We start from the raw sequence: 70,541 nt of genomic DNA on the forward strand, positions 1-70,541 counted from the left end.
ATCTGATTATTGTTACCATCATTAAAAATGTGTCAAGTATTTTAATATGGGAGGAAAATACCATCTCAGTCTATACCGACGAGTCCAAAATGAACTGCGGAGTAGGCACGGGAGTATATTCCGATGATCTGGACATTTCTTTCTCTATCCGTCTACCAAGCTCGGCTAGCATCTTCCAAGCGGAGGTACTGGACATAGAGAAGGCCTGTGAAGCTTTGGAGAACATGCGTCCAAATCTGCCGACGCTGCGAGCTAGTAGGGAATAAGGAAACAATTTTCTACTTTCTCTGTGAATGCCCAGCCCTATCGCAGATACGACACAGAGCACTTGGAATTCAGCAAGTACCAAACCTTTAATGGATGTCTACAAAAAGCATATCGGACATTAGTAGCTTCATCGAAACTACAAAATGGTTTGAACTAGAACGTGAAACGTGATAGCAATAATAGAAAGGTCTACGACTAGTGCTCAAAATGGCACAGATAGTGCTAATTGAGCCCGAAATAAAACAAGGCTCCACTCCTACCAACCAGTTAATACAAGACTTAATCTAAAGAATCGACCACACTGTAGAGATAAGCGAATCAAACAAACAACTGGCATAAATCAAATACTGGTATAAGTCAAATAGACGGAAAAAATACTTTTTCAACTACTCAATATTATATAATATAATAATAAGTGTAATCAAATAATAAGAATCAAAAGCCGAAATGTCAGAATATCATGCTGAAAATTGTAAAAGCCACACGAATATTTCTTTTATGTCATTTATTATGTACATATTCAACTTTTATGATTTTATTTTATTATCTTCAATTTAATTCGACTTCATTTTATTCAAATTTAATGCTTTACAACAATTTTTTTATCACTTCAACATTTTTGTGTGACATAAAATTGTTTTCTATAAAGTCGCAAGCGCGTCGAACACCTCATTAATGTGGTCACTTAGTATATTGTTAATAAAAAAGTTATTAAAAATTAACCCTCTCAGCAGGAGATTTACAAACATGCCAACAAACACGTCGACACAGGTCCGCCATGAAGCCGAATGGCTGTATTGCGGTTTTCCCTTGCTTTTCCAAGCAATTAAAAGCCAATGAAAATTGCTGTAAAGCGGCATACACACACATACACACAGATATGTGCATGTTGCTGCGACTAACAGCCAATTCCTTTCAATGCACATACACTCATGCTATAGCGCCAGTGAGCTACCAGTGAGCGCCCGGGGACCTCTGCACCGCACAGCACAGTAATTAGTTTTCCCGATAACGCGCTGATAACTGTCTCGCGTCGCGTTCATGCTTTTAAGCCTCCAACTCGTGGCGCTTCCAGTCGCGTTGGTTAAAACAATGTAAAAAGGCTTGTTTTCACTTGTTCTTCGTAAGTTGTAAAATAAAATGTAAATAAATAAAATAAAATGGTCTGGCGCAAGTTGGTTAATTCCTGGAACTATGCTAGGAGTGCCTCATACATCTATACACATATATATACCATATGTATGTTTGTGGTTAAAATGGTAACGCCAAATGTACCCAGTGACCAAAGTGAGCTAATGCTTGTAATAAAATATGGTTACATAATGTGATACAAATTTTATTGCAAGAGAAAAAGAAATGAAAACAAGCAAGAAAGATCAAAGTTCGGGTATAACCAAACATTTTATACTCTCGAGATTTGAAAGCAGGAAAATACTTCAGGTGTTGCAGGACTTTATATCACCAATTGTTGCGCAAAAACTCAGCCTAATTAGCTCAGATGAGATTATACCATTTGTGATTTAAACTCAATAAAAGCTGAGTTGAATATATGGGGTATATGAGAAAAACATCAACCAAAGGATGGAAATCTCTTTCATTCTTGTGTCGATATCACACTTTTTGGCAGTAATAAATATATATATATAATATATAAATCCAATATTGTTCTTTCACTTAATTTTGCAAATAGCGCGTGATCCACGTAGAGATCATTTTGCAATAGCCTTTTCTTTTTGACAGATCACGCGTGAGTCGTGAATAACGTTTACAAATCGTTCAACTTTATTACGAAAGTTTAGGTTCTGTAAAGAATGTGCGCACTTCGCTCAACGTATGGTCCACATAATCGGCCTACTGAGCGTACCATTCGCAACACCATCGCCCATCTTGAGACCCAGCATTCATTGTTGGATAATACTCGGCCGAATAGACCATGTCCAGCACGCAGTGAAGAAAATATAGCCATTGTAGCTGAGAGCGTACACGAAGACCGTGAAGAGTCGATTCGGCATCGTTCGCAGCAACTCGGACATTAGTATGGAATGACTTGGAGCATTTTAGGTCGAGATCTTAATTTGAAAACGTACAAAATACAGCTTGTGCAAGAACTGAAGCCGCTCGATCTTCCAAACGACATCGCTTCACTCTATGGGCTCTTGAAAAGTTCCAAGAAGATCCAACGTTTTCGAGCCAAATTTTTTTCAGCGATGAAGACCATTTCTGACTGAATGGGTATGTAAACAAGCAAAATTGCCACATTTGGAACAAATAGCAACCTGAAGGTATTCGAGAGTGATCATTGCTTCCAGAAAAATCAGCGATTGGTGTTGTTTGTGGGCCGGTGGAATCATCGGTCTATATTTCTTCAAAAATGTTGTTAGTTAGAATGTAATAATCGACTATTTGATACCTGAAATTGAAGCTCATGATCTCGACAACATTTGGTTTCAACAAAACGGCGCCACTTCCCACACATCACATCCATCAATGAATTTCAGAAGAATTTACTTCGGTGTGCAGATAATTAAACGTTTTTGGGCCGTATTGGCCACCAAGAAAGTGTGATATCACACCGTCTAAATCCATGCGGACAATCCCGCTTCGATTCAGTCCTTGGAGCAAAACAACACGCGTGTCATTCGCCAATTACCAGTCAAAATGCTCGAACGAGCAATCGAAAATTGGACTCAACGGATGGATTATCTGAGACATGGCTGCGGACAACATTTGAAAGGGATAATCTTCAAAAAATAAATGCCAAAGAGTATTCTTTCGAATGATAATAAACACTGCCCATTAAATTTGAAGTTTCTGTGATTTTTCTTAGTAGCATGGAACCTCGAAGTGGATCACCCTTTATATCTTACATATTTTCCAATATATGTATATGATATGGTGGTATGGTAAAGCCCATCGGAAAATTGAAATTCTTATTAAATTTCTTATGTCAGATATATAAAGGCTAGAGAATTCTTTGACCCGACTTCACCCATTTCTGGTCCAAGAGTAAGCTGTTATCACAAAAATATTCTCTCCGTATTCTTAAACGAGACCGCATACATAGACCGTTATGTACTTGGGTTCACCTACAGGTTGTCCCAAAATTATTGCAAGATTGAAATTTTCTGCCACTTCAATTCATGTACCTACAGCACCAACCTTCTTATAGCACCAAGAAATACGGGCAGTTTCATCAAGTTATTGCTTGCACGAACCGACGGATGTAAAACAGATTATTTGTATAACTTGTAGAGATTATATTAAGTTTGCCACGATGTTTGTGACACCCAAAAGGAAATGTCTGAGACCATATAAAGTGTACCACATGTACAAGTATATAAATGATCAGCGTGACGAGCTCTGTATATACTATATATCTGCGAAGTAGTCCCTAAGTGCTTGAGATATCGCTCTGGTATTTTTCTTATTAAGAAGCTGCTCATTTATCGAAACGACCGATTTCGAACCTCTATAATATGTGCGCAAAGCATTAATATTTTTATCCGTTTCAAGAGAAGTGCTGCAGAGTCCCATCGAATACTTGTCGAGGGATATGGTAGTCGCCTTTTTCGAATCATATGGTGGTTGCCTGGACAAGTATTCGATGGGACTCTATCAGAAGCAACATGCAAAAGATGGTTTCAATGGCTTAGAGATAATAATTTTTATGTGAGAAATGAAGAAAGTGGAAGACCCCAAAAAAAGTTTGAAGGCGCCAAACTGCAGTCAATATTCGATGAAGATGCTACTTTGAGTCAAAAGTAAATGGCAGTCATGTTAAATATGGAAAGCTATGGGAAAGATCCTAAAGTGTGGAAAATGGATGCGACGTAAATTGAATGAAAGGCAAATGGAAAACCAAAGAAAGAAAACACTTGTAAAATTTGCTTCAAAGACACGAAAGAAGATCAGTTTTACATCGAATTGTCACTGGCAATGAAAAATGGATTTATCTGAAGAATCCTAAACGGAGAAAATCATGGGTTAATCCGAGACAATTATCAATATGGACTGCAAAAACATATCGATTCGGTAATAAGGCAATGCTGTGTGTTTAAAGGGATCAGAAGTACATCATGAGCTTTTAAAAGCTGGTAAAACCTAGTGATTTACTTGGCTGGGGGCTGCTACGCCACCCGGGGGATTACAAAATAATAGAAAAATATAATTCAAATGTTAATTCAATACTTTTGAATACATAATTCGCCGACCTGACTTAGGTATAGATATGTAAAATATTCTGGGATTCGCATTTTACTTTTTATACTGGCACTAAAACCATAAAAAATATATTCTGAGTTCTAAATCCCAGTTGTGTTTCGAGTCTTGATGATATTGGGCTGGTTTTGAACTTTTGGGAAAATAATATCCAACATTTGGCTGATATAGACTGTCGCTCTTACCAATTTGAACCAAAAATTTTCGAACAAAAAATTTAGTCATCAACCAAATTAGAATATTAGAACAGGAAAAATTTTGATACAATTTTTTAACAATAAAAATATTTTTTTTTATTTTGTTTTTGACATTTTAGGTCCACAGTTGCATAAACAATGGAGTATTAATGCTTGGTAACGTTTTTTTTGCAAAGAATTTCAGTGTACCACTCACTGGGGTGGATTTCATATCTATTGGGTCGAAAAATAGGCGCTAAATGTAAATTCACACTCATGTACATTTCTACAAGTAAAAAGTAATTCTAGATGCTAGATATATGTACATATACATATATTTTTCATTATTTTCTGTACATATGTTACTAGGTGTGTATTTAATGGTTGGTTATTTGGTAGTGCCTGGCTACCAACCAAAATAAAAATCACAAAAATATCATTGGTTTTTGAGTAAACCACGAGTGCTCACATAAAAGTGCTTCTCATAAGCCACAAACCAACCAACACTGGCTATATCTACACATACACATATGTACGTATGTGTGTGTGAGCAGGCATTGCTCTTATTTTTATTTTAGTACGCTATTAGCGCATAAAAATGTAATAATAAAAATTGTTATCTAAGTTTTAACGATGGGCGAGTTGGGAGCACTTTGGTTGCAAGGCATTTTGGCCAAGCCAAACGAGTCAAGCGCGCCACCAAACGAACCCGAACGCCATATTGGCGACAAGCAACGAGTTAAAATCCAACAAAAACGCACACACAGAAAAAAATGCGGTACGAGAACCATTGGACCACAAATGAAATTTTTACGATTCGATAATGAACATTTAGATGCGATTTTAACGACTTTTCGTACTCAACGGTTATTGCGTTGAGGTGGCGGTTTGCTTTTTGTTGCTTGTTTTTATTTTCGGATAACTGGTTGAACAATTGATGATATTGCTCGTGTTTGTTTGCCCGTTTTGCGCTGGCTTTTTATTTCATTTCTCTACTTTTTCATTTCTTTTTACGATAACTGAGATTTTAATTACCTTTCTCCACATGGAGAAAAGTTGAAGTGATTAGTATAAACACGCAGTAAAAGCAAACTGAAACCGAAAAAAAGTTAAGTTTGTATATTTTTAAGATACCTTAGATGAGCTAATCCAGCGCTTAGTCTCACAATCAAGCGGAAATGATCAAATCGAAGATTTCTCGAACTACCACAGAAAGCAACTTCAAGCGTTTTAACAAGTCCTTTATTTAAAATTCGTGAAATCGATCTGCCAATTAACTCTCCTTATGCGCTCACAGCAGTAAGTTACCCCTTAGTCAGGCGAAAATGTTGGCACGTGATGCGCTAATTTTCTTTCACTTCTGCCGAGCACCACGAACCCCCTCACGCACTGTCTCTTTTAGCACAGCTTGCTATTGTTAGCGCTCATGGCACTCACTTGTGCCAAGTGTCGGGCGCTGCGTGTGGTCCACGCGCCACACGCCGGATATGTCGATGCGTGTAGTCGCACGCATCCTCTCCCCCGAGCACGTGACCTGTTTTAAAGTGAAATGAACTCCTTACAAAGTGTACCGAGTGTGTGTTTCAACTAAAACAAAGTGAAAAACGCACAAACAACAATAGTTTGCTCTATGCTCCGCATATTTTGATTCGATTGAGGGTGGCTGATTATGTAATTTGATATCTCAGTTTGGAAATCTGTGCCAACAAAGCGTCAGGATTTTCGTCTTAAGTGTATTTGCGAGAGATAAGAAAAAAATTACCCGCAATTTTGTTCCGATGGCAATTTGTTTGTCATCTCAGTGAAGTTGTACGAGATCTTCAAGGTGTCGTTTAACTGACAGTAAATGAAACATATTGCTTGTTTGTTGTAATTTGAGCGAAATTATTCGAAATGCAATATTTTTGCACGCAAAATTTTAATATTCAATTGTTACCTTTAAAAAGTCGACTTTGAAATCGAGGAACCATAAGCTGGACTTTAAATTGAGCGTTTCAAATCTTGTGTACAATATAGTAGAACGAAAACCCACCAATTATAATATAATTAGTATTTAAGAGCAACTTGAGTCTACAAAACCTCGTGGTGTAAACCTTTCTGATACCAATTCAAGAATTTATTGCATGTTATCGATAGAAATTTAAGCTTGAAAAATATATTGTATATTTCTAACAACTAATTATGTGAGGAATCTAAAAGTATTTAAACATCTACAAAACCAAGACAGCATACAAAGGTAGCTTTGTTAGACTTGTACAAAAAAAATGTTCACTTCGGCTACACCGAACGTAGAGTTGATATGTATGACAGCAATATGCTATAACGTCCGATATCGGCGGTTCGAAAAATAAGCAGCTTCTTGAGGAAAAAAGGATGTGTGCAAAATGTCAGAGCGAAATTCAAAAACGGAGCTACTAGTTCGCTTAAATACAGACATACGAACAACAGTCGTTGTGTTTATACGTGTGTACCTGCCAACGACGGCTTTGCCTCACAGTGCTTAAAAACACATAGAGCAAAAACTATGCGTTGATCAGCGCACCAAATCATACAAGCTCCTTGCAAGTATTATTTGGTTCCAATTTTAGTTCCCGCCTTGGTCGAATTTGAGGTCGACCTGTAACACCTGCCGTGCTGTGGATCCGGAACTCGATCGCAATGCGGCTCCACGCTGAACTGAATATTCGCTTCTACCTGTCTTTAGGTTCAAACGAGTCTCCGAAAAGAGCCAAACCCAATAAGCAGATTGCAGCGAACTCCAAGGGCTAACTGCTCTCCGTGGTATTACCTTTAAGTATCCGGTCAGACCTTGTAACTTTTGCTACTATCAGTTAAGCACCCATCAAACTCAATGACTGGTGACATTTGACGCTTGAACTTCAAATGTCTTTTCAGTAGAAGGAATCTTATTCAAAGTTTATAATATCAGTTCAAGCTAAGTATTTCAAGCACTATTTTTGACAAGACTACGCTGAAATTTCTGCCAAATTTTAGTCGCCTCTTACGTCAGACATTCCTTACCGCGGGCAAATTTTACCCCCTGCCCCTAGGGAACAGACATACGGATAGACGGATATGGCTAAATCGACTCGTACCACTGGCCACTTATATTGGACAGTCGAAAACATTTTGTCAACAGATGTCGTTGCAGTCGTATATCTCCAGTGCCACCAATCACATTGTGCCATACCATATAGTGTTGGAAAGGTGAGATTTTAAGCCACATTTAATCAAAAAAATTAAATTCAGGAAAATTGAGAAAAAAAGTTACAGCTGTTCAAAAATGAGTGAAATAATGAAGAAATTTGCTATATTTTCAAATTTTTTTATAAAAACGGGAAGAATGCAACGCAAGCCACCAATGAAATTTGTGAAGTTTACGGAGACGATGCTGTATCAGTTCGTGTAGCATAACAATGGTTCGCTCGCTTCCGTTTTGGAAATTTTGATGTGAAAGATGCATCTCGCTCTGGTCGACCTATCGTTGAAAAAGTCGATAAAATTATGGAAAAGATTGACCAGGACCATCACATAAGCAGCCATGACATCGCTAAGGAACTTAACATTCATCATCAAACGGTTTTGAACCATTTAAAAAAGGCTGGCTACAAAAAGAAGCTCGATGTTTGGGTACCACATGAATTGTCTGTGAAAAATTTAATGCGCTTGATGAATGTACTGTTCTTCACTACGTCGTCAAGCAACTCTTCTACAACCTTTGTTCGTCCTCATTTTTGTAAAAAATTCAAATCGAGTCTAGCATTCACACACACAAAAGTATAATATACAATACACTTTTAACATCGTTTTTTCCAATCCTTGAAACACTTGTTAAAGTAAATTTCCGGAATAACCTTCAATGCGCATAACGATTCACATTTAATGACTTCAATTGGCTCAAAACGGTTTTCGCGAAGCAGTTTTTTGAGTTTGCTGAATAGCCAGAAGTCACACTCAGCTAAATCAGGCGAATAAGGTGGTTGCGGCACGATATTGGTTGAAAATTTGGCGAAAACCTCTCGAAGAATCAATGCAGTATGCGGCGGTGTATTATCGTGGTGCAAAAACCAAAAGCTCGCGACCCATTATTCCCACCTCTTTTTACGAATAGCTTCACGCAAATGACGCATAACACTCTGTAGTATTTTACAGTTATACATAGTCTATTTAGTATTCGTTGTTGATGCCCGGTCGCAGGGATTTGGAGTGTATCACGCCTCGATAATCGAAGAAAACTGTCAACATAACTTCGAATTTTGACCTGCTTTGACGTGTTTTTTCAGCTTCGGCTCAACTTTGCACCGATATTCAGCCGATGGATCGTCTTTTTCCGGTTTGCAAGCATAGATCCAAGACTCATCATCATTAATAATGCGATTCTTGAGATCCTGGTAGTCGGAAAACATTGTTACAAAGACGTTAACACGACACTGCTTTTCGAAAAAAATTTATGATTTTGGAACCAATCGTGCCGTCACCTTTCTTAGGCCCAAATAGTTTTCAAAATGGTTTCGACTGATTCTTCTAACATTTCAAAAATGCCAATGAGATCTCTGACGGTTAATGGTCGATTCGCAGGCACCAATTCCTTTATTTTATTGAATTGTTGATAATCAGTTCAAGTTAATGGCCGTCCTAGACGTAGTTCGTCGTCAACGCGTTCCGGACCCTCTTTGAGTAATCAAAACCACTTGCTCGCGACATTCGATTGTCATCGAAGGTCTTTTCCAACATTCTAAACGTTTCGGCATCAAAAATTTGATTCCGCACACAAAATTTATAAGTGTAACATAACCTCACTTAATGTATTCATTAAATTAACAAAATGCAGTTAAATGCGGTTCACATCGCTATAGAAAAAACAGTATATGGAGAGATCTTTCCGTACAACAGACGAGAAATGTGAGTGGCAATGAACGCAATAAATTCTGCAGGAGTTTAAGCAACGAATTCAACTTTTTGCTAACGGGAATACCGTATTTCCCGAATAGAAAAAGCAAAGCAACCGGGCGACCACAAAATGGCGTAAAACGTTGTACTAATTCGATTCGAAATATATTTCGCCGCCGCCGAGCTAAGGGCAAAACTTGCAGACTTTAACGGTAAGTTATGGCGGGTGGGAGAGGAAATACAAGGATTTAATAGTGGATTGGAAGCGAAAAAGCGGATGAAGATGTGGCGGAGAAAAAATAAATTTCAGCTATGCAAGTAAAGGCCATCAACGCCATCTGCAAGTGTGAAATGTTGCCGCCGTCGCTGTTGCATCCCGGCCGAAGGATTTGCGCTGTGGCGCACAATGCAAAGCTGGCCATGTGGCATGTGGCATGCGGCGTGAAACAAATGCCGTTTCGGCGCTGAGAAATCGACGACGCTTCGCAGATTTGTTATTACTACACACAATTTAACTATTCCATGGCGGGATGTTATAGGCGCCCGGCCATGTGGGGTGGCAAATAGGGTGGCGTGGCAGCTTGGCAAAGCTTTGGTGCGCGCAACGTAAAAGTTAATAAATCTTATTTTTATCATGCAGCTATAAATACTGAATTTTTAGCCATTGCCAATTTATGACCATTATTTATGTGTGTTTGGCGGTACGTAGAAGACCACATAAATGCATATGTAGGCGTGTGTGTATGTGTGTGAGTGAAAGAAATTTGTTGCATGCAACATATGAATGTGCATTTACAGCATTTTTCTCGGTTTCTCCGCAAATACCATAATTCGAGGAAACAGATTGCCTTTGACACCTTAACAATCGATTTACAGCAACCAAATGCCAAGCATGCATTCGCCAACAATGCGGGTAATAATAAGACTTTCTTCAACCAAAATGTTGCATGCGTCGCACTCTCTTTTCGGTTCGGCACCTTAATAAACACCTCAAAAGTCTAAAACGGCTCAAAAGTTCAGCGATCGGCAATATGCCTCTCCTATTGCAGGCCATTCGGGCCACACTATCAATTGGTGTTGCTCTTGTTGTTGTTGTTGTTAATTTTGTGTGTGTGTGTGTGTGTGTGTGTGTGCTGTTGTCTATAGCAACTGCCAATTTAATATCTGCAACGATAAATCAGCCAATCTGTGCAGAAACATGCTCCCAACAACAACAACAACAACAACAGCTGTTGCTGCAACAACAAGCGCAACACAATGGCCTCGAGTGGCCGTAATGAAGATCGCTCATAGCTTAAGTGCCGTGGATCTGGTTAAGCCTCGTTGGTTTAATTTACCAATGTGTCGGTCGTCTGTCTGTCCACGCAAGCGCACATCTGTTGTTTGGCAGCACAAACCGCCGAATGAATGCCAGCGAGTGTTCAGTCAGTGAGTGCTTTGTATGTGAGCTGTTTGTATGTATGTGTGCGCCAACGCTGCGGTTATGGCAAAAAAAACTGTTAGAAACGCCTACAAATCGTTTGGTAATAACGAATTTTCCATTAAATTAATAAATTAATATGATCGTGCAGCTTGTAAAGAAAACTTGGCAATTTCTTGCAACACGGGTCGACTGAGCTATCCATTGTTGGCACGGTGGGTGCGTTGCTAAATATAACAAGAAGAAGACCGGATTTACATAGAAATGTATGGTTTGACCATGGTCTCCAAGCATCTTAAATTGTAAGTGAAATAATTATTTAAAATCAGAGGAGCTGACCTGGAATCATTTGTCGATAAGAAAAAATTTATGCATACATATATTATATTTAAAGACATCAACCTATTTTCCAGCATAATATATTCACTTAGATAATATTCGATCGAATAGACCACGTCCAGCACGCAGTGAAGAAAATATAGCAGCCGCAGCTGAGACTGTACACGAAAACCGTGAAGAGTCGATTCGGCATCGTTCGCAGCAACTCGGACAATAGTAGGGAATGACTTGGAGCATTTTAGGTCGAGATCGTATATTAAAAGCGTACAAAATACAGCTTGTGCAAGAACAGAAGCCAATCGACACTCCCAAGCGACATCGCTTCGCTCTGTGGACTCTTGAAAAGGCATGCAAAGAAGCAAAATTGCTGCCTTTGGGACGAAGAGCAAGCTGAAGAGATTCAAAAGCTACCATTTTATCCAGAAAACGATTTGGTTTGGTTTGTGAGCCAGTGGAATCATCGCTCCATACTTTTCCAAAAATGATGCCAGTCAGAATGTAGCCGTCAATAGGGACTGTTATCGCGCCATGATAACCGACTACTTGATGCCTGAAATTGAAGCTGGTGAACTCGGCGACATTTGATTTCAAAAAAGACGGCGCCACTTCCCACACAAGGTATCAGTCAATGGATTTATTGAGAGAACACTTCAGAGAGCCGATAATTTCACGTTTTGGGCCGGTCGATTGGCCACCAAAATCTAGTGATATCACACCTTTAGACATTTTCCTGTGGAGATATGTAAAGCTTAAAGTCTATGCCGACAATTCTGCTTCGATTCAGGCCTTGAAGCAAAATATCACGCGTGTCATTCGCCAGTTACCAGTCGAAAGGCTCAAACGAGTCATCTAAAATTCGACTCAACGAATGGACCATCTGAGACGTAGCCGCGGCCAACATTTCAAAGACATAATCTTCAAGAATTAAATGCCAAAGAATGTTCTTTCGAATGATAATAAACTTTCTCCATTAAATTTTAAGTTTCTGGGTTTTTGCTTTAAACAAATAGGGAATCTCGAAATGGAGCACCCGCTTTAAATAGAACTTCATTACTTTCTGATGGACTTTTTAGTATATTTTATATTTGCAGTAATATTTCTACAAAATGCAACACTGTCTCCTTATTAAAAATTATGTAAAGATTTCAAAAAATATTCCCAGGACTGTTGTGGTTTGCAAATAATCGGTGCCCCAAGTGGAAACAACTTATCGGAAGACATGACTGTGCAGGCTTTGAGTTGACCATAATGCGCCATATTTACAAGTGTGAAGTAAATGAATGAGAACATATAAATAAATATAAAAACAAATACAAAAAAGATATGTGTAAAAGCATCTAAAGAACAATAAATGCAAAGATAGCGATGAAGGAGCAACTAAGTGCTTAAAGCGCGTTATTGATAAAGGCCATATTGCACCGACCGCAACACGATCAAGTGCGCAGGCGCACAAGCGCAGTTAGTTTTTGCTAAGGTGCAAAACGAATTCAAGGCAGAAAACGAGCGCAAAAGCAACAACGAAAAAAAGTGGGTGTTGCTCACTTACAAAGTGCAGACGAAATGGCTGCAAATGTTGGTATGAATGAGTGTGTGTGTGTGTGTATGGTAAGCACCATTTTAAGCAAGTCGTCGCGGCAACGCTTAGCCATTGCCGCCCCAGCCGCCGCCACCACCTGCTCTGTGTGCAAATAATTGCACTGCGCATATTTGTTGTTTTTGCCCCTTTTTGCATTTTTGTTTTGCGACTTTGCAGCGCGCTGCCATTGCTGCTTGTTTTAGTTGTTGGCCGCTTGGCATCGTTAAAATTTTACAGCCTGTACACCATACCAAACAAAAGCCACACACACACATATTTTTATATTTTTTCGCGCGCTTTACAACATGTTGCCTGCTGACTCCTTGGCCGCTCGTTCGCTGCCATTAAAATTGGTCGCTTAAGTGCTGGTGTGGTTGACTTTAAGTGCTGTTGTTGTTGTTTTTCTTATTTTGTTGTTATAGCTGCTGATATTGCTAAACGGTTGTGAGTGGATTCGTTTAAGCACCAATTTTATTGCACCAATGTTGCGGAGGCAACAACAGCAGCAGCGAACCGTGGCCGCCATCGATAGTTGCTTGTTGTTGGTATGTTGCACAAGTGCAGCAAGCCACACCATTGCCGGAGTGTAAATGTGTAATAAAAAACTGGATGATTGTAATATACAAGTATATAGCAGGTAAAAAGAAGAAAACCCAAATTATTCACGGCAACTCAGCGCAGATCCAATCGGATCGTTGCAACGTAGATTTAGGAATTGCTTGCAATATTACAACAACAGTGAGTTGTTGCCAGCGTATATCACTTGTTGTTGTGCGAGCGAACAGCAGAAGGTGGAGCATGCGTGTACTTTATATGTGCAGTGCGAGTGTGTAGTATATTCCAGCGAGGATAGGATATATTGGCGCTGCGAACCTTTGGATTGGATTTCTTGAGTATGAAGCCTTCTTACTCAAAGGCTAATTCCAGAATGGTTTAAGGACTAGAGTCTTAACGTTGTCATGTAATTAGAGAAAATAAGTTTTCCGAAGATCATGCTCAGTTACTCAGTCTACACCGAACAGTCGTTTGAGTTTGCCGAATAGCCAGAAGATTGGTCAAATGCGAAAGTTTTCCATACATCCCTTAATTCCGATCATTCAGTTTGTATGGCAGCTATATGCTATAGTTAACCGATCTGAACAATTTCTTCCGATATTACATTATTTCTATGAATTATATGCGAAAGTTTTCCATACAAGCCCTTGATTCCGATCGTTCGGTTTGTATGCCAGCTATATGTTATAGTGCCCGATATCGGCAATTCCGACCAATGAGCAGCTTTTTGAAGATAAAATGACGTTTACAAAATTTTAAAATGATATCTTAAAAACTGAGGGACTAGTTCGTATATATACGGACAGACAGACGGACGGACAGACGGACAGTCGTTACAATTCATTAAAAACTTTAAAACTAGGCTCCTTCTACGTCGATGCAGCGCTGCCAGCGCGATTTCCAAGCATTGAAGGCGTCACGGAAGGTATTCTACAGAATAGCCTTGAGAGCCCAGGTTCATGCTGCTTGGATCCCCGCTGTCGTCTCAAAATGCTTGTCTCGAATCGGCCTTTTCAGGCAAGGAAACAATAAACGTCCGGGCTGTAGAGCGGCTGCGGAAGCGTTGAGATGTTGGCCTTGGTTAGGTAGCTGTTCACAAGAAAGGCGGTGTGAGAAGGGGCGTTGTCGTAGTGCAACTTCCAATCGGCTGCGATGTCTTGTCGGACCCTTGACCCTTCGTTTGAGTCTCTTGAGGATTTCCACGTAAAACTTGGCGTTGACGGTTTTTCCAGGAGGAACAAATTCATGATGGACGTTGCTTTTGATGTCAAAAAAGACAATGAGCATCGTTTACACTTTGGATTTGTTCATTCTTTCCAGCAGAAAAATCAAGAAGCAATTAATTTTTCAGTAATAATTTCCTTAAAATATGCCACCTTTTGACAAAAAAATTTCCAAATCCCACCAAAACTGTCCAAGGCCCTAAGTACCGAATATATGGACCCCAGTATCTATAGCTGACTTTTGACTGAAAATATCATTAAGATATACAATTGAAATTCAGACAGAACCCTTTCCTAACAATAGTAATTCTATGTATCAAAAATGGCTTGAATCGAGTGGATACTTCCCTGAGCCCCACTATACCTAATATAAAGATTTTGGAACTTCCAGGTGACTTTATGCTGGATATATCGGCCTACTTGTATATGTGAGCCATCTCAACGAAAATGAGAGAGCGTGTTTTACTCATAACAGTATATCTTTTGCCAAAAATAGATCAAATTAGGCAAAAACTTGACCTAGTCCCTATACAACTAATATCAAAATGTTCAAAAATATGCCTGACTTTACTCCATATAAATGGTGCTTGTATTTGATTTACTTTAATGAAACCCAAGGAACTTAGCCTTTTCTTACTTTTTGCGAACATTGTACATGCTCATCGTTTCATTGACTGTGGTATTCGCCGTTGCAGATACGCGAAGGACCTCTGCACCATATTGCAGGAAGGGAATAATGAGCGATTTATAGAGTTTGGTCTTTGTTAGTCGAGAGGGGACTTCACTTCTCAATTGCCAATAGCGTATTGTGCGACGACTGCTTGTTTGATGACAGGTGATATTTCGTCTTGCCTCCGTTCACTACCAGACCAATTTGCTTCTTTATCCGAAACGGTCCAATCAGTTACTATTCTACAAAGAAGCGTGTTAGAATAGCTCGGCCGGTAATCCATTGGCCCCTCTCCCACACGTGTTGTGGTCGATTATAACGTTGTGAGGTAAGCAGTCTGTTTTCTCTCCGCTGCGACACGGCACTCCTCATCGTACCAGCTGTTCTTTTGCCTTTTCCGAAAACCAATGGTTTCGTTTGCAGCTGTACGTAAGGAGCTTGAAATGTCAGCCCACAGTTCCCTCATACCAATTTGCTGATGAGTGATCTCAGAGAGCAAGCGTATAAGTCAAGTAGAAAATCGTTCGGCTGTCTGTTGTGATTGCAGTTTATCGACGTCAAACTTTGTGTGTTCTTTGTGTTTGTTGACGTGCGTGTATTGCTACATAGTGGTGGGTGCGTACTTTGGTTGGAACAAGATGATGTTAGGACCTCGGAGAATACGTACATCTAAAGCACTGGAGACCTATCTCCGTCTATCACAACATAATCGATATGTTTGCTGGCTTTTCGATTTTCAATAGAAGACATCTTTGGTCACATCGTCCTTCCGTCGGGGCGGGGATTCAAATCAGCTATATGTTGAAGAACCTCGCTTTGATGCGGATTGTAGCTAGACGTTCATACAACGGGGTGAATCACAGTACTCGGCGACTCTCTTTCGTTCTCACCACGAATCCCACACCGAACTTGCGCTCATTTATATGGCCATTGCCTACTCGCCTCAGTCCTTGTCCCGACCATCGAAGACATCCACCAGATGGACAGCGGCACCTTCCCAATTAAAGGACCGGACATTCCAAGTGCATGCCCTCAAATCGTAATCTTTTATGCGTTTATCGATTTGATCGTCATCAAAAAGAAGGTCCCTTATCCGAAGTTGTTGTTGCATTTTCATTTTGGGCATGTACCGAACTCAACACACAACCCAGGGGAGGGAAGTTTCACCTTCTCACTTTAGCTCGCCTTCAAACAGATGTTTTGTGCTATCCAGAGGATACTTGGTTTAAGACCGGAAGTCGTGAGCTGCTTGATCCATAAGTAAAAGAATCGTTTCTGGCCACTCCCAAATGAATGGCGCTCAGAGAACTTTCCTCATTTGCGTGAACTTCTACACATGAAGCCATCCTTCAACGGCTCAGTTCCTAGTCTGATTAAATTTGAGCGCGTATCTTGACAAGATTACAAGCTTTGGAGTTTCCAGCATTTCTGCTAGGCAGTCAATTCAATTCTTATCTGATTCCTATCTTATCTGGCAACTGCTTCCATCTATATGCAATAGATCGAAAACTTGGCTCAAATATAGAATATAATAAAGTTTAACTCAAAAGTATTAGAATTTCTTTTTTTTAGAGTCTATTGCCGTTTTGTCCAATCTTACTTATTCTTTATAGATATACTTGTATGTATAATAAAATAGGCTTCATCAAATAAATTTATATTTTTTATTCAAATAATTATTTTTTTTTCTCAAGCCCATGCCTAGCACGTTCAATTACGGTTGAAGTTGTGCGCATAATCAAGGTCTTCCAAAGTGCCAGCTTATCTGCCCCCTCAGAAGAACGCATCAAATGATCTAAATTGTGCAAATCGAAGCGTTGATTTTACACATAACCGCGAGTATGTAACCATATATCTCCCCGGAGGTGTGCGGTGTGTAAGGATCCTTCGAAGCACCGACCGCAGCTCACATTATTACGCTCGTGACACGACCGCTTGCTCCAATTTATTTGCAGAAGTCTGTGGGGTATATACTTGTATGTGTGTGGTGCAACGTGGGACTTACGTGATGACAACAGATGCAGATATGCGCTAATTAGTTTTTGGGCTGTTGAAAATTCACGTGAATTGCGGTCTGTGCGGTCCTCATTAGCGACGCGTTGCAACCTCAACGTTCCGGCGGTAAGCACTTTTGCATATGTATATATCCCTATGTTTTTGCACGTAGGAGTCAAGCCAAATGGTGCACCCTCGTGGTTGTAGCAAGTACTTAACTGCTGTCGCCAGTTGCCACTTGCAACTTGCCATTTGCCACACATCAATGTGCCACTGCCGTAGCAAGTGCACGCGACAACCGTTGTTTGTTGTTGGTAGATGAAAACTGAAAAAAAATCTGAATATTGTTGTTGTACAAGCGATTTGTGGAAGTTATATTTGCATTTCCGTCCTTCGGCTTTTCGTGGCATCCTCCTAATATTATTTTCCGCCTTTGCTTTCACAACTAACTATTAACCGGTATTATTTCGGTTCCTTGGCGTGAGTGGATTTTCGATTCGTGAAATTAATTCACAACTCGCGCCATCGCATTAAATCGTGAAAATGCAATTTTCCGCTTGCATTTAATTCACTTTGTAATTACGGAGATTTCCATTATAAGAATGAAATTACGAGTGTAATACGCGACCAAAGGCACTACAACGGCGTACAGGTATGTGTGTCGATGTATGTAGTATGTTCTTAGAAATAATTGAAAAAACGTCATATCAAAAATATATTTATACCTAATTGAGCAGGAGATTGAAGTTAGATTTTTTAAGTCTTCATAAGATAGACAGAACCTAGCATTAGATGTTAGTCTAAACCTACTTCTTTCTTTTCTTCTTTCAGTCTAAGAAATCGGCGGCTGAAGCACATCGGAAAATCCAAAAAGTTTAGTCGCTTCAAAGACGACGATTTCGATATTAAGGACCGTCCGCATGAAGGAAGGCCAAAAACCTTCGAAGACGGTGAATTGAAGACGTTGCTCAATGAGGATAAGTGTCAAACGATTCAAAAACAATGAAGTTTGGTTCATTATGATCTGAACCCAAAAGAAGTCGAGCGTCGCCTTTTCAACAATTGCTCGTACGACAAAAACAAAGAAAGAGTTTTCTTCATAGAATCATAACGGGTGATGAAAAGTGGATTTTCACAGCAATCCAAAGAAAATAAAGTCATGGCGACTGCCTGGTCATGCTTCAGCGTCATCGCTTCGGCCGAAGAAATCAAGCTACGAAAGTTATGCTGTATATTTTGTGGGACCAGGCCGGCGTTATTATGAGCTACTGAAACCAAACGAAAACAACAATACCGAGAAAGGCACGAAAAAAGTGAAATGTTGCCGAACCCGTTAAAACCGACTTCACCCGCTATATTCTCTAGATGTTTCACCGTCTGATTATTATTTGTCTGCTCGATGCCACATCGTCTGGCTTACAAAACGACATCGAAAAATGGCTTGATTCTTGACTTTCAACACAACACTTTTTATGCTTAAAAATATGGACGACTTGCCGAATCGCCTCCGCTACCTCAGAGCATTTGGTTATAAAGAGCATTTTCGAAGTTAATTTAGCGGTTTCCTCACAGCAGCACAGCAAAAAGTGGCCCGAAGAAAGCACTTGAGGGAATTTCAAAACCAACTTCGTGCTACGACAGTAAAACCTTTACTAACTGCAAAACAAATACAAAAATTGTCAAGAGTGAAAAAAAGTGGTATTCACTAAAAGCTGTTAGTAACTCCAGCGATTAGCGAAACATCCCGGGAAACGCTTGAGAATGTTCACAAAACAAGGATTTGTTAAACTAATCAGGTTCACGAAAAATTTGGATGCCAACATCATGATAACGATATACCGTAAACAGATATGTGGTTTGGGGCGGGAAGCCGAGACTGTATTTTTCAAGAGGACAACGTCCCAAAACATCGGAGTCGATTATGTAGTACCTGGAAAGAAGTAAACGGGATAGATTGACCCTTACAGTAGTCAGAAGCGAACCCAATTAAAAACCTTAGGACACTTATGTGTTCAATTAAATCGAAATATTAGGGCAATGTAGCGAAATCGGTAGAATCTCAAATCGAACTACTATAGCACTTAGCAGTCACACAAACTAACCCATCAAAATCAGAATAAAATTATTATATCTTGCAACATGTTGCTACAGTGTATATAAGATTTGTTGTTTGTATCACATAAATATAATCGAGATAAATAAGGGTTATATATGTACATATAAGTGTTATATATGTATAGCATGCATCAGCTTCTTTGTAAAATGTGGTCGGACGAGAGCATGCCCAACGATTGGAATTTAAGTGTGCTATGCCCAATCCATAAAAAAGGAGACCCCACAATCTGCGCCAACTACCGTGGGATTAGCCTCCTCAACATCGCATATAAGGTTCTATCGAGCGTATTGTGTGAAAGATTAAAGCCCACCGTCAACAAACTGATTGGACCTTATCAGTGTGGCTTCAGACCTGGAAAATCAACAGCCGACCAGATATTCACCATGCTCCAAATCTTGGAAAAGACCCGTAAAGGAGAATCGACACACACCACCTCTTCGTCGATTTCAAAGCTGCTTTCGACAGCACGAAAAGGAGCTGCCTTTATGCCACGATGTCTGAATTTGGTATCCCCGCAAAACTAATACGGCTGTGTAAACTGACGTTGAACAACACGAAAAGCTCCGTCAGGATCGGGAAGGACCTCTCCGAGCCGTTCGATACCAAACAAGGTTTCAGACAAGGCGACTCCCTATCGTGCGACTTCTTCAACCTGCTCCTGAAGAAAATAGTTCGAGCTGCAGAACTAAACAAAGAAGTTACCATCTTCTATAAGAGTGTACAGCTGCTGGCGTATGCCGACGATATTGATATCATCGGCCTCAACACCCGCGCCGTTAGTTCTGCTTTCTCCAGGCTAGACAAGGAAGCACAGAAAATGGGTCTGGTAGTGAACGAGGGCAAAACGAAATATCTCCTGTCATCAAACAAACAGTCGTCGCACTCGCGACTTGGCTCTCACGTCACTGTTGGCAGTCATAACTTTGAAGTTGTAGATAATTTCGTCTATTTAGGAACCAGCATTAACACCACTAATAATGTCAGCCTGGAAATCCAATGCAGGATTGCTCTTGCCAACAGGTGCTACTTCGGACTGAGTAGGCAATTGAAAAGTAAAGTCCTCTCTCGACGAAAAAAGACCAAACTCTACAAGTCACTCATCATCCCCGTCCTGCTATATGTTACAGAGGCATGAAGGATGACAAAATCTGATGAGTCGACGTTACGAGTTTTCGAGAGAAATATTCTGCGAAAGATTTATGGTCCTTTGCGCATTGGCCACGGCGAATATCGCATCCGATGGAACGATGAGCTGTACGAGATATATGACGACATTGACATAGTTCAGCGAATTAAAAGACAGCGGCTACGCTGACTAGGTCATGTTGTCCAGATGGATGAAAACACTCCAGCTCTGAAAGTATTCGACGCAGTACCCGCCGGGGGAGGCAGAGGAAGAGGAAAACCTCCACTCCGTTGGAAGGACCAAGTGGAGAAGGACCTGGCTTCGCTTGGAATATCCAATTGGCGCCACGCAGCGAAAAGAAGAAACGACTGGCGCGCTGTTGTTAACTCGGCTATAATCGCGTAAGCGGTGTCAACGCCAATTAAGAAGAAGAAGATATGTACATATATAGATCAGGATGACGACCCGTCCGTCTGTGCAAGCTGTAACTTGAGTAAAAATTTAAATATCTTGCTGAAACTTGGTAAATTAAAATATTATATAAAACTCTAACTTGGCACAGGGCAGACCTCAAAAGTCAGACATAATATGGAAAAAGTGCTCAAATACATTTATATACATATTTTTTTGTGACAAAAAAGTACCCAGAAATTGTAAATAAAACGCAAAATATTTAAGTATTCATCAATATTTATTTTGTCGCCTTCAAAGTAATCCCGTCCAGATGTAACACACTTATGCCAACGATTTTTCAAGTCCACGGAACACTTTTCACCACCACTTTTTGGGATGACCTTCAGCGAATTTGGTTTTATCTCTTCGATCGACTGCAAATGAGTTCTACGGAGCGGCAATTTCAGTTTTGGGAACAAGAAAAATCACTGGGAGTCAAATATGGTGAATATGGTAGTTGATCGATGGTATTCATTGTACACTTGGCTTTAAATTCGGTCACAATCGTACTCTTTTTGAAAAAAAAAAATCAGCTTTATCGGGACGAGTCGAGCAAGAAGGCGTTTCATACCCAAAATATCCACTAGAATAATTCGAACGCACTCGCGAGAGATGTTGAGCTCTCTAGCCATCTCTCTAACACTTGCTTTTCAAGCACCATATCTCACACTTTTTTAATTTTTTCAAAAGTTCAGAGGTCGAAGGTCATCAAGAACGAGGCATGTCTTCAACGATCTCGATCTAATGCTTTGTACCATTCGCAAGCTTGTGTTTTTGATAAAACTGAATCACCGAAAGCCTTTTCCATTATTCGCAACGATTCTCCATACGAAATTTGGTTTAGATTAAAAATACAAAATTTTAGATAAATCCTTTGTTCGATATTTTTATCCATTCCAAGAATCGCAACGCCCTACTGAGGTGTACCGATCGTACTCATATTTGGCACAGTAATTGAGGACAGTCCTACGTAATTAGCAAAAATTTTAAATATCATTTACCCGAAGAATTTAATTACAATTTCCGGGTGCTTTTTTGCCCCAATATATATCATTTGCAGACGCGTCTAGGCATTTCTGTTGTTTTAGTTGTAGAAAACTCCCCAAATAATTTTGAGGAACGCTGGCGGATTTACAGTAAATGGTACAGTTCCGATAAGCGTGAGAACGGTACTTGTTTCTAGGTACTACGCTTATATAAAATCAAAATTTCGTTCACAATCGGCCATTTATTGCTGGCACTAATTATATTTTTGGAGAATAACAGTTTTTGGGTGTGACTATGATTTAATTGCATCGTGACCCCAAGTAATACATGCAGCGAGTCTCGTTCAATAATACAGCATAAGAAGCAGCAACGAATGTTTATCATCAAATATTTATATACATGTATGTATATATGAAAATATATGTATATATTTACTTAAGTCAAACGAAAAATGCATGCACACACACACACACCATAACGCTGCAAATGGTTTTGAATGTGGCAAAAACGGCCATTATCTACGGTCGTTAGAACACACGACCAACACACACACACACACATTGTATTTGTGTCCACGAGTACTCGGCTAAAGGACCCAACCGAGACGGCGTTTCACAATTAGTGCGCGCAATCACCTGAGGCACAACAAACAAGATTTCAATAAGCCACACCAAATCAACGCGAATGCAACAGCGCCGAGTGCAACAATAAGGGGCACAACAACACAAGCCGCAGGCCGGGTATGTTGCATTCGCCATAATATGTGCCCATAATATTTAGTTTCTTGACCAATGCTTGCCAATTTCACGTTGACATACATACCGATGCACGCATGCATTTATGCTTATGAACACATTTTAACCGCCAACAACTACAACAACAACACTCCACTTCGTCATGAGGCGCTGTGGCGGCAACTGTGAAGCAACGAAGTTTGGGATTTTGCTGCCAAGGCACTTATATTATGGTGAAGTGTTGTTGTTGTGTTGTCGTTGCTGTTGCCATTGCCGTTGCAGTGCGGCACGCAGTTGATTTTAATCAAATTCACAGCATTGTTTACCTGTCAGGCAGCGGCAAAACGCGCGAGCAACGATTATCGCCGGACTTGTACACGCTTATTGCTGTTGACGTCGTTGTTATATTGTTATATACTGTATTACTACGCTTTATGCACGGCGTTGTTGTTGTTGTTGCTATTTTACGTGTCGTTAATGTTATGAGTGCTGCTATTATTGTTGAGCCATATTTGCTATGGTCAGTTGTTGCAGCGTGCGTTCGACAATATTGTTGTTGTTGTTGTACATATTTTTTATTATTGTTGTTGTTATTGCAATGATTTTTTGGCGTTTATTTGAGCTCTGAAGGAGTTTATTGTTGTTGTTGTTTTGTATTATTGTTTTTGTTGCTATTGTTGCGTTTACTACAAATTCCATTCGCATTTCACAGCAAGCACAGCCAACATGAAGAATTCAGTATTTAAAAGTACAAAACAACAACAACAAAAACATCACGCACTTAGTATACAAGAAGTACCTTCCAACAAGGAGGCTGGCTAACTGGCTGACCGTCCAGCAGGCAGACGCTGCTAAAGGCAAAAGCCAAATGTTTTTGCTGTCCTCCTTGGCACATTCTTAACAGGGAAATCCTCCTCCCTCATTTTTATAGCTTTTTATACATTATCTGCACACTTTTTTTCGTAGCAACAACTGGACGTTGCTCGACGCAGGAGCCCTCGACTTTGCTTCCAATTCTCATATGTTCACTGGCTTACGCGCGCGGATGCGCGTGTGTGTAGCCAAAATCTCATGAATCTCATTAAAAAGGGCAGCCATAAAGTTCTTGTAATAACAGCAAATTGAGTTCATCCCATTTTTGGTAGTGCTACAACAATACAATAATAGCAACAACAACAACAGCGACAACAATATGTATTGTTACTAAATATCCAGGCTATCCAGCGGCGCAAAGATTCATCCTTGCGGCGTCACGTTGTGGTTGTTAGTCTGTTCAGCCAAGCTTTCGTTTATGGTGCGGCGTCTTGTGGCGAGCGATAGACTTACGCAATATTATTTGTAAGTAGCATGTCAAAGCGATTGCGCCAGTCGGCGAGCATTATTGGCAATGGTTAGGCTTGAGTTTCTTTTTAATCTGGCGATTTGTACTAGTTGTCGCCTAATTGAAGATGATTAAGTGAACAATTTATATACGCTTAAGTACATATATGTACATACATATAGTACATATATGCCTAGGTAAATGGAGTAATATTTTGGTATATCGCGGGAACGGCCTAAGGTTAAAGACTAACTTCGTAACTACTTTTAGAAGAACATGACCTTGAATGATAACTTGGGAAGTCTAAAAAGAAAATTGTTAACGTTTAATCTTTTAGAATTTTCGATCATTTTGTAAGGTTAAACTCTGAAGATGGTATATTTAGTTTTCCACAATATTTATAACAGCCAAAAAGAAAGGTTGGAGGCTCTAAGGGTCTAAGCCGATTTAGACATGCCTAAATCGTCTAAGATTTTTTACACGTCCTCTTCTCCTCACAAAGCTCATTTGTCGAAAACGTCGATATCGGTCCTCTATGGCATATAGCTGTCATTCAAACTGCACAATTAAACTCAAGTTCCTGTAGGAAAACTAAGCGATTTAAAATGAAGATCTAGCTTATGATCAAATTTCACCCGGATTACTCAAAAAACTACATTTTAAGATATTTCAATACACTACTTTATTATCGCCTTCAAACTAAGATCCTGAGCAAGCAGTTCAACGTTTAATCCAAGTTTCCATATACATGCCTGTTATACAATACGGAAAGTAATAGGACCGATTTTCTTCCGCCGCGACTGGATTCGGTAGAGGGCTTTCCTAGCTAACGATCGAGTGGATGATCAGTTGTCTCCGAGCACCTGGAGAGTCAGGACAAACATTTTCGCGCGACGTGTTTCTGTGAGTGGTGATCGTCTACATTGAATTTTTTCCTCGTGGACAAACCGTCAACGCCAAGTTTTACGTGGAGACTCAAACGAAGGGTCCGACAAGACCCTCACACCGCTTTTCTTGTCAACAGTTACCTAACCAAGGCCGGCATCCCAATGCTTCCGCAGCCGCCCTACAGCCCAGATGTGGCCTTCCCGGACTTTTTTTGTTTCCTTGCGTGAAAAGGCCAATGAAAGGCAAGCATTTTGAGACGACAGAGGGGATCCAAGCAGCATGCACCTCGGCTCTCAAGGCTATTCTAGAGAATGCCTTCCGTGACGCCTTCAATGCTTGAAAATCGCGTTTTGAATGTTTTTAAAGCCTCGAGAGGCATGGCCTTCAATGCTATCTGCAAATTTTAGCCTTTTCTTTATCATATTCATTAACTCATGTCACGTCACTAGTAAAAATGCGTTTGATAAATATAGGGTCCTTCACTCCGTTCTAAAGCATCCCTTTGCGATATTTAATCAATGTCGTTTTTGCAAATGATTAAGGTCTTTTGGTACAAGTCTAGTATTGGCACGTTTTATACCCAAACCACTTACTATCATCAGATTTTAGATCATCCATAAAAGATGGTGAGATATATGATATATCTCTGATGCCAACACGAAGAATATACTATTTCTTTGACTTCTTCGATATAACCGTCATAAAACGAGGTTGATGGACGACTCGTATGACGCATGTTTTCGAAGGCTTCGTGAACTTTACTGAATACTTTGTGACACTCAAATACTTGTTGTTGTGATAGCGTAAACTCACCAAAATTTTCAACGCTTCCGTGGGCGTAATTCCCAACTTCTGAATTTGCTCCTAATATATCAGCGAAGAAATTATTCTAAAAAATTATCACTGATTTCGGACTTTTGGTTACAACGGGTGATCCAAATAAAGGTACGCGTGAATCGTGTGAAGTTGTCATGCTATTTTTTTCATCATGAAAGACTAACGCCTGAACAACGTTTAGAAATCGTTCAACTTTATTACGAAAATTCACTTTCTGTAAAGAATGTGTTTTGCACGCTTCGCTCAACTTATTTTCAACTTAATCGGCCTACCGATTGAAACCCAGCGTTCATTATTGAATAACATTCTACCAAATAGACCACATCCAGCACGCAGTGAAGAAAATACATCAGCCGTAGCTGAGAGTGCACACGAAGATCGTGGAGAGTCGATACGGCGCCCTTCGCAGCAACTCGGACTGACGTATGTAAGGACTCGGCGCATTTTATGTAGATCTTAAATTGAAAGCGTACAAAATAGAGCTTGTGCAAGAACTAAAGCCGCTCGACCTTCCCAAGTTGCAAGAAAAAACGACGTTCTCGACTCAAATTTTGTTCAGCGATGAGACCCATTTCTGGCTCAATAGATATGTATGTAAACATGCTTAATTGCCGCATTTGCGACGAAGAGCAATCTGAAGAGATTCAGGGGCTGTCATTTCATCCAGAGAAAAAAAAACAAGTTTGAGGGCCGGTGGAATCATCGGTTCATGTGTCTTAAAAAAATGATGCCAGTGAGAACGTAACCGTCAATAGCGACCGTTATCACGGCATTATAACCGACTATTTTATGCCTGAAATTGAGTTTTAGTTTTAACAAAACCGTTATATGGGAGAGGGCGGGATTAAAATTTGATTTCATTCATTTTCGCACCGTAAGTCTGGATTCTTAAAGGACAGCTGTTCAAACACATGTGTAAACAAGAGAGATTTGACGAATTTTCTTCGATTTTGCTTATTTTCATTGTTTTGAATTGTAAAAATATTTTTTTGTTTTATTATTCTTCAAGTATTGTTATGAAGTGATTTTGAAAAACAATATTTTGATATTTTCCTGCTAGTTTATGCTGGTTATGCGTTTATTTACCTTGTCGTTATTTAGCTCTTTGTGAGAGTAACAGTCACTCTTCTTCTTCCTGATAGTTAGCAGTTAAGATACAAAGCTATTATTTGTCGAAAAATTTCAAAATCTAACAAAACAAAAATGCATCAAAAGCGTTAATCAAACTTAGATTTAAAATTTAGGTTAACACCACTACGAAAATGATCATCGCGCTAAAGTATTCGGGTCCATACTACATACATACATATGTACATACATACATACATATGTACATATGTATTTAGTTATTTGGTATTGTTAATAATTTTTGATATTTTGATTATTTTAACGGATTCAATATCATTATTATTATATGAACCATAACATATAAGCTCTAAGCGAGTTAAAAATTTTCATAAAAAACCACCAAGAGTGCATAATAATCAACTTAAATTATTCATTCGCTACTTAAGCGAGGTTAAGATGTATCCATGCTATTATATTTCATAAATTGAAAATATTGCTATAGTATAATAGTTTATTATATGTTTAGGAATATTAAACAACAATTTTTTCAACTTGCTGAATTCAATAACACTCAATTAATTGTTGCAACTAAGTACATAACCTAATTTTGTTATAGAAGTGTACGTCAGGCATTTCAAAGTTATGTTCAACAGTGCTCTTATAGAAACTATGGAAATGAAGGAGACTTATGTTATAATCCTCATTTAACTGTTAAAAAAACCACAAACTTGCACCCAGAAGAATTAATTTACAAAAATAAAGGCACTTACAATTTAGAGAAGCACTGCACAGAATATTGCATCACCCATTCCATACACGAAGAAAATACCGAAACTCGCAGCTGAAACATTAAAACTATGGACACGCACTATTATTTAATATACCGGGAGTTATTTGTTTGCACTTTTTTAATAAATAACAAAAAAATTTACAGAATTGACTAAAAATTACTACACGAATAGCGCACAAAATGAATTAGCAAATTTAATCAAATGTCAAATACGCGAAAGTTTACCGCTACAAACGGTGCACACACACACAAATTCGTATGGCTTGCGAACAACATGGGATAAAAGTAGTGTTTTCAAAATTCAAATGGCCCTTGCATGCGTATGGGTGTAAAAGGAAAAGGAAGCGAATGCCAAAACGCTGTTTTCAAACACTGTTCACCGGAAAAGTTTGTGTCTTGGCTAATATTTCAAATATTTTTAATAATTACGCCCTACTGCTGATGAAATTTTTACATTGACATGCTCCGAATATTAGTTAAAATGCGAAATAACACAGAACAATAATAAGACTTCGTAAAAGGAAATATATATGTACATATATATATATATATAACAGAGGTACATAGTAGTTTTATCTACAGATTCACAAGCTGAATTGTGTTGGAGGTTCCAATCACCACTAACAGTAGTGGCAATATTTAGTGTATACAAGTGCAAGAACTTATATTAATTGCACATTTTGCAGAAAAAAATGTTTAACGAGCTTTTTCGAATTTTTAGTTTATTTTTAATAAAGACTTACCAAAATTTTGAGAACATACAAATTTAAAAAGGATGAGTTTAATACACTTAATTTACAGGTGATGTGGCAGCACTGCCGGACAAGAATTTGTCGCAATTGAAATTTTCGCTCTCTGTTGTTTTCTTGCACTTGACATTTCGCGATAAAAGGAGCAAACCATTTTCATAGTGCAAATCGGAGGTTGACATTAAAAAATAGGTGCAGTTGGAAAGAAAATTTGCAGCAGATTATTTTAGAATTGTAGCAAATATCTGTTTTTTTTTAATAAATAAAGTTTAAATGAAAGATATCATCGTTAAAATGTGATTTGAATGCGAGGAATAGCATATAAATCAGCAATAACGGCAGAAAAGAAAGCACCAACACCAGCAGCGCTATATCAGCAGACAACGGAAAGAAAGGTGTCAGTAGAAAGAATACCTAGAGAAAAGGGCGGAAAGGTGTTGGTGCACGCGAAAATTTTTTTTTGGCGAGAAACGGATAGCAGAAAATATTTCGGCTTGCCATATATTCTAATATAATCGGGTACTGTAATAGCAACTTTGTGTGCAAAAAACAAAAACCAAGGCACAAAAAGAAAATTCTTGGTAAGAGAAGTGTCAGCACAGATTAACTGAGATTATTTTCTCTTTCACACGGAACACCCACTCCTCTTAAGCTGTTAGCCCACCGCAATCGTAGTAATTTATCGGGATGGCTGCGTTACTACAAGAGTTAGATATTTTCGAACTGTGTCCGCTTATTACCAATTTAAATTGCAAATTATCAACGGTCAGTGAGTATGATGCACGCAAACAATTGTTATGTCTCGTCTCGGAGGAAAATGACATAGTGCTGCGCTACACCAGCGAAGGTGGGCAGGAAGTGCTGAAATTAGTTTCCTGGTTTCGTCGCACTAATCGTGTAATTCATGACGTTTGCTTTGATCCATCCGGTACTTGGTTATTAGTGTTATGTGAGTATATAAGTAAATATTAAAATTAAGAAAAAATAATGAAATAATAAACCAAACCATTAGTGTGTTGTCGTTTGGTTGCCAATGAGCACGGTTAAATCGATTCGTCATGTCCAATTAAATATATATATGTATATATATATATATCTTATTCAACAAAATACAGCTAAAAGCTAGTAGTACTATATATGACCAATGGGCGCAAAATATGCATGACGTCAACAAGGAATTGTCTGCTCCCTAGCATGTAAATGTAGGTCTATAAGTTGCTGCAAGGTATTATGTACCATGACTTACACTACCTAACTATGTTAAATCAAGAAAGCCCACGGGATGTATGCACCTAGTTTTTTAATACACTTTTATGCTATTGATTTTTGTATTTTAGTTTGTTTTTGTTATATGTTTGTTTATCAATTGATTTTTGCGGCAAGCGAGTGTGCTATCTACGCATAGGTGTTTGGGTACATTGAACTGTGAAAGTAACGGGGTAGCAAGAAAAAGTGGGGTGAGAAATGTGTAAAAAAAAACTTTGATAAATGCAAAAGACCTACGGCCTCGTCTTTGCAATCGCATGTGCTGTCAATGTCTTTGTGCGCTAATAACGTCACAGACACTCTAGACAGCATGTCGCTGTAAATTGAGCTTGCACAAGTTACATATCAATGAAATGATGATAGCGCAAGTATTAATAGCTACTTATGAGGAAGCGTTGTTAGTCCCATAAAATGCATGCAAATAATAGCTCATTGTTATTTGCATTTTAATATAATTTTAAAAATACATACATATATGGGTGCCATACACCCGTTAAAATACCGAAACCATAAATAAGATGCTCTACTTCATATAATAAATTCAAATGTCAGCTTGCTAGAAAATTCGCAAAGAGCTCGTGCTATGAAGGCTTAATAGTTATTATACCGTGAACAGTATATATTAAGCTTGCCACGAAGTTGTTAGCACCGAGGAGGCAACGTTGAAGATCTTTTAACATATATACATATATGTATAATAATTAACGTGACGAACTGAGTTCATTTAGACATATCCGTTTGTCCGTCCGACCAATCTTTTTTAGATGCAACATATCTCCACAAATTCTGGCATGGACTATTGTCCAAAACAATGGTACAATCTCCAAAAAATTCTTCAGAACGGACCACTATAGCATATAGCTGTCCTACTGCCAATAACCTGTCAAAGTCTAGTTCTTAGATTTTTTTAAAAGGCACTACATCTTTCGTCCAACCGACTTTAACGGATTCACAAATTTTATATTTATTGTTGTAGTTATTGTAAAAAAATATATATATTTTCTAAAATTATTAGTTTAAATATTAATACAAATTTCTACTGCTAAGGTTTCGACAATACGCTGCACATTGTACCCGCCCTCGCTGTGGTCGACAAAACTTTCATGGAGCCATCGAACTCGACTCACCCGCCGCAACAGCCATACAGCACAACACAAATTACCTCATACATCATACCGTTTGTGGGACCACATGAGTGCCCCAACTCAAAAAGGTGCCCCAATCAGGCCACCTTCAGTGAAACCATCTCAAAGCAACCGCCACCTGTTATACCAACTGCCGCTGCTGCAGAGGACAAAGCAGATAGCGTATGCGATGAGCAGGAAAAGCATGAAGCTGGAGCTGAAAGTGAGCAGCTAGCCGACACTGAAAAGATCTCCACATCACGGGAAAGTATCGCTCAAGCGTCACAACTGCTCGTAGAAGTTGAGGTGAATATAGAGCCAAAACTGCCAGCCAACATAAATCTTGATGCGTATAGCCATGATGTGCCCCCCAGTATGTTGGCGTCTACAGCGCCACCGAATGTTGTCGAAGATAAAACGGGCAATAGTCAGGTTATGGCTACATCGTTTATGGCCTCGGTTACTTGCCCCTACCCGTTAGCTGTTGTTTGGTGGCAAACTATAGATGGTGTCAATCGCGCTGTTATCGGCTATTCCGACGGTTCCATTTGTTTTGTGGGTTTGAGTCCAAATTGCCCGTTCGTTGCGAGCACGGCAATTGATACCGGCTCTGTGGTGAAGTTGCTCATCTGCAAGGACAGCACTTTTGAGAGCGTTATGTTGCTGGTAAGTATAAATAAATACAAATAGATTTTAAATAAAAATCTTCATAACATTTTCTTTTCGTAGATCACCTCATCGTTAAAACAGCAGTTCAAATTACTTCTTGAACAGAAAGCCATCAAATACATATACCCAGGCGAGATCTCACCCAGCGCGGTACACGGACGCGATAGTGACTGGCAGATTGTTATGCCGCTGAAGACACAAAGCAATTGCTCTGATCCAGCATCGGACAACAGCGCGTTGGATGAAGACGTTTTCTTAAGAAACGATGAAATTCCCAGCACTTCAGCGGCGGCAGCGACGTGTGGTGGTCCAGCGCAGCCTTGCCATTCACTGCGCCGTTCTGTCATAATACCCGGCACGCACACACCTATGTCGAAAACAGCAATGCCACCACCACCTCCACCCTATTCGGTAGCGATCAATCGCCACTCGGACACCGCGCCCACAACGAGCACCAACGCTCTAGGTGGCAACATAGCTCCCGCAACAAATACTAGCGCAAGCAGCAGTGGCAGCGGCAGCGTGCCCACTACCATGAGCATTGGCAATGGCAACTCAGCGACAGGTATACGTTTCACACAACAACAGCTGCCCGAATTGGACGATGTGAATGCACGTGCTGGCATTTTGCCAGCGGCGCGCGCACGTCTCGCCTCATTGAAGAGCCTGGGCACAAAGAAGCTGAATGCCATCAAAATGCGTCTCTCCGATAATCGGCATAAACTTGAAGATTGTAAGTAAACAATTTGTCTGCATCTATAACAAAAAAAGAAACAAAAATAAATTTAGCACTTTGTTTCTACTTATTTAATCCAGTAACTATTGTATTTTCTAAAACGACTATTATTTGCTTTTTAAAACCGTTTCCTTTCTTAATTTCTCAGTTATAAAATGTATTGTAATTTTATTAAATAGATTGCGTGCGAAACGCGGTGAGTTTAGCCAACGTTTATGCTACGACACACGTGTTGTTGTCATGCTTACAATCATTCTCGCCGAACAGTTAGTCAAATCAGACATACAAATATACAACAGTTTCAATACTCGCTTAGCGTGAACGCTCACATCATCTGCGTTTTGGCGTTCTCTGTACAAATATACCCAAACATACATTTATTTCATAATATCCCCCCCCTCAAATATTACGTTTCTTTACAAGCTTAATTGTTGTTGTTGTTGTTAAAGAAAATAATTTTCCCTTATTTACAAGTCAAACTAATGCATCATGTTTTTCCTTGCAGATGTGTCTGAAAATACTCTTGGCAACTTCGCCATCATGGACTCACCATCGCTGACGCCCGAAGTGTTGAACAACTCCAACGGTTCCTTCTATACCATACAGAATTTGCGCAACACCTATTTGCTAAGCGCACTACACAGTCACACAAACAATCTCACCGTGCATAATATTGATATTAATTTGAAACCGTTATTTCTCTATAAAATCCCGAAGAACTGCTATGATATTTTAATCAGCTCAAATTTGCTTTACACCATACAATATGTCGATATAAATGCTGGCGATAATGCGAAAGAATGCGCGGACCTAACGAATGCCGAACGCAATACGGAGAAGGAGAATCGCGACACCGATACCGAGAAGGAAGAAGTCATCGATCTATGCGAAGGCAATGACACGCTGCTCGCGGATATCAATTCGGCTGGTTCATTTAGTGCGGACACGAGTGCAACCACCAGCGGACCGTCCACCAGCGACAGCTTATCGCACTGTAATGCGATAAATGCGGTGGGCGTGATAAGCAGCGCAATGGCCACTTTGCGTGCAGGCGATGATGATGTTAGTATACACAATCATATTTACTTGACTCTCATTTTATCCTGAAGAAGGTATATTTAAGTTCGGCCACCAGTCGACAACATCGGGTACTCTACAAAATATATATATAAAGCCGTCTAGCTGTTCGTCATTTCGTCTGTTTTTATAAACGCGGAATAGTTTCTCCGCTTTTCAGATATCGGTCTTAAATTTTGCACTTGCTTGTCTTGTTCTCCCCAAAAAGCTCCCCATTTGTCCAAACCCCTGTTATGGGACACAAACTGAACGATCAACATCAAGTCCTTATGTGGAACAATGGCTCGAATTATTGTTTAAACCAACGATACAATCTGTGAACAAATTGTTTAGATCGGACCAAATAGTTGCCATACCAACTGACAGATCATAATCAAGTTCTTATGTAGAAAAGCCTTTGTTGTCAAGATATCTTGACAAAATTTAGCTCGAATCATTGTTTAAACCAACGATACAATCTGTGAACAAATTGTTCAGATCGGAGGACTATATCATATAGCTATTCAAAAAACTGATCGCTCAAAATCCAATCCTTGTATGGATTTTTTTTTGTTTGACAAGATATCTTCACGAAGTTTGGCATGGTTTATTATCCAAGACAACGGTACAATCTTCGAAGAAATTGTTCGGATCGGACCGCTATAGTATATAGCTGCCATACAAAATGATCGAATCAAGTTTTTGTATGAAATCTTTTATATTTGAGAAGGGGGTTATAGTTTCGGTGCAACCGAAGTTACCCTGTTTTTCTTCTTTTGACTCTCTATATTTACTAAATAAACGTTTTTTCTTGTTATGACTTTCTGTATTTCTTTTAGTGCTTCAACGGCGCTTCACAGCTGACCATATTTCGCTTTGAGAATGAGACTGTGCTGAATCTCTATCAAATGGCAACCTATCGCTCGAGTGAGCCCAGCGAAATTATCACGAAGGAAGAAAAAGCCAAAGCGTTCGATTTCAAGGATATACGCTCACCCATGGATTATGTGCAGTTCTATGAGCATGCCGACGTGAAGGAGGAGTACTCGCTACGTCAAATGGAAATTATGAAGCATGAGTTTCCAAAAATTAATTACGATCCCTGCTACGTGGTTACCAACAAGAATGTATACTACATACAATTAAAGTGAAGTCAAAATTTAATTTCTTTATTTCAATACAATACACGCCAACCTCCATTCTACTTCATTTTTGCAGGAAGGAGCCGTTCGCCATCTTCCTAGATTCTGCGCTGGCGGGTGAATGGAAACAATGTCGTGAATTCTGCAACACCTTTGATCTCACCTACGAGGCGTGCATAGAGTTTGCCGGTGATTATCTGCTGCGTCGCAAGCGCGTCACACAAGCCCTGGTCACGTACAACTCGGCGCGCATCAAACCCATACGCACCGCGCTCAAATTGGCCATGTTCGGACAGACATGTGCGCTTATGCATCTCTGTGCCATGGCGCTGAAGACGACCTACTTGCTGAAGTCGAGATATTTCAGCAGTCCCATAATTAAAACGTTACTTAAAGATATTACATATCGTCATTCGGAAGATGTGCGCATAATACTTCCGCTGACGGCCGCTAAAAATTCAGATGTGTTGATAAATGAGGGCATATCGGCCAGTGACTATAACTATGGCTTGGATGACTCGCTTAGCAATCTACAAATGTCGCCATCGTCCCAATTTCATTTGGCCAATTTGTTGTTGATATCTTTAGCGGAGCGTGCGGTGAATGATAAGAACTATTTGCCGCTGTGGTGAGTTTGCTTTGTACCGTGGTGAAATGCTTAAAATTGATTGCCTCTTATTTTAGGAATTTCCTTGTGACCAATACGAAATATCACACCAATATGACAAGCATTGTGCTGTGTCAGAGCGGTCTCTTCTCGTCGGCGTTGGTTTTGGCGAAGACGCGTGGTGTTTGTATTGACACATTTTTGGCGCTGACCAGCGTTGTGGGACAGGAATTCGGTAAATATCGTAAAGACTCTTTGCAAGAAAGGAACAATAACTGTTTTACGTTAGGCTGGTACACAGAGATGAATGTGTGTTTGTATAATTTGAGTGAACCAATTTTCGCCGAGACGATCACCTATTTGCCGCAAGTCGCTGTGGACTATTTTGGTTTCATACAGGATAAACTACCTAATATAAGGCACTGCGTACTTGAGGTGAGTAGAAATGATATTGAACTGATGCTTTAGACATTTTTGCCCACATTGACATTGTCCGTTCGCCGAAAAACCCCGTTTCGTGGTCCTACCGCTAAGTGACTTCAAGGACTGTTAGTTTTGCGCTTTCCCCAGAACAGACTTTAGATATTCGCTGCAACAACCAAATTTTATGCAAAAGTAGGCATCCCAACGGTCCATAATTTTGTCTAACAACATTTGCCAATTTTTAATACGGATCTTCGTAGACTTCTGGATACATTTAACACTAAAAAATTTGGTATCTTCTTTACAGCGCTTGGAACATCAATTGAATCCTTTCTCCGCCGTACTGCGTCCAATGGTGTCGCACACTTCCTCCGGCCACGTGGAGCACAATATAAACGACAATAAAACGTTTTTATTTGATTTTTGTAAAAATCTCATCGAAACATATTTAGCTGTACTCATACACATGGAATCTCAACGCTCCAAGAGCGAACACATAACGAACGCATTGTCGACGTTCCGCATCACTTACGAAGACAATCAGGTGGCGAAGCATATGCCGACATTTTTGATTCGAGTTAATTTAATTATTTTGCACTCCTTACAGTTTGCAATCGAAACATCACGCTTTAAACCCATCTCAGCCGGTTGTGCGCACTGTGCTTGCGTTGTGGACGGTGTTGCCTACTTTTGGGGTTCTAATGGAGTGCCTTGCAATTATAGCGTTAACAAGTCTTCCGGTACGTAATGAATTACAACAATTGAAATGAATAATAAACATTATTTACGCGTCCACCACTTAGATCCACCAGAGCCGCCACACGCCGTTAAGAGCTTGGACCTACTATCACAATTGAATCTGGAGGTGCATACCGTGAAGTGCGGCCGCCAGCATACGCTAGTGTTAACGAACAACGGGGTGCGCTAGACATTATTTGAAAATGCAATAATTAGAAATTAATAACTCACCTATTTACAGTTGTATGCGTTTGGCAACAATAATCTGCTCCAGCTGGGCATTGGGCGCGACATGCAAGTCTCGCTGCAGCCAATGATGTTACGTGCTTTCGATGGCAAGAACATAACGATCATCGAAGCGGGTCAATATCACAACGCTGCAGTTGCGGATGGGCTCTTGTACACCTGGGGGTGAGTGAGTAGCAAATATAAGCAGAATATTTGAATTTCATTTGTTTACCTTTACAGTTGGGGCATTTACGGGCAACTTGGGCATGGCAATTGCGAGAATGTGGCCGAACCGAAAATAGTTGCATTCTTCAAAACGAAAGTAAGCATGTTAAATGGTTTTCTTTAAACTTAAAATTACATTTTCATCTACGCAGAAAGTACTCCAAGTATCCTTGGGGCATGCGCACAGCGTGGTGCTCTGTCAGACGGCCAACAATCCGAACGCCACCGAATTATATGTGTTTGGTTCCAATCATTTTGGTCAGTTGGGTATTGGCTCTGGTCCTAGCGGTGTGGAAGGACAGAGCAACACTTCGGCTGATGACGAAATGCATTGCGCTAGTCAAGTGAAGAGTTTAGTGCCCATTAAACTGTTCGTGTGCGACGAAAGAATAAGACTGATACATACCAAATTTTTTTCAAACGTAAGTTCGTTGACTTTACCACTTTTTCCCCTCACTTTTCAAGCATTTTCACGCATTAATTGCAGTTAGCTGTCGATGAGAATGGACGCATGTACACGTGGGGTTCCTCACCGCAAGCGCTGCGCTTAGCCAATCAGATCAAGCGACGTGCAAATGCGAAACAAAAAATGGAGGAACACCAACGTCGTGAAATGAGCAAGCAGTTCGAGGCTACATTGCCCAGTGAGAATGCAAGCGCACCTTGCGCGGCACCGTCCACGTCCAAAAGTGCATATGCCGAGGCGCCAAAATCTATGGTCGCTGAGGTCGCCAGCAGCATACTTACGGATATAGTGGACGAAAACGTAACGTCAAGCGCCAGCAACACTGATAATACTCGGGAGACTGATGCGGCGTCAGAATCGACTACAGACAGCGCCTTTAAAGAACCTGAACTCATTAAAGTTTTAGCCACCACAGTGACGGCCGAGCAGGAGGAGGTTGACGAACTGAAAGACGAAAACGTGAAGGAAATAATTGTTGAAGGCATTGCCCACGCCGAAACCGAGATAACCATACAGTTGGTGAACGAAGTGGTGGAAGAGTTTGTCGAGGAAGTTAAGCCAATGGTCGCACAACCGCTCAAATCATTAAACCCTTTGAAACCAGCGACCGAAGAGTTAGCGGCAAAGCACACTGACACACCAGCGCCAACAATAGCTATCACGGCGCCGCCTCCAACGTCAACGTCAACAGCAACAGCAACAAATGTCACCACCGAGGGCGATCCATGTGAGCACATGACTCCGCATTTGGTGGACACCACCGAGGTAGCCGGTCAAATTTTGCAGGTAAATGAGTAATAACCATGTTTTCTACACTGCATTTATATGGTTGCTGCAATATTTTCTTACAGATCTCAAGCGGACTCTTCCATTTTGCCTTGATCTCGTCTACTTGCACCCTGTACACTTGGGGCAAAAATTTGGAGCACCAACTGGGTACTGGCGATAAGGAGCGACGTGCCGTCAGCAAACCCTCACCCGTCGATTGTGTCGACCGTCCCATGTATGTGGATTGTGGCGCAGATTTCACGCTCGTCATGACCACAGAGTTTATGGTCAAAGCGTTTGGTGGCAACTCGAATGGACAGGTATGACACCTTTAAATCTTGCAAACTGCTCTAAAATGAAGTATTCGGTTTCGCCAAAATCTATGCATTCCTTGTATTTCTTTTTATAATCTATACAACTACTTTTCGCTCCACAGTGCGGTCGCGATCTCGGACCTTCCATCGACAAGATGAAACAACGTGTGGTCTGTTTGCCCACCACCAAGCGACTTATGCGCTTTGAAAGTCAGTGTGTTGATGTGCCGGTGGAAATCAATTTGCCACGCCCACGCATACGTTTGGAATCCGAACCAGTGCGCTATTTGAAGAGCATACCAAAATACCAACCACAATTCATGCTAGAGGCCGGCATAAATTTCGACAATGCGCTTAACTTTGAACGTCCCTCACCGTCGAATCAGTACAAGTCGACAACGCAAGCGGACAGTAGCGAAAATGTGGTCACCGGCCAAGACTCAGACGATATGATCTCAAGTTTAGAGAATTTAAGTAACAATGAAGCGAACGATGGTTGTTCGCTGAACTTCTCATTGCTGCCCTCCTCAGGTGCAGCGGGCGCGCTACCACTTGCCGCGGCTACTGCGGATGATGCGCAACACAGCGCTGCTGTGGATGATTTAACACCCGATGAGCAGAGTTACGCGCGCCTGCCCGTCACCGAAAATTCCGATGCCAGCGGTGTTTGTGTGGCCGGTCAGCAGAGTGCCGAGCAATGTCCGCTGGTTGCAACGGCAAAGCACGATGCGAACGACGACGCACAGACACCAACACAAGCGGCCGGCTCACAGAGTACGCTCACTTCGAATGCGCCCGTGGAGGCTGAGGAGACTGTAGAGGATGATGTGAATCTGCAACAGTTGCGACAGTACATACACTATTGCCTCTATGTATTTCACGGTCTCTACAACCCAGACAGGGTGTGCGACTTCTCTAAGGAACGTCTGGAGTATCGTATACGCACGCTTATGTTGAATTTCAAATTCGTCGATGCTTTCGTATTGTGTTTGCAGAATTGCAATAGTTCCGGCAAGGCGATGAAAATCTTCGCTTACTTCTCCAAAGACACCGGCTCCGTGCCGCTGCGTCGCCAGGACGTGAAATACTTAATTTACTATTTGTTGAAACACTTCATGGCGCAGAAGTTCGACATGCTCGAGTGTGAGCGTTTCTTTTTGGGCGATCTCGATTATTATTTGCTTGAGTTGTCGTATGTACTGTTCTTCAACAACAACAACACCATGCTGGAGCGTAACTTAAATGAGAAATTCAAGAGCTACTTTGCGCAGGAGGAGTCGCAACTAAATCAAAATCAAAACGACGATGAGCAGGTGCAACACAAGCTGGACGACACGGATGTGATATTCGATAGCCTAAGTGTTAAGTTCAAAACAATAGTTTGCCAGAGGCTGATGCAGCACTGCAACAATTAGTTGCTGGTGCTTAGCACCATTAGTTTAACTTGTTTTTAATTTATTGATTCGTGATATGAGTTGTTTATTTTATTTTATTATGCTTATTTTCTTTAGTTCTTTTGTCGTTTTTTTATTGTATTCAAATTTACATCTTACTTATGTATATATATATATATTTGTGTTAGCGAGAAAATGTAATATAACTTTATATATATATATATTCGTTTATACCTCATAAATTATATGCATTATTGCTGTGTTTGCGTTGAGTTTATTTTTATCTCATTTGCCCTTTAAACATGTCGTACTGCCCATGAAAGTTCCTTTCAAAGAGAGTGTAATTTTAACTAACTTAATTTGGATGGAAAGCACTTTTTACTTTACATATATTAATTTAATTGTTTTGTAATTAATTTCTGTTGCAATTCAATGCCATTTTTACTTTTGAAGGGACAGTTCGTGGCATATTTAGGTTAGGTCCGTTCCGGTTGAAAAAACTGTCGGAATTTAGTCAAACCTTTAACATAAGACTTCAAGTCAAACTTTTACGAGTTTGCTGCATTATTTTTCATTTTTTCCACATAAATTTTTTCATTAAAAAATTTTTTTAATTAAATTTTTTTATAGGGTTACAAATAATACATTAAAAATAATAGAAAAATTAAAGGAAAAAATTAATCCCGAATACCAGATTGGAAAACAAATTTAAATACGGGTTTGAAATATAAAATATTTGAACCGAATAATCAAAAAATAAAAAGAAATTGCTTCAGAATTTACATTTTTCACGTTAGCATACTTCGTATTATAAAATTGTAGGATACGAAGTACGACTTCTTGGATTAAAAAATAAATTTTCAATTCCGAATTTAATTATTAATCTAATTTTTTTGATTCCAAAATCCGCAACCTTTAATTCTCCAGTTTAGAATATTTTTATATTTTGAAATATTTTTTATTAGTAAACCTTTTTTACTAACAAATCTCTCAATTATGGAAAGCTTGATGTCTAGAGATTCTCTGCTTTTAAGTATTAACTTTTAGCTTGTCTCAAAGCTGTATTTCCGTAAAACTTTATTTCTTGGTTTATTTTCCAAATTTTTCATAAGAAATTTTCCTTCGGGTTTATATTCCAATTTTATTATATGTATGTAAAAATCTCCTTTTTCACATATTTTTACTTCCGCTATTTTAAATAATACATATACATACAACTACATAGACATGTATAAGGCACCCACTAAATATTATCAACATACACAATTTCAAAAACTCAAATCTGAGGTATTTCAAAGAAAAATACCAAGTAGATAAATAACCAATTAATTTCTGAAGCACATAGTTAAATATATACCGTTAGTGAAAAGTAAATAAAAATCGGTAAATGCAACTTTAAATTGAAAGTTTAGATTAGTTTCTAAGTTCGCTTTGTCTAGCGATTTGTGCTTTACGCTTAACGCGCCTAGCAAATAATAAATTAAAATATAAAACAAAAGAGAAAGAGTAAAAAACTAGTAGTAACTATATAGTCAAACTTGCATTGCTTTAGTGAACGTTTTTCAACGTATAAATTTTACATTTTTTTGCCTAAAATATTTTGCAAAAATAAAACTGCTTTAAATTTTTTACACAAATGATCATTTAGTCAATAATTTGCATATAAAATAATGTATAAAAATTCAAATTGAAACAATAATACAGTCATAAGTACAGTAACTAAAAAAAAAAACAACAACCAAATCTGTACACATCCATAAACACAACGGTTTTGTACGTTGATAGCTTGTGATCTTGGAAATTTCCAGTTACACAAAATAGAAAAACATGCGATTGAAACTGTAGGAGTTCAGCAAAGAAGTTGCGAATAAACAAGTACAGACAAAAAACATACCATAAACATCATAAAATATAGTAATAACTATCAAGAAATTTAAATAAAAAATAAACGTTTTTTCCTAAATAATAAAATAAATTTCGTAAAAAATGGTTGTGCATACCTTTTCAAATATTTTTTCTCAACTTAACTGCAGTGAACAAAAATATATATTTACGCTTATTAGAATATCGCAGGGAATAATTTTTTTAACAGCATGTGCAATTTTCCGAGATTCAAATCATACACAAATAAATAATACTTCGCACTATAATTTCAACTTAATATTATCCGTGGTCCAACGCTTTGTTTGCAGCGTTTTCAACGCTTTTTCACAATAGAATTGCTCCTCTGAACGCTCCGGCAAACTGTCTTTTAATTGCGTCAATTGATTTGCATCCTTCATGCCAGCTAAAGCATCGACAACCGCACGCACGCACTTAACACGCTTAGCTAGCTCCAATTTTTCCGTCGTATTACTCATCTTCGATAGGAACATGTACAGCACACTTGTGGGCGCTTGCAGCGCATATAGACGAAGCACTGCCAATTCTAATGAGAAACTTATATGAAATTGCTTCTGTTTCAGCGGTAGCCAAGCAGGCACACGTTCGAATACACTCTCCAAATCAGCGTAGGCCTGCGCATTTGCGCGCTCATTCAAAGCAGTCCATTCGAATTGCGCTGGTGAAATATGGAGATCGGCACTCAGACGAAAAGGTGATGTAGCTCGTGTCAAATCCTGTTCCTTCCAGTTGTTGTGCTTACGACAGCATTGATATAGCACCTCAATGGGGGTTGAGCTTATATCCACCAGATTGTCCAATGTATTTCGCTCTTTCTCGATCAGTTCAAGCAGCTTTAATGCTGCTTCAAAGTGTGGTAAATAGACGCTCACCACACCCATGTCACCGCTATATTGATCGAGTAATTGTAACAATTTTTGTTTGCGTTGTTGCAGATTATTACAGGTCATAGCAGATTTGAATTGTATTAAGGATGCTTCTTGATGTTTGCCAAAGTGTTGTAGCAATTCGACAGCTTCTTGGCTCTGACGCTGCTGCAGATAACCGCTATAACTTTGCAAGGCTTGTGGTCTTTGTTCGAGAATTTTGAGAAAATTTCTGTGATTCAAGGTCTTTTTCAAGAAAAGTAGCACACCAATAACGGCATCACCGCCACCACACTTCAGCACTGCATCTAACAATTGCTCTTTTTCGTGCAAAGATTTAAATACTTCCAAAGACGCACATTTGCCAAGCAATAGTTTATACGCGGTGGCTTCTGGTGAGGGATTGTAAAAAGTGGTTTGTATTTGCCTGCGTAGCAAACGCAACTCCTCTTCCGGCGCAACACCTTTCGACATTATACGGTCATCAAGCGTTTGTTCTTGGATTAGCATTTTTAATGCTTCTTCAGAGATTACAGATTTTATCGATAGATTAAGTGTACTGCCTGCAGCGCTATTGTCGAAGCTCGCCTCTGAGATCGTATCGTAGTCATTAAGTATATTGTTGACATTCACGTTACTGCCAGCAGCAGTTACACCTTGAACATCCTCATCATCGTCGAAACTGAACCCTCTGCTCGATGAACGATTCCAGTAGCTTTCACTGTCAAATTGATCCATTATGTACGCTGCAACCAGAGATCTGCAACAGTCACTTTTGTTTTTAATCAAGAATTTCTCATTTGCAGTTGAACAGCTGTTTCTGACAGTTAATTAGTTATTTACGGATGTTTGCAACAAAATGAAACGGAAAAATATATTGACGGCAGGGTTGCAGTCTGCGCAAAAAATTTATTTATAAAAACAATAAACAAAAACTGCAAATAAACATAATTTTACTTAATTTACTTCAATTTTAAGACTATTTGGCAGTTTGCGTTAGTTACGAGTGAAGATTTCTCTCTATATTGTAATATATGTATGTAAACTTTCATGCCTACCTAAACTTTGAATCGATTTATTTTGAAAATGCATATGCCCATCAAATAAAATAGTTCAAGTCGCAACAACAATAACAGGAAACCGTAAGAAAACCGTTGAATTGAATGTCAAAGTTAAGTTATCTGTTTTTGTCCTCATGTTACAATCGTCCATTTGCCTTTTGACCACCAAAGTCGTTGTACGTTTGTGTTCTCGTCTTTTTTCAAAGTCTTGTGTACTTTTTGTAATAATTTAAGAAAATGTTTCCCGCAGTACCTGCAGTTCGAGAAGACCATGTGCCAGTTAAGCGGTTCGTTTATAGTATGTACCCGAATAAATTTTCTCTCAAATACATTTATATTAATATATTTATGCATATATTTAGATGAGTCAAGCAGAACATATAACCTATATGTTGAGGGGCCTCCTTCTTCGATAGTCGATATAAGTCTTTTGAATAAAGTTACTGATCCTTGCTTAGACCCTGGTATGTTAAAGTTTTTATTATATTTGTATGTATTAACAAACAATTATAATTTCAAATATTTTATTTTTCAAGTCCGAAGTTATCCATTGGGTTCTGTAGTTGCATCTTACGGTGAGTATACTATATATAACAGTGTAATTGTAAAGTACCAATGATCCATTCGGTGCAACCGAAATTAACGAATTTTATTTTTTTTAACATCTGATTGCATATAATTATTAATCCGCTAACTCTACAGGTCCAGTACATCAATTGCCGGTACGAGTCCCTAAGCTGTTGCAATCCATTGAGGAAGAAGATGATGAAGAGAGTTGTTCGTCTAATTCCGATGATGACATAAGTTCAGAGGCTTCAGGTGCTATTTAATTTAGTTGCATTCCTTTTCATTTATAACCGTATTTTTTTTATTTATAGGCAGTGAAGAAACAGCTGTGGAAAAGCGTAGGATAAATAAACGAGTACTAAAGAGAGTCAAGATTATAAAGGAGAAAATTAAATATTTCACTAGAACTACAACAAAACAAGCAGAATGTCTCAATCAGTCGAACAATCGTACAAGAGAATGGAATGATCACGTACTCGAAGTGTTGGAAAATGTGGTCATTGACATGGGAACCGAATAATGTCTACTACACATGACCTACGATTATGAAAAAACACAAACAGTTTTTATGTGTACAAAGTTGCTGGAATTCCTGTTACTGGGTGTGTTATCTGTATCTCACTTCATTGACTCTATTTAACACCTTGAATAAAAAATAACACCCCCCAAATTTTTGAATTTTGTTTTAAAAATTAGTTATTACATATTACAATTTGCCATCAATTACGGTGCCCACTGAGTGTAAATGTGCGTGTTGCGTAAATGGGAAAATACCCACTCTACGGGCAAACTTAGCGTTGATATGATCTGAAACATTTGCATGCGGTAGTTTTCCCCTTAGAAACTTATTTATTTAAGACATCTTCACGAAATTTTACATGGATTATTATCCAAGGCAAATATACAATCTCTAAAGAAATTGTTCAGATCGGACCACTATATCATAAAGCTTTCTGGTATGGATTATTTGCCGACAGTTAACGTGGAAATACAAATTTTGAGCCTTCAAGGCATATTAATTACCTAAAAGATACGTTATTAATGGAGACAACTTCCAGTTCGAAGCAAACATACTCTAAACGAATAGAGGCAATAAGATAAGAATATAACCGCTACATGTCATTCGGCCAACAAATACAATAAACCGCTAGCAATTCGTTGGAAAAAAGCTGTTGCCAAATCAACTGCTCGTCATTTAATTTCTAGACAACACAAGTCCAATACCTTTGTCGTTTTGTCCATTTTTAATTTTGTTCCGCGCTTAAATCGCAAGCATGTTTCCCTCCACGGTCAAGATAAATGGTGAAGTTAGGAATGTCAGGTGTTTTATAACAGGTTGGTACATATGTACATATGTAAGCATATAAAATAATATGCATCTATGTAAATTTTCAATTTATACTACAATATATGTATACATATATTTAGATCCGGTAAACCACCAACACTTCATCGACGTAGAAAGTGTTATAATGGATCCCCCTAAGGAACCAGTACGCAGAGAATTACATGACTCAATTTTTACACGAGGTAGTTTACTGACACGTACTCCTTAATTATTTTATTTCAATAATTTTTCCTTTGTATTAAAGTGCGGCAACTTCCAGAGAACGCTGTTGGTGCCACATTAGGCAAGTGCGAGTGCCTAAAAAGATCAAACACTTTCACATTCATTTTTATATTTTCTCTTTCAGACCTTACTACCGGTCAATACAGTTATATATGGAAACCTGACCTTGGGTGTGTATCCGACTCTGAGTCCATAAACACCTCATGTAGTGAAGAATCAAGTATTTAGAAATTAACTTTACATTGCTTAGCACCTTAATGGACATCGATTTTATTTTCAGTATTCGAAGAAGGAAATCCAGCTAGAAAACGTTCGTTTAATAAACGAATATTGTCGATTGTGCAGAAAATCGACGAGAGAGTAAGTGAATTCCGTGCTGGATTGGGCAATCAGCTAAGGGCTCTTCTTGACGACAATGAGAGGGGGAGGGCTTGGCAAGTTCGTTTAAATACGGTTTTAACATTGCTTACCGAAGAAATGGACCTACATTGACTTATACATGCAGACAACCAAATTGCTTCACAATTACTATATTTTTAATTGACCGCACACAAGTGAACGGCACATATTCACGCTTATTTTATATTTTTTATTAAGCATTCTTTAATTACCACTTTTAACCACTATTGTTTTCTGTATAGTAAGCAATGTAATTTTCAAAATTTTACTCTTTTTCCCCTGTTTATTATTTCGATTCATTTGCACTTTTTTGTTTGTATTTTTCCATCCATATTATTTGTAATTGTTTATACAGCATTTGTGTATTTAACTTGAACGACTTAACTAAAAAATAATTTCGCGTATAGTGTTTGTTTGTATGGTTATAGATCTATCAATATAATAAACCCGTTTGGGCAAATCAGCAATTTGTTTTAACTTTAGCAAATTTGATATCGAACGATCTGACTGAAGGGGTTATATCCACTTGTAAATTTAAAAAATCGTTTTTTTTTTTGCATATATGTATGTATGTATATCGAATCAACAAATATTTCTTAGAATAGTACAATATAGTACAATCAATTCCCAAAACCTTATAGGGTTAAAGATAGTCAGTATTAAAAAAATAGATTTTTTGCATCTAAAGGATGATGCATTTCGAGGTTCCCTACTTCTTTAAGGAAAATACACATTATAGAGTTTGGTTTTTGTTCGTGGAGAGAGGACTCAATTGCCTACTCAGTCCGAAGTAGCACCTGTGGGCAAAAGGAGAAGTTTCCCAATGTGTATAATAAATGCAACGACGGCTAATATGAACATACAAATATTGCGATACAAAAATATTGCTATACATGCGTAGAATAAGCATTTGAAGTAGATGCCACTTAGGTGTTGCACCTCATTTTCATCCAACAACTCAGTATTGTCCGCAAATCATATGTTCCACTCAAGGAGACAAATGCGGAATGCAAACTTTGCTTCTTCCCACTGATGTTGCTTACTGCATTTTCTTGTTTACTATACAATTGCTAGACCCTTCCGCAGTGCGCATATGGTATATAATTGATTCATCTACAGGTACTTGAAGTGCGCCTAAAAAGCTGCAACCATAACTATTATACAACATAGCCACCCAAAGCGACTAACCAGCCATGAAGAACTTGGTGATATTTTCTGGTTTCCACAAGAATATACTGAAGTCTTGTTGTATACTTATTATTGTAATTAACTGTGAAATAAATATTGTGAGTATTTGTTTAAGTTAATATACTATGCGAGAAAACTACAAAACGCCAAACGGCACAGAGGAACCCTTTTGGTGCATATCACAACTAAACTGTCACAATGTTCGGTTGCTTCAAGCGGCGCCAAACATATTGATACCAACATATTATAACCGCGTTCTTATGAATGAATCTTTATGAATTGCTGTTAGGCATTCAACTAAACACTGCAAAGGATAATAAATTTTAAAATTGTACATAATACAAATGTGTGGTATCTTTTGCTACAAACGACTTTGAAAACATATGTACTTCAGTATAAATCATCTCAAGCATAATAGATATCAGCTAAAAATAGCAAAGTTTTGCTACTGATATGTGGCTAAATGCGTACTGACATACTGCCTTAAATTGACAGCTTGGATTTCGCATTATAGCCTTTGTTTATATTATTCAATTAAGTAGATGACTGGGTATTAAATATGTTTCAGCAAATTATGTTCAAACAACAAAACGAGAGCACAAAGATGACTTCAGTGTATCTGAAAAACGTTTCAAAAAGTTCAGCTAGTATAATTTGGCCTTCCGGTTTTTCAGCAGTTACTCACTTTATTGTTACACTGCTTTACAATACTGTAATCCGGCTTGCTTTAGAATTAAATATTTATTTAGAACATAATTTTATTCACTTGGTATTTTCAATCGTATTTAATCAATTGTTTTGTACCGTGTTTTATTTAGTTTACATTATTTAGCATCCACTTTTTATGAAAGCATTCAGTGTTGCCGTGAGCTCAGAACAGTGTGTGAGCTGTTCTGGACGCTAACTACAATTTTAGTATGAAATTTAAATGTATGAATACACAGTACTAAATAATTTAAAATATATGTATATATATTCCCAAAGTATAAGGAAGTGAGTAAAACCTAAAAAATACAATATCATACACTTTTTTTTATAGCAATATATACGTTTAGAACTGATTAAGTGACCACTACAAAATGTCCACAAGTAATCGGTTCTGCAACATCCGTCTTCTAAATTTTAGACAACACTAATCTGCACCGTCGGCACTTTATAAGAATTTCGGCAATTAAATTTTTCATACGGTGTAGATTTTTCTTAGATTAGTTTATAACAAAAGTTTAAATTATGAAGATTTTTATGCACGTTGTGCTGGTGATTTTGCTCTTGCAAATGCACTTGGCAATTGGCGATAAAAAGCAGAGCAAGAAATATTCCCGTGAAGCTAATGAACAACAATACAACACACAACAAAAACAACACAAGTCGAAAGAAAAATCGTATGAAGGCGAGTTTAAGCTTACAACTGAGCGATATGACCCCGACTTCCGTAATCTACAACGACCTTTCCGAATGGCCAAACTAAATTTGGTCTGGGCTAAGGCACAAAATGTAAGTGATAACAATACTATACACATACCTAAATAGGTTACAAATAATTAGGACTAATATTAATTTTTTTACAATTAGAGACTGACTGAGCCAAAACTGAAGTCTTTGTATATGGAACTTAAAATACAAGATAAGGAAGAGATCGCATGGAAACAATTGAGCTCACAGCATAAAGATAAGGAAGGCATTAAAGAAGCTGAACTACGCCAAAAATTGGTTGGTATAATGAGCACGTACGATCTGTTGGAACATTTCGAAGATACGCAAGATAAAGACAAGGTTAAACCATATAAGGTAGGTAGTATATGGATTAATAATAGACAATAACATTATTTATTAAAAATCGTAACATTTGCTAGAAATTTTATGACCCAGAAGATAACCATTTGAATAAAAGTGCATTTAAGGACAAAAAATTAAATCGCCTTTGGGCCAAGGCAGAAGTAGCTGGATTCACTAAGGAAGAACTGGATTCACTTAAGGAAGAATTTCAACATCATCAAGATAAAGTCGATGTATACTATAGTTTATTGGAAGATATAGGTTCCACGAGCGACCCAAAGCATGAAAGTATGTAATAATTTATAGCTGATTATACATTATTAATTTTATACATTTGTAGATGCCGTAAATGAAGATGAGCTTGATATATTTAACATGGTCGCAAATGATCCCAATGAAAATGAAATTAACACTCCTGAAATGAATTTGAAAAAATATGAAAGCGACATAAATAAATTGCGCGATCACCATCATGGTATTAAAGATCATTATGAACGTTTGGAACGTTTGGTTTCTTCCGGACCGCACAGTCAGGAATTTGTTGAACCAAAAGTACAAGGCCTATGGCGCGTTGCACAAGCCAGCAATTTTACGGAAAAGGAATTGAGTTCGATTAAATATGAATTGCACCATTTCGAAAGCAGGCTACTCAAACTTCGCAATCTACATGCTGAGCATGCAATGCAAAAAGAGAAATACAAAGTAGATATTCGAAATTAACGCTTACAGATCGTTTTTTAACAAAATATATTTTTTCAGAATGAGAAGCAAAAGGACAAAAGCGGTCGCTTCGAAGATATGGAAGATCATATTAAGAAACAAACACGTAAAGTGGAAAAAATACAAGATAGTATTGAAAAAACTATTTTCAGACATTCGGAGCTGTAATGTCTTCTTAAATTGCCAACTGGCGAACTTTTCAACTTTTTGCAATAAATTCGAATAAACTAATTTAATATTTAAGTAAATAGATGCCAAATTTGAATAAATATAATGTATATAGGGCTCATTAATCTTATTTTATATAAGATAGTATATACACGAAACCGTATGTATATATGTACATTAACTTCTTCATATGCTATTTTGATACTGTTGAATTCATCTCTGCCAAAAGATCTTTAATAATAAAAATATAATTTTTCATGTTAAAAAGTATTAAGTAAATAGTTAAACGCTCATTTACCTTAAGACATTTTGCTAATTTTATTTTTACAAACAGTTAGGAATCATTAACCGATTGTTCTGACATAGAAAAATATAATCCACTTAGAGGACACGTGAGTTAAGATCATATCCAAGCGACAATTTTTTCGGCAGAATGCTGTAAAATTCTATTATTTTATTTACATCCAATGAAATTTCATTGTTCTAGTGTATAACATGTCTTCTCGCTCAACTCCTTTTAGAACTTCATTTCAGTCCCGGTCTAGGGAATTTTCCTCAAATTCTTTGACACATTTTTATTTCAGTAATATTTCTTTTTTTAAATTTATTATACGAATTGTGAAAGATAGTCGCTTGCGCAAATTTTATATTTAAATTGTGTTTTGGCGGGATACAGTTTTAAGACCACTGTAAAGTCTTAAATATCAAAACCATATATTTTCATAAAACGTGCCATTTACTTTTAATGTAAACATATATTTAGTGAAACAGTAGTTTTATAAAAAATATAAAATAAAATAATTACACCGAATTAAATAATTTCAATAAAAAAAAATATTCTAGGAAAATAAAAAATGCAACACTTAATATTATTTGACATTTTCTTTTGTTCCTGTTATCCGTTATATAGTTCGTCATCGTCGTATTTTTTGCAGTCGAAAAATGTGAGCTCATATTTATTGCAAATATTTTCATTATATTGGCACAATAAATATATCTTAAATTGTCAGAAAGTGGACAAAATATTTAGGTAAATTTATAAGAAATGAATGTGGACAGTAAATGTGTTTTTATTACCGTAAACTAATCAAGAGGAAATCACACGTCAGGGCGCTCCCAATTATGTTGTAGATTGCGTTGAAGTCGCTGCCGGCGTCGGCGCTGACGTCTATTGACATATCTGCAGTAATACGTTTTGGGCGACAACACCCGCAAAGATATTTTGCAGTTGCCCACCGACAAACAAACCAATATAAATAATGTAAAATATTAAAATAATTCTTTATTTTAGCGGAATCAACTTATTTTTGTACTGTTGCCGTATGGTCGGTCATGGCCAGTGAAAACATAATGGACGAATTAGCATCATTAATACGTACGGAAATTCCGGATGGCAGACAAAGCTTGCGTGATAGTTACACAAATTTGGAACGTGTTGCAGATTACTGTGAGGACACGTATTATCGGTCTGTATTAGAGTCTTAGAAATAACTTTACAATACATATTAATGTAATACTAATTTGATTTAGTGAGGAGAATAAAAAAGCAGCACTAGAGGCTACCAAAAACTATACAACGCAGTCATTGGCCAGTGTGGCATATCAGATAAATACCCTCGCTTATAGTTATATGCAACTTTTAGAGTTGCAAGCACAACAATTATGCGAAATGGAATCACAAATGAATCATATTGCTCAAACTGTGCAAATACACAAAGAAAAAGTGGCACGACGGTAAGATTATCATATAATTTTGTGTGCACATAATATATAAGTATATTCATTGCAGTGAAATTGGTGTTCTTACCGCTAACAAAGTAAGCTCACGTCAATTCAAAATAGTCGCGCCCATTAATCCAGAAAAACCAATCAAATATGTACGCAAGCCAATTGACTACTCGATATTAGATGAAATAGGTCACGGTGTTAATTCTACGCAAACACGCCAACAAAAACATCGTGGATCCAGTCACGGGTCTATACAATCATTGGCAACATCTTCGCTGGCACCTTCCGTAGGTCCGCCACCAACTACAAAACCACCAACACCACCGCAAATGACACGCGGAAATACTGGTACACTGGGTAAATCGTCAATGAGTAATACCGGTACGCTTGGCAAAAGTTCGCGTGAATATCGGACGCCACCGGTTGTTAATCCACCCCAAGTGCCTTCGCACTATGCACCCAACTATCCGATTGGTCATCCAAAACGTATGTCATCAGCTTCCTCAAGCACCACGGTCACTGGTATCAGCAGCATGGGTATTGGTGGTCCGGGCAGTACAAGCGGTGCGCCAAGTGTAGTTAGTGAACGTGAACGTGGTGGTGGTTATAGTGCACTGCCTATGCCGCCTAGTCAGCAAATAGCAACACATGTCAATTTACCATCAGCGGGTATGATGCAATCTTTGCCACCACCACCGCCAACAACATACGACGATCGAAGCAGCATGCCGCGTAAGTGTAAATTTACTATATTAAGTAAATAAATGCACAATCAGACTATATTAATTAATTATTAATTGCATTTTAGCGCCACCATCGCCACTCACTGTTTCACAACATGAAATTAGCGAGCAAAGTCACATTGGCATGCACACACTGGGCAGAAATCACAACAGGTATGTTATGCTGTGTTGCTTGCTCTTTATTCAAAACTCGATAACTGTCAAAAAATGCAAATACGTTACAAAGTTCAATATGCAAAGTTGTTTGACACTGGCTGTCAGATATTTTAGCGAATTAACTTAGTAATAAACAAGAAAAAAGTTATCTATCTATCTTGGTCTATAATATACCCTATTTAGGGTATAAAAGAGTTAAGTTATCGAGTTTCGGTATTAAATTGTATGTTGTAAAATATTAAAAGAATTGTTATTCATTTATAATATTTCATAATTGCACACATTAAGGAATGGTAACAGGTAAAATAAAAGAAAAAAGATTTCTATGTAAATTAAAAATACACTATTTTCTTGGTTATCGGCCATAATACATTCACAAAACAATAATTGCGATTACAGTCAGTTGTTTTCTCTTTAATTTCGAATAACTACTTCTTATCTTATAAAGCATTGTTTGTCCACCTTTTTAAAGAAATAATTTCAGTGTGAACTTTGCAAGACCTGGCTCACAGTCGCCACCACTACCACCTCCACCACCACCGGAGGAGGAACATCAGGACTTTGGACGGCCAAGGACATCAGCAGGGCAAGGTCAATTGGCGCCTATCGTGCCCGAGGATCAGAATTTACCCGGTTGGGTGCCAAAGAACTACATCGAAAAGGGTATGTACAAATAAAATTCCACAACAAATATAAGTGTGTACAAATGTCTTGCGGTAATTACAGTTGTCGCAATTTACGATTATTATGCCGATAAAGATGACGAATTGAGTTTTCAAGAAAGCTCCGTATTGTATGTGCTAAAGAAAAACGATGATGGTTGGTGGGAAGGCGTTATGGACGGTGTGACCGGCCTCTTTCCGGGCAATTACGTGGAACCATGTGTGTAAACGTGTGTGAGCATGTAGCGTGTCAATGACACTTAGTGTTTTTTAAGTGGATCTAAAGTCAAATACATAGCTGAAATCACACTCGTGCACATATGTCTGTACGTATGTACACTGCCTAATTCGTCATTCGACTACGCCGCCAATTGGTATTGCAAGTATTTACATAGCATTATCACAATTACCAGCAAGTTATATTAAAAGGTATATTATCAGGCAAAGCTGAGTGTAAAACAATTCCAATATCTAACATGAATAGCATTAAAAAGTCTGCATTTAAGTGCGCAGTTATTCCACGTAGTTTAAAATTAAAAGCAAAAAATTAAAAAAAAAAGATAATAATAATAACAATTAAGCATAATATTGGTGAATGTAATGTGAATAATGTATGTCCTTTCGACACGAAATTCTGCGCGAAAACTAAAAAACAATATTACCGTTATGCCACGCATTCTTTGTGTGACGGAAGTCTGCAGCAAAGGTCATACATTCAACATAAAACATTTTTATAGCATTTTTTTTTACAAAACAAAAAAAAAAAAAAAAGAAAAAGAAAACAATAATAATAATAACAATGAAGTGAACACGTTGTTAACCTTATTCAGGCGTATGAAGCACAGATAACGAAAGTAAAGTTACGTAGAGAACAATAATATACTAGCTGCAATTAACTGAATTAATTCAATTATGTATTCTAACTAACTTATAAGTATTTGTGTATGAGGCGCAACAATGCTCGCAACGATTCCTTTTTATACGCCACCTTCTCCCCATTTGTATGTATGTAAATCTTTTATTAATAATATTATATAAATGTCTTCGATTTATACAATACCCACTACCATATGCTATACTATATACCTTGCATCAACGATATTCAACGTTTGTTTGTGTGCTGCCACAAAAGCAGCAAGCAGCAAGCGGCAAAAAGTCAAAAATCGTATGTGGTTAGCACAGTGTTGTGTTGGTATGCCAAGCATTGTGCACGCAAACGCAGACATGTACACGCATTTACCACAAAACAACTGGTTTCTTTGAAAAATTGGCACATAGTGTCAAACTATTTTGTATGTGTTGCATTTTTTATAAATTTATATGAAGTTGGCATTTTTGTACACAAATTTTTGCATAAATGAAATACTTTATTACCTCCTGGTATAGTTTATGCTCAATTATCTATTATTATTATTTTTATTTTAATTATTATTATGTAAAGCTTGAATTAATTATTGTAATATTAAAAACGAAACCATTATTTTTATTAGAATTATATGTTCACAAATCTAGCTGCACAGGTGGTAAGTGTAAACACCAATACTCCTGTATAAGCCTTTGCTATGCTATAATTTCATTTATATTAGTTAAACGTGAATTTATTAAAAATACAAATATATATATATATACATATACTTACCTATATGAAAGTAAAATAAATGAAATGATAATTACGCATACATACGTATATTATTACTATTGTATTAACTTAGATAATATAAATAATCACAATGGAAATAAATGCTAAAGATGGAATTAAAAAATGTGCAGTTTTTCATAAAGAGACATACTTCACTACAACTTTTTGAGATATAACGTGTGATCCAAGTAGAGGTTCTTTTTCCAATAGCCTTTTTTTGACAGAACACGCATGCGTCATGTCAAGCTGTCAGTTAATTTTTCTTCAGTATTGTTTGGCATTCCAACATGTAAAGACTTACGCTTGAACAACGTTTACAAATCGTTCAACTTTATTACGAAAGTTTATGTTCTGTAAAGAATGTGTTACGCGCGCTTCGCTCAACTTATGGTCAACATAATCGGCCTGCTGAGCGTACTATTCGCAGCATCAATTTGAGACCCAGTAATCATTCTTGGATAATATTCGACCGAATAGACCACGACCATCCGGCAGTGAAGAAAATACAGCTGTCGTACCTGGGGTGTACACGAAGGCCGTGGAGAGACGATGCGGCGTCGTTCGCAGCAACTCCGACTGATGTATGGAACGACTTGGCGCATTTACGTCGAGATCTTAAATTGAAAATTTACAAAATACAGCTTCTGCAAGAACTGAAGCCGCTCGAACTTTCCAAGTGACATCGCTTCGCTCTCTGAGCTCTAGGAAAGTTCCAAGAATATCTGACGTTCTCGAGCCAAATTTTGTTCAACGATGGGGCCCATTTCGGGCTCAATGGTTATGTAAACGAGCAAAATTGCCGCATTTGGGACGAAGAACAAACTGAACAGATTCAAGAACTGGCATTTTATCCAAAAAAACCACAATTTGGTGTGGTATTTGGGCAAGCGAAATCATCGGTCCATATTTCCTCAAAAAGTTTTGATGCTTGAAATTAAAGCTCGTAATCGATATCGCATCAATCAATGCATTTATTGAGATAACACTTCGATGAGCAAATAATTTCACAATTTGGGCCCGTCGACTGGCCACCATGATCGTATGATATCACACAGCTAGACTTTTTCTTGTTGGGATATGTAAAGTCTAAAGTCTATGCGGATAATCCCGCTTCGATTTAGGCAAACATCACGCGTGCCATGCTAAAGTTCCCAGCCGAAATACTCGAACGAGTCATCGAAAATTTGGTCCAATCGATGGACCATCTGAGACGTAGCCGTGGCCAACATTTAAAAGAGAAAATTTTAAAAAATAAATGCCAACGCTGTTCTTTCGAACGATAATGAACATTCCCCATCAAATTTGAAGTTTCTGTGTTTTTTCTTTAAAAAAGTAGGAAACCTCGAAATGGATCATCCTTTAGATTTGAAATTTTGCATACGTTCTTTTCTCCCCAAGAACCTGCTCATTTGCCGGAATCGCCACTATCATGAGTCTGCAAAAAAATGAAGAGCTGTTTTGATTATTTTGCGTAGTTCCTATGGGTTTGAAATCCGAATCGGAAAATTATTTTAATTTTGTTGTTGCTTTTGTAGCGGCAAAGAATAAACATAACTGAAGTTTTTTAGTGGAATGGTGCCGAATCGACAGTCTTCGGCCGAATAATAATCCGAGTCCATACCGGTTACTCACTCCAACTATCATGGGAACAGCTTTTTGTCATAGAGCGTCATTAGTAAGTACTAAATACATTTCTTTTTCCCAGTGAAACTATTTGTGGTACAAGCATCAGGAAGGTCTCTATGAAGCGTCCAAAAATATCTTTTTTGTATCTCCTTAATATCTTGATGAAATCGTTCACCTTGTTCTCCACTCGCATCAACATTTTTTGGAAAGTAGTCGAGGTGAGAATGAAAAAAATGTAATCTTAGACTCATAGACATAAAGCTTGAAGATCTTTTAACATTCCTTTGATGATTTTTCTGTAGTTAGCGTCTTTGTTATCGCCTAAATATTGTTCTGTGACCTACTTAAAGGATTGCCTTGCTCTTGAAGATCCGTCGCGGTTGTAATGAACCTTGGATCAGCCATAAGTCGTCGAATATCTGGTCCAAAGTAAACACCTTCTATCATTTTCATCTCTGAGAGACCTGGAAATTTGGAAACTCTAGGAACTAACTTTACAAATGGCTTCATGGATATCAGCTTTATGAGAAGTGGTGGTCGAAGAGGAGGCACCAAAATTTCATTTACAACGTTTTTTCGGAACTTTAAGCTTCCTTTGAAGCCAACATATTTCTAACTGATATAAATGGAAGCATAGAAACCGCCATTGTAAAGCAAAGCTACTTTAAGAGAAGCTCCTGTTTTTGAGCCTTAATCCTAGCGCCCAACTGCGTTTTTGGTTCTCACCAAATCATTTTACTCGCCATAGGAAAGAATATTCGGATTGCTGTTATCTTCACATTCAAAACATGGCTTGTCATGGGGTTTTTTCTTGCCTATAACCAATGTCGAAGGACTTTGAGACATCGTTTGCGGACTTTACGAGGTGCCCAAATTTTATACTGATCTCCGAACAATGGATGGTGGTTTCACTTCAAGTACGCCATATACTGGAAGGTAGTCGATCAAGATGTTAATGGTGTATTATATTACTCTATGTCGCCGATGTAATCAAGTAAAGTCCTCTTGATACTCCTAGGAGGAGGCTCCGCTCCAAGCAGAATGGAATGAAAGGGTGAATTGTGTTCCTTAATCGGAAGCATGCTGGTGTTCATTAGGGGATAGCACGAGGGATCCTCGTGTCGTACGGAATGCTGTGTTCTAAGCTTCTCATCTGCGTTACACTACATCTAGGTGACCATATCGGTGCAGCATAGTTAATGATTGGTATGAAGATGCCTATAAGATTTCTTCGTCTTTTTCCCAGGTACAATCAGGTGGCGGTAGTATGCGGTGTGAAAGGGTACCAGTACAGTACCAGTTGTTAACAGTCGATATTTAATGGCATCGACTGCGATACTAAGAGCCAATCTGTACTCCTTCGTCCAGTTCGTGAATATTGTCGTTATGGATTTAGTGAGGGAGAGTGTTAAGCTCCTTGCTGAGATGGAGCGAGAAAAATCGGTGACGCAGCTGTTTACTTTTGAGCTAAGTTATTGCTAGAAAGCCAAATTCTTATTGTACCAATAGTAATCAAAAAATAAAACTCATGAGATACTGCTTTTCTCTTCCATTTTAAGAGAAGCTACGATTCTAGTTAGTTCACCTTAATCAGAGTTACGATTTATATACCTGTAGATAGGAACTAAGCATAGTGAGATTTCGCTTTGCTCTGGCTCAAAGATTGACAATATATTGCATATTGCTGAAGACAGCTTCGCGGTTAGACCACATTCCTTTCTGAACTCGTCTATTTAGTTTAAGTGGTGTTTCTGTGCCTGTTTTTGATGTCGTCTGAACCACTTTCTCTTCTTTATGAAGGAGGTAGTTACCTATTCTGTTCGTTTAGCTTATTCAGCGCCATTTTGGGTCTTAGGCCAAAGTTAGTTAGATTTTGAACTCAATACATTCAGTCTTATGCCCGAAAAATACTCATTTTAGGTTTCCACTGAACACAAATATTATTATTTTTTTTTTTGTTGATATGCTTTTGTGCGCTTTATTTCAAATTCTATATTCATTATTTTATATTTAATTGCGAATTTCATCTTAAAAGTAATACCTAACCAAAAGTTTCCGACACTACTTTTTGAACTTGCCTTGTTTTTGAGAAAGAAAAATAAATAAATAAAATTTATCATATTTCCCTGAGCAAAAACTTTTCCATTCGCCTTGGCCGAATTTTCTACAAATAAATGAAATGCTTGTGCTTTTGAAGATTGCGTTTTTCGGTTGCTCATTGTCGGGTCTTAAGTGTTGTTGGGCGTATGCCTAGCCAGTCGTATTGAGGTGCCACGTCGCGTTGACGGTGTAGTTGTCGCGGATAATTTCGGTAAACGTGGATTAACAAGTGGTCCCATGTGTCGATCTGGTCCATCTTGAAAAGCGCTGAGTATTTGACTGTCGATCGGTGGCAACGGTGAACCAGGCGACCATTCAGAGCTGGAGCTAGAGCCGGGTGATTCGGAACTGTATAAAGATACACAAATATTGTATATAAGTGACAGAAGGAGAAGATTTCTAAGGTAAAAATTTCAAATTATTCAAAAACTTACCCAGCTGTATAGATTGGCGGCAATTTGCGCTCATAAGATGTAGATGGCGTAACAACGCCAGCATGTATTTCTTGCTGGTATAAACCGTAAAGTTCGCGTAGTTCGTCGGGCAATTCGACATTGCCTTCCTCAATCAAACGACGTTGTGAACTTATGATATCCTCACATAAACGCCGCTGACGTTCGGCGCGCAAGAGTTGCAGGTCTCGTCGTCTCAGCTCAGCCTGTCTTGCTAGGCGTTCAGCTTGTAGCGACACCTTGTCGGCTTCCAATTCATGCACACGACAAAGTAGTGCCAACAATTCGCGCTCTTCATCGCTGGTAATGCGTTCCGGTAGTTCCTACCAGCATAAGATATTACGGTTGGTGTTCTAAAACTTGAATAAATACTTTTCAAATTCATTTTCTGTTACTTACATCTTCTAACTGCACACCCTTTTGCCGACACATTTCAAGTTCTTGTTCAGTACGCTCGCGTATCTCTTTGTAACGACGTGTCTCTTTCTCGATTGCCGAGAGTTCACCCCAAGCATTTTTCAAGGCAATCGCGCCTTCGGATTCAATATCTGTAGTTAGAGGAAATGTAGAAAAATTAAAAAAAAACATTTATTCTACAGTTATTTTAGTTCCCTTACCGTCGTCAGCTGGTGAATCGTAAAGTTTACCCATGCGTCCTTGCCAATGCGATATGATCATGTGCTGACGCTCTGCATCGAGCTCCAAACCGAGCAAATGGCTCTCCGCTTCGAGCAGTTTGCGACGCAGCTTCATTTGTTGCTTGAAGGTGAGCACGATCTGTTCGCGCAAGTAGCGTAATTCCGTTTTACGTTTCTCATCCTCTTCGGTGGAGCGCGCCGGTTGAGCCGCAGCAGCCGCCGCTGCACCACTACGCGGTCGTTCGGTAAGCATTTTACTACGCAGACGTGTTACCTCCTCGCGCAGTTCGGTTACCAGATTTTGGTAGTGTTTTGTGGGAAAGTTTTTGACCTCATCAATGTAAACGGAATTCTGCAAGCGTGTAGAAATGCTATTTGCGCGATCCGCATATACAAGTGTATTTTTGGTTTCGTCGCGATGCTTAGCTTCGGGTGCGACATGCGCAATCATAACGGTCTTGCACTTGCCACTTAATGCCTCTTTTAGTAAACGCGTAAGCTTCGAATCACGATAGTTGACGTAACGCGCACCACCCGACAGCGCATTGATGCAATTGCCAAGCGCCAGTAGACTGCGATTGATGTGTGCACCTTCTTGTAAGCGCTTACCACGATTCTTGGTCTTCTTAGCACGTTCCGAGCCAGCAAGATCGGTGAGAAAGAGACGACCTTGTTTTGTGCCCAACGGTGTTTTCGTCTGTACGGTAATACTGAGCAACGCATGGCTACGCGACGATGTTTGGTTGGCTGCTGTCGGCTCCATGGTACGTGCTTTGTTGCCCCTGAGCAACAACGAAACGACCTCTTGCCGACTAGTCGTGGTGATCTCCGAGAGACCGGCGACAGTTATACGTTGACCGCGATTATCTTCACGCAGTTCTAGCGGCCCGCCTGGATTCAGGAGATCACGTATAAGCTCATTGTATATTTCCAAGTAGGAAATGGATACCTGCAATAATTGAGTAATACTATGAAGAGTGTATGCAAACAATTTGTCACCCAACTAACCTTGCTGCCATTATTCGACGTATTGTCGATATTTTGAAATATTTCCTCGATGGCTCGCACCATCAATCCACTTTCATTGTTATTGGCATCGACATCGTAAGCCGCCGTACCGGCTCGTTCGGTCGCTGTTGAAGTGCCTTTCTTACGACAGGGACCCAACATGGTGTGTGTTTTGCCCGAACCGGTGGCACCATAAGCGAAAACCGCAGCGTTGAGACCATTGAGCACATCCTTAACCAAAGGAGCAGTCGTTTTCTTATAGACCCTCTCCTATTTTATTTTATTTTTATTTTTTTTTTTAACAATTAATTATAAGAAAGAAGAGCTTCAGTTTCCACTTGCTTTTTCAAGTTTTGTAATATAAAATTATTTTTAAAATACAATTTTTGGTCATTTAGTTGAGCAATCTGTTGGACCTCTTGTGCTCAAGAAAATAAACTCCACACAACTTCTTACCTGCGTGTCTGATTCTTTGAAAACATGATCGTACGAGTATTGTCTCGGTCGACTTTTACCACCGTCATCAAATAATAGTGATTTGTCCGAAATCACATCAATGCAATGATCGGAGCTTTCATCGCTGGGTCGCACGCGAACCACAACCTAGAAAGCGGTTAGACAAAACCATAAAAGTTATGTCTAATAATAAAATATAATAAATCGTTTGAACCAACCACTAAACGCTCCTCTTGCGGACCGTTTGCTGTCGCTAGTCCGCGACTCTGCGCGGCCGACGAGGATGAGCTGCCACCACTGCTGCTTGACCAACTGCCGTTTTGTGCCATTTTACGCGCCGCAAACCGCGGTGGCTCACTGCGGGAGCGAAGCGTGATTAAAGCTCGTCAATTAGTTGCTGTAATTTGGAAAAAATCACTGTTAACCTTAAGGGAATATAGCACATACACACTACTATATAATGTATAATATATGCTTACTTCGGTTCAGAACAACACTGTAGGAAAATTTACAAATATTCTTGAAAAGGTTCGTACCTATTACTTATTTTGATAAGTCGAAGTGAAGTTTTGATTAAAATGTTTATATATGATAAGTTTAAGTTGTCGAACAGATTAGCCTCGATTGTAAATACAAGATCTGGTACCTACTCGTATAAGTTTGAAGTTTTCACTAAAAGTTATGGTTCACCAATATAAGTATAAAACGGGGAAACAATAATCTAAGAAATACATTCACCGCAACGAAGTTATCGCCTTGCCCCCAATTATACTTTACTTTGAGCGTTCGATTGAGCCTTTATCGATTCCGCGCATATTGTCACAAGTATTGGTTTGCCGTCTTTTTTGGATTTCTTCTCATTGTTTAGCTGCCAGATATCTATACCAGATATGACCTGGTTTTGTCGCGTGATGCACTGCAGGAGCTTTTCGACGTAGCTCCTCTAGAGGGGGCACAAGGTCTCCTTGGGAAATCCTTGGCGTATTACCTTCAATTTAAGGCTTTCGAATGCGGCGCTAATTTTAGCGACACTATTCATCAGAAAATTCAAGTAGATACTTGATGATCCGCCGGATTGCTGAGTACAAAGCTTAAAACTAGACTGGACAATCCGACGTTCATCTCCACCCATTCTTCATGTATGGTGCTAGGTGAGGGGGAATTTCCCTCTATGACACCCATCTGTTGTCTGTCTCTGCCCTCATTGCTGAAGTGCCTGGCTGCGGCTTCATTATTCTGCTCTGTTCATTGTCTGAGTTTTTTGGACAGAGTTCCTGTAGCTTCATGTTGTGAGCAATTTCTTTTCAGGGAACCACTTACACTCTTACCCAGCATAAAGTCTGCTCTCTGTTACAGCTTTTCCTCACTTTTTTAGGACTTTATGCCTTTTCTTGTACCCATTTTCTCCATTAGCAGCCAGTGCTCATTGGTTAGTACTCATGGATACTTTGAAGGTGAAAACTGTCCGTATCCTGTCGTATAGTATAAAGCCCTCACTAAATTTTGCTAACCTAGACATCTCAAAATTAATATGTGAAGTAGGATGAATATTGAGCAAAATGTTGCAAGGTTGTCAGGCTTCCTATCGAAATTAAACTGGGGATGAAAGTTTGCTGTAGCGATTTGTAGAAGCATCAACTCTTGATAGATTAATAGCTGTTACGTTGGGTCCAACTTTTTTGGGTCGCAATTGGAAGACGTTGATCTTGACAACATCTGGTTCCAAGATGGGGCTAAGTGCCGTCCAGCATGTGCAGTAACCGAATTATTGCGAGAAAAGTTTGTAGATTCGATTATTTGAAGAAATAGTGATATTGAATGTCCACCAAGATGTTGTGAGTTAACATCATTGGACTACTACTTGTGGTGCTATTTAAAGACATTGGTTTTTAGCAATAAACCAGCCTCTCTTCAAGCTGTAGAAGTCAACATTGAACGTGCTATTCATGGCATACGACTTGATTTAGTGGAAAAAAGACTCGAAAATTGGGATTCGTTGCTGCAAAAGAAGTCTTGGATGCCACTTGAATAATGTTAAATAATTTTATCGATTTTACTTCTCACTTAATGAAATCATACCACTCTTATTGTAAAACCCTGTCAATTGTTCAACATGAGTTGCAAATAGTTACACCCTTTTCTGCATTTTGATTGAAAATTAAATACTCGTTAATGTCATGATTGATTGCTCCAAAGGTGTCAAAGGATGCACCTGCTCATAAACAAGTGAAACGGACACACACCACTCAGTTATACAATCACAAAAACCTTAAAGTCCATTGCAGGCATTAAGTGTCATTAAGGATTCCGTGAGTTGGCAGTTGTGGGCGTTGAAAAGCGGAAAACTTTTGTTGATGTGCCACAACAATGTTAATAGTTTATAACAGAAATCACATTACGGTGGAAATGCATCAGCATTGATGAATAATTAAAAATAGTTATACGAGAAATCGTTTTAACGTTTTAGGTGAATGTGTTGGCAAAGTAGATGCGGTACGTTATTTATTTGAAGGTAAAGTAATAATGATCGAGTGTTAAGACTATGAAGAAAGGCTGGTAGATATTTTGCACTAAGTTGGCTTGGGTCAGTGTCCAAGTGAGAAAAAAAAATTGATTGAAAATAAGCTTTAAGTTATGTGGACATATTCGTGGAAGAAACTTTCAACTCTGCTTAGATACATATTAGTAAGTCCTTCAAAACTTTTGATCTAACAGTCGTGTGACCATTTTGTAGTACATTTATTGGAAACAAGCAATTAAAGTTGACATTTTTGCAGTGTCAAGATACCATTAGTCTCAGTTAAAATAAGATCTCTTTATCACTTGTATTAAGGCTTAGGACTTGTGCAAAGGATTTTCAAGGAATATGCTATTAATAATTGGGGGGCAATGTCCGTCCATCAAAGCTTAGTAGTTAGACCCACTCTCAATTATCAGGACTTTTTTCGGTACCCGGAAGCGTCAATTCGATACCAAACGAGGTTTCGGACAAGGCGACTCCCTTTCGTGTGACTTCTTCAATCTACTCTTGGAGAAAATAATTCGCTGCAAAACTAAAAAGGGAAGGTACTATCTTCTATAACTGCTGACGTCCACCGATGATATCGACATCATTGGCATCAACAACCGGGCCGTTAGTTCTGCTTTCTCCAGACTAGATAAGGAAGCGGGGCAAATGGGTATGGTAGTGAAAGAGGGCAAGACAAAATATCTCCTGTCATCAAACAAACAGTCGTCGAACTCGCGACTAGGCCCCCACGTCACTGTTGACAGTCATAACTTTGAAGTCATAGATAATTTCGTCTATCTTGGAACCAGCATTAATACCAACAACAACGTAGGCATGGACGATGACAACATCTGATGAGTAGACATTAAGAGTTTTCGAGAGAAAGGTTCTGTAGAAGATTTACAACCGCGTAAGCGATTTCTACGCCAGTAAAGAAGAACGAAGTGTCAGTTTTCTGTTTGCAGAGGGGAGTTAATTTTGAACATCTGCTATCCTGATTATATTTTTTTTAATCTGAAGGGTCTTAGATGTAATTTCTTCGAAAAGAGTCAAGTCAAATGCTATAGAGCTTTTGTAAGTCTTTCTATGGTGCAGTAATATGGTGGATAGGCGTACGGAAATCTATCTAATCGCCAAAAATCACTCTAACGGCAGACCTTCTACCTGCCAACATAGACATCTTTGCTGAAAACTGCGCGGCTAAATAGGTGGGACATTTACTGGCTGCAGAAGAATTTACATACAGAACTCGGTGTTTATTGTCAGTTTAGCAAGTACCGACTACATGACCCCGCGTTTAGATTGGAAAGAGAAAGAAGATCCAAAACTAACGTAGAAAAGGGGTCTCGACAGTATGCAACACTGGAAGATGTGTCGATAGTGAGACTGCAGAATCTATTGAAATTCAAGTCTAGTGCTGGCATCCTGAAGGATAACTAATTCTCATGAACAACATGACGGCAATCCATCAGACATCAGCTAAGGATCAAAACTAGGATAAAAACTGGTCTACTCATGGCTCACTATAACATACTAAATATAATGTAGATGATTCACATACTCCGTTACAATAAAGTCGTTAACTTTGTCTTTGTTTTCGCACGTAAATTTAACACCATGCTGCACCATATGTGTATATACAATTTTAACACGAGTATCAACAATATTTAACCTTCGTGAGGCCGAAATACTCGCAGCGCCTTGGTGCAACGCCTTAAAGTATGCATAAATAAACAGCAAGAATTTGAAATAACTGTTTCACGTGTCGTGTCGTTGAGGTAGGATCAGTTGTTGTTATTGTTTAAATATTGTGCACGCATTTGTGATTACCGTTATGTGGCGTTCGCTAGTCAAGGCAAGACCTCAACCTTAAAGAGCGATTAACTTAATCACTGCATTTACAACACTAATAGTTAGACACACGAAAATCATAAAAATAAATAAAATAATAATAAAAAATAAATACATATAAGAACAACATTTTGAAAGTGTGTGTGTGCTTAATTATTTGGGGAATTGATTTTCGTGAATTTGTGCCCAAGTGTTGACGGCTACAGTTTCGTTAATGTTTATGTTAATTGGCTGATTTGGCTACGGGTTTCCCTACCCGGCGTCGCATTTGACTTAACCTTCTACAGATCGATCAGTTGAGACAGCACAAATGAGATTTCTTTATTTACACATTTATATATAAATATATGTATTTAAGCGATTTCCATTAATGTTCCGTTAAATATTTACACCATTAACATTTCCTTTTGTTGTCTCAGCTTTTTACCTTATATTTTAATTTTTTGTGTGTAGTTTCTTAGGGACGAATGAAGGACACACTTGTGAGAGTGAGTGAGACTGAGATTTTCTTATTTATTTTCATTAGCTTCACAGGCGTGTAGAAGTTTGGTCATTTCGTGCGGCACCATATTGATAGAAAATTTGCCGAAAACCTCTCGAAGAATCAATGCAGTATGCGGCGGTGCATTATCGTGGTGTAAAAACCGAGAGTTTTCGGCCCATAATTCCGGCCTTTTTTATACTCTCGCAACAAAGTTGCTAAGGAGAGTATTATAGTTTTGTTCACATAACGGTTGTTTGTAAGTCCTAAAACTAAAAGAGTTAGATATAGGGTATATATACCAAAGTGATCAGTTGACGAGTAGAGTTGAAATCCGATGATCTGTCCGTGTCTGTCCGTCCGTCCGTGCAAGCTGTAACTTGAGTAAAAATTGAGATATCATGATGAAACTTGGTACACGTATTTCTTGGCTCCATAAGAAGGTTAAGTTCGAAGATGTTCGGCCCACTGCCACGCCCACGCCCACGCCCAATGGCGAAAACCGAAAACCTATAAAGTGTCATAACTAAGCCACAAATAAAGATATTAAAGTGAAATTTGGCACAAAGGATCGCATTAGGGAGGGGCATATTTGGACGTAATTTTTTGGAAAAGTGGGCGTGGCCCCGCCCCCTACTAAGTTTTTGTACATATCTCGGAAACCACTATAGCTAGGTCAGCCAAACTCTATATAGTAGTTTCCTTCAGGCAATTCCATATACAGTTCAAAAATGGAAGAAATCGGATAATAACCACGCCCATTTCCCATACAAAGGTTATGTTGAATATCACTAAAAGTGCGTTAACCGACTAACAAAAAACGTCAGAAACACTAAATTTTACGGAAAAAATGGCAGAAGGAAGCTGCACCCAGGCTTTTTCTAAAAATTAAAAATGGGCGTGGCGTCGCCCACTTATGGACCAAAAACCATATCTCAGGAACAACTCTACCGATTTCAATGAAATTCAGTATTTAATATTTTCTTAACACCCTGATGACATGTGCGAAATATGGGTGAAATCGGTTGACAACCACGCCTTCTTCCAATACAACGCTATTTTGAATTCCATCTGAGGCCTTCTCTGTATAATATATACATTAGGAACCAAAGATGATAGCGGAATAAAACTTTACACAAATACGGTATTTGAAAAATATGTAAAAGACGGATAATGAAATCTCGATTATCACTTTATCATGCGAGAGTATAAAATGTTCGGTGACACCCGAACTAGACCTTTCTTACTTGTTTACGAATAGCTTCGCACAAACGACGCATAATACTCAGATAGTATTCCTTGTTGACAGTGTGTCCAGTTGGAAAGTATTCGGGGTGCACCACACCTCGATAATCGAAGAAAACATAATTTTGATTTTTGACCAGCTTTGACGTGTTTTTTCGGCTACGGCTCACATTTGTCACGATATTCGGCCGATTGAACAACTGATCCAAGATTTATCGCCAGTTAAAATACGTTTCATGATATTCAGTTAGTTGGAAAGAACTGTTTCACAGACGTTAACGCGATGTTGTTTTTCGACAAAATTTATGTATTTTGGAAGCAATCGTGCTTTCACTTTTCTTAGGCCCAAATGATCTTTCAAAATGGTTTTCACTGGTTCTTGCGATATTCCAACGATGCCAGCTAGATCTCTGACTGTTAATCGTCGATTCTAAAGCACTAATTTCTTTATTTTATTGACATGTTGAACATCAGTTGATGTTGTTAACCGTCCGGGACGTGATTCGTCGTCAACGCGTTCTCAAACCTTTTTGAATAAATTGTAACAATCAAAAACACTTGCAACAAACAATTATCACCGAAGGCCTTTTCCAACGTTTTTGCATCAAAATTTTATTCCGCAGACAAAATTTAATGGAACTTCTTTGTTGAATAATTTCGCTCATCGTCAAAATCGCCGAATGCACTTTATGTACTTCAAAAAGATAAGCGTAAACTAGACACTAATGATTATTTTGTTGTGATATTTGGCACTGAAATCACTGACATACCGACCCAGATAAAAAAAGTTCGACAATGGATTTTCACGTGAAATTTAAATTAAAAAGTCTTACAATTTTTTGCCCATCATAGACACAAGTCATTGCTTCAAGTCTCGTCCTCTGTTTAGAACAAACATTGCAGTTAAGGAATGCTGGCTTGGAGTATAAGTTATGACACAAAATACTAAGATTTAAGAAATTCTAGCTGTTGCCTTCTTATCTTATATTTCTTAGCATTAAGAAAATTAGAAAAGAAGAAAATTGTACTTGGAATTGCTAAAAAATATTTATGGTTTCGTATGTGTATCATTTTAGAAACATTTGCGTGTTGTTTGCGGGTCAAGCTAACAAAAGCAACACCGAATGGTAGAAAAAAATTAATGAAAAAATATAAAAGGAATATTATTATCAAGATACTAATAACAGTTTGCGTAAAACATTTATAGAAATTTTAACAAGAAAACTTAATCGTTTTTAGTAATAATACCAAAGCAAACGGACTGTGTACGACTCTAAGAAACAAAAATAAACAAAATCAGGTCACTAGTAGAATCACAATAGAATAAAATGTTGTTAAGTTTCGCTCCCACTCAGTATATTTTTAAAATTTGCGCTCTTCGTGTTTATTTTCTACTTGAAATCTGAAAAATTTGGAGATAGCAGAATTTTTATCATTTCTAAAAAAAAATTTTTTAAAAGAAGGAATTCAGTAAAATAGAAATACAGTAAAATAACGAAAAGTAAAATATTTTTCAGTCCAGAAATATGCTTTCAATAAAAAGTCGCAGATTTATTCAACTAAGCATTGGCATGGAAAGAGTGAGAAAGGAAAAGATACATACTATAGAGAGCAAGCAAGCACATCCATTAGACCATCACACATCCTTTACTTGTTTCAACAACTCTAATATTACATTTTAATTGAAATGCATTAGAAAAGATTAATAGTTTTAGAAGCAATTATGCGTTGAATTAACTCACACGTGCACTCTGTACGCTTTAGACTCCGATACAAAGGTATCTACCGAATTAAATGGCGCCATAGCTTTTAAATTCAGCATTTCAATGGCTTAATGACGCATTTAGTAGTGAATTTTATTGATTACCCACTGATGCTTGTCTAATGAAGAGCCTTGGGAGTAGTAAATATGTGTGTATGATTGAAATTTTCTTACTTTGTAACCACAATGCACTAAATGTGTCCATATTTTCACTGTCCATATTTCAGTTAATCAACTTAATTAAATTAGTGGGAAAAATACTTTCGAATTTATTTTTAGAACATAAACTATATCTAGATTTTGATCAAAAATAAAATTTTTTACCCTGAACAGGGAAGCGTCGGAGTCCCTATGAAGCACATAAGTATATACATATATATGTATATATAAATGATTAGCGTGACCAGCTGTGTCGATTTAGCTATGAATGCCTGCACATCTGTATACTATATAAGCGATCTAGTCTATGGGTTAACCTCAAAGTTAAGATGCCGATCAAAACAGGTATCTCATTTGGACAGCTTTGAACACCGGTCCGTTGTGTTACCTTGCGTTGTGTTACCTGAAACCCCTATATAATTGATAATAAGACTCTTATAAAACGAGCTCAGCTCGTTTAGACGTCCAATGCCAGTTTTGGCTAAGACTCGTGGTTCGGCGAAGGTAAGACTGCTGAAATGTTTCATCTTCAATCTGGCAAATACTGGACAATGGCGGAGAAAGTGCCTGGATGTCTCACCCTTCCCCATACAATTTGACCCCTACTATTGCGGCCAGATGAACTTTACTACGGACCTAGTCGCTCAATTTTTGAGAAAATTATCTGAAATTTTGCACACGCTTTTTCTCCACAAGAAGATACTCATTTATCGGAATCGCCGCTATTGGTGCATTAGAGCGGGTGGAAATGTTCTACATATCATTCTGAACAACTGTGGATCTAATACCGGTTTCGAGCCAGCGTAAGGCGAAGTGTTTTAGGTTTCATAAAAATGTGTTCATTAGTTTTTGAGATATATACATATGTATGTATATATATTGTATTTAACATACATATATGTGCGTTATATAAGTTTTCTGCGAAATTCATTTCGACATTAAAATCTACATATTAATTTCTTTGTGGTACATACATACATACATAAATATCTAGTTGGATGAATGATTTTCTTGCCAAGCTTCACAACTAAACTTTTTGTATATGGGTATGTCTATATGTAGGTATATATTAATTCACGTGCATATAAAGATAGTAATTAAAAGGTAGTAGTTTAATGTTGACTGCTTTTTAGGTTTCAATTTGTCACCAAAGCGATTAGGAAAGTTTCGTGTTAACCTATGTACATATGTAAATATGTATGGAAATATGCATTGTCATTAATTGCGATTGCTTGTGCCTTTAAATACACGCCCTTTGTGTATGAAAACGCTTTTATTTTTGACTTGTAGACATTAAATTCCCAATATTTCAATATACTATGAGGTGTGTTCGAAAAAGGTAGCTTTTCCTTTTTCCTTGTCTATTCCTTGATAGACTAGGGTCGTTAATGTTTGTAAGAAAAAAATCATCGGTAATGAAAATGGCATTTCATTATTTTAACAATATCGATCTGAAATTTTGCACACGTCCGTCTCTCCACAAGAAGCTGCTCATTTTGAATCGCCGATATCGGACCCTTTTAGCATATAGCTGTCACACAAACTGAACGATCGA

At 38.4% G+C, this 70,541-nt stretch overlaps 7 protein-coding genes and 1 long non-coding RNA gene across 19 annotated transcripts in view; 5 read left to right on the forward strand and 3 right to left on the reverse strand.

The window, feature by feature from the left end:
* The first annotated feature begins 28,552 nt into the window (after window positions 1-28,552).
* LOC126766471 (uncharacterized) lies at window positions 28,553-39,665 on the forward strand. Of its 3 annotated transcripts, none has more exons than XM_050484252.1 (17): window positions 28,553-29,347; window positions 30,712-31,454; window positions 31,518-32,190; window positions 32,699-33,255; window positions 34,089-34,396; window positions 34,468-35,019; window positions 35,076-35,233; window positions 35,288-35,433; window positions 35,729-35,965; window positions 36,029-36,161; window positions 36,225-36,340; window positions 36,401-36,570; window positions 36,628-36,709; window positions 36,765-37,034; window positions 37,100-37,864; window positions 37,930-38,166; window positions 38,283-39,665. In XM_050484252.1, the coding sequence occupies exons 1-17, from the start codon at window positions 29,086-29,088 to the stop codon at window positions 39,573-39,575; spliced, it is 6,702 nt and encodes a 2,233-aa protein (XP_050340209.1). In that variant the 5' UTR covers window positions 28,553-29,085; the 3' UTR covers window positions 39,576-39,665. The 3 variants fall into 3 exon arrangements, with proteins under 3 accessions (XP_050340209.1, XP_050340214.1, XP_050340205.1); XM_050484257.1 differs by having other exon boundaries at window positions 35,300-35,433; XM_050484248.1 differs by having other exon boundaries at window positions 35,076-35,433.
* A 1,917-nt stretch (window positions 39,666-41,582) lies between these two features.
* LOC126766782 (vacuolar protein sorting-associated protein 16B) lies at window positions 41,583-43,471 on the reverse strand. Its single transcript, XM_050484499.1, has one exon. It carries the CDS (start codon window positions 43,058-43,060, stop codon window positions 41,699-41,701), a length of 1,362 nt encoding a protein of 453 aa, XP_050340456.1. The 5' UTR covers window positions 43,061-43,471; the 3' UTR covers window positions 41,583-41,698.
* A 79-nt stretch (window positions 43,472-43,550) lies between these two features.
* LOC126766933 (uncharacterized) lies at window positions 43,551-44,620 on the forward strand. Its single transcript, XM_050484593.1, has 5 exons — window positions 43,551-43,681; window positions 43,746-43,847; window positions 43,920-43,958; window positions 44,086-44,202; window positions 44,262-44,620. The coding sequence occupies exons 1-5, from the start codon at window positions 43,621-43,623 to the stop codon at window positions 44,468-44,470; spliced, it is 528 nt and encodes a 175-aa protein (XP_050340550.1). The 5' UTR covers window positions 43,551-43,620; the 3' UTR covers window positions 44,471-44,620.
* A 91-nt stretch (window positions 44,621-44,711) lies between these two features.
* Window positions 44,712-46,382, forward strand: LOC126766955 (uncharacterized). 2 transcript variants are annotated; one of them, XM_050484607.1, is made up of 5 exons: window positions 44,712-45,285; window positions 45,379-45,480; window positions 45,543-45,581; window positions 45,645-45,740; window positions 45,801-46,382. In XM_050484607.1, the coding sequence occupies exons 1-5, from the start codon at window positions 45,225-45,227 to the stop codon at window positions 46,010-46,012; spliced, it is 510 nt and encodes a 169-aa protein (XP_050340564.1). In that variant the 5' UTR covers window positions 44,712-45,224; the 3' UTR covers window positions 46,013-46,382. The 2 variants fall into 2 exon arrangements, with proteins under 2 accessions (XP_050340564.1, XP_050340570.1); XM_050484613.1 differs by lacking the exon at window positions 45,543-45,581.
* Window positions 46,383-47,623: 1,241 nt separating this feature from the next.
* LOC126767049 (uncharacterized) lies at window positions 47,624-48,137 on the reverse strand. The gene is made up of 2 exons (XR_007669002.1): window positions 47,793-48,137; window positions 47,624-47,726 (listed from the first exon to the last, which is right to left on the reverse strand). It is a non-coding gene; the product is annotated as an uncharacterized LOC126767049 (long non-coding RNA).
* Window positions 48,138-48,236: 99 nt separating this feature from the next.
* On the forward strand, window positions 48,237-50,041 carry LOC126766827 (alpha-2-macroglobulin receptor-associated protein). The gene is made up of 5 exons (XM_050484524.1): window positions 48,237-48,601; window positions 48,680-48,895; window positions 48,961-49,171; window positions 49,224-49,585; window positions 49,643-50,041. The coding sequence occupies exons 1-5, from the start codon at window positions 48,338-48,340 to the stop codon at window positions 49,769-49,771; spliced, it is 1,182 nt and encodes a 393-aa protein (XP_050340481.1). The 5' UTR covers window positions 48,237-48,337; the 3' UTR covers window positions 49,772-50,041.
* A 623-nt stretch (window positions 50,042-50,664) lies between these two features.
* On the forward strand, window positions 50,665-53,860 carry LOC126766749 (abl interactor 2). Of its 5 annotated transcripts, XM_050484474.1 has the most exons (8): window positions 50,677-50,801; window positions 51,063-51,237; window positions 51,302-51,505; window positions 51,561-52,231; window positions 52,308-52,395; window positions 52,687-52,698; window positions 52,871-53,061; window positions 53,125-53,860. In XM_050484474.1, the coding sequence occupies exons 2-8, from the start codon at window positions 51,104-51,106 to the stop codon at window positions 53,286-53,288; spliced, it is 1,464 nt and encodes a 487-aa protein (XP_050340431.1). In that variant the 5' UTR covers window positions 50,677-50,801; window positions 51,063-51,103; the 3' UTR covers window positions 53,289-53,860. The 5 variants fall into 5 exon arrangements, with proteins under 5 accessions (XP_050340438.1, XP_050340431.1, XP_050340435.1 ...); XM_050484481.1 differs by lacking the exon at window positions 52,687-52,698 and having other exon boundaries at window positions 50,665-50,715; window positions 52,308-52,407; XM_050484478.1 differs by lacking the exon at window positions 52,687-52,698 and having other exon boundaries at window positions 52,308-52,407.
* Window positions 53,861-58,279: 4,419 nt separating this feature from the next.
* Window positions 58,280-70,541, reverse strand: part of LOC126766668 (kinesin-like protein KIF19) — a 22,549-nt gene continuing 10,287 nt past the window's right edge. For all 5 annotated transcript variants that reach the window (XM_050484426.1, XM_050484413.1, XM_050484414.1 and 2 more), the window contains 7 exons: window positions 61,198-61,376; window positions 60,980-61,126; window positions 60,524-60,793; window positions 59,495-60,464; window positions 59,277-59,425; window positions 58,860-59,200; window positions 58,280-58,773 (listed from right to left, as the gene is read on the reverse strand). In XM_050484426.1, the coding sequence (XP_050340383.1) occupies window positions 58,554-58,773; window positions 58,860-59,200; window positions 59,277-59,425; window positions 59,495-60,464; window positions 60,524-60,793; window positions 60,980-61,126; window positions 61,198-61,308 (2,208 nt within the window). In that variant the 5' untranslated portion in view covers window positions 61,309-61,376 and the 3' untranslated portion in view covers window positions 58,280-58,553. The remainder of the gene's footprint in view (window positions 58,774-58,859; window positions 59,201-59,276; window positions 59,426-59,494; window positions 60,465-60,523; window positions 60,794-60,979; window positions 61,127-61,197; window positions 61,377-70,541) is intronic.

Source organism: Bactrocera neohumeralis, chromosome 2, assembly GCF_024586455.1.
Source record: "Bactrocera neohumeralis isolate Rockhampton chromosome 2, APGP_CSIRO_Bneo_wtdbg2-racon-allhic-juicebox.fasta_v2, whole genome shotgun sequence".
In the NCBI taxonomy this organism is placed as follows: Eukaryota; Metazoa; Arthropoda; class Insecta; order Diptera; family Tephritidae; genus Bactrocera; species Bactrocera neohumeralis.

Bases quoted from the DNA above. Each gene is read 5' to 3' on its own strand.
- LOC126766471 (XM_050484248.1), top strand. From the start codon at position 29,086: ATGGCTGCGTTACTACAAGAGTTAGATATTTTCGAACTGTGTCCGCTT. The intron at 36,341-36,400 runs GTGCGCTAGACA...ACCTATTTACAG, and splicing joins TAGTGTTAACGAACAACGGG to TTGTATGCGTTTGGCAACAA. The intron at 38,167-38,282 runs GTATGACACCTT...TTCGCTCCACAG, and splicing joins GTGGCAACTCGAATGGACAG to TGCGGTCGCGATCTCGGACC.
- LOC126766782 (XM_050484499.1), bottom strand. From the start codon at position 43,060: ATGGATCAATTTGACAGTGAAAGCTACTGGAATCGTTCATCGAGCAGA.
- LOC126766933 (XM_050484593.1), top strand. From the start codon at position 43,621: ATGTTTCCCGCAGTACCTGCAGTTCGAGAAGACCATGTGCCAGTTAAG. The intron at 43,682-43,745 runs GTATGTACCCGA...GCATATATTTAG, and splicing joins AGTTAAGCGGTTCGTTTATA to ATGAGTCAAGCAGAACATAT. The intron at 43,959-44,085 runs GTGAGTATACTA...CTAACTCTACAG, and splicing joins TTCTGTAGTTGCATCTTACG to GTCCAGTACATCAATTGCCG.
- LOC126766955 (XM_050484607.1), top strand. From the start codon at position 45,225: ATGTTTCCCTCCACGGTCAAGATAAATGGTGAAGTTAGGAATGTCAGG. The intron at 45,286-45,378 runs GTTGGTACATAT...ACATATATTTAG, and splicing joins TGTCAGGTGTTTTATAACAG to ATCCGGTAAACCACCAACAC. The intron at 45,481-45,542 runs GTAGTTTACTGA...TTTGTATTAAAG, and splicing joins TGACTCAATTTTTACACGAG to TGCGGCAACTTCCAGAGAAC.
- LOC126766827 (XM_050484524.1), top strand. From the start codon at position 48,338: ATGAAGATTTTTATGCACGTTGTGCTGGTGATTTTGCTCTTGCAAATG. The intron at 48,602-48,679 runs GTAAGTGATAAC...TTTTACAATTAG, and splicing joins TCTGGGCTAAGGCACAAAAT to AGACTGACTGAGCCAAAACT. The intron at 49,172-49,223 runs GTATGTAATAAT...ATACATTTGTAG, and splicing joins GAGCGACCCAAAGCATGAAA to ATGCCGTAAATGAAGATGAG.
- LOC126766749 (XM_050484481.1), top strand. From the start codon at position 51,104: ATGGCCAGTGAAAACATAATGGACGAATTAGCATCATTAATACGTACG. The intron at 51,238-51,301 runs GTCTGTATTAGA...AATTTGATTTAG, and splicing joins TGTGAGGACACGTATTATCG to TGAGGAGAATAAAAAAGCAG. The intron at 52,232-52,307 runs GTAAGTGTAAAT...ATTGCATTTTAG, and splicing joins CGATCGAAGCAGCATGCCGC to CGCCACCATCGCCACTCACT.